This window comes from Podarcis bocagei (assembly GCF_964188305.1).
Source record: "Podarcis bocagei genome assembly, chromosome: 6".
In the NCBI taxonomy this organism is placed as follows: Eukaryota; Metazoa; Chordata; class Lepidosauria; order Squamata; family Lacertidae; genus Podarcis; species Podarcis bocagei.
In genome coordinates this window covers 57,257,482-57,329,570 of record NC_138130.1, presented here as the reverse complement: position 1 = coordinate 57,329,570, position 72,089 = coordinate 57,257,482, and the positions used below count along the sequence as shown (strand labels likewise).

The 72,089-nt window shown below is 41.6% G+C and overlaps 2 protein-coding genes across 5 annotated transcripts; one reads left to right on the top strand and one right to left on the bottom strand.

Moving 5' to 3' along the window:
- Positions 1-23,318: 23,318 nt before the first annotated feature.
- On the bottom strand, positions 23,319-40,427 carry MRPL39 (mitochondrial ribosomal protein L39). Of its 2 annotated transcripts, none has more exons than XM_081199682.1 (10): positions 40,295-40,427; positions 35,696-35,902; positions 34,656-34,795; positions 33,653-33,752; positions 32,705-32,772; positions 28,041-28,153; positions 26,711-26,776; positions 25,580-25,733; positions 24,037-24,084; positions 23,319-23,444 (listed from the first exon to the last, which is right to left on the bottom strand). In XM_081199682.1, exons 1-10 carry the CDS (start codon positions 40,329-40,331, stop codon positions 23,379-23,381), a joined length of 999 nt encoding a protein of 332 aa, XP_081055808.1. In that variant the 5' UTR covers positions 40,332-40,427; the 3' UTR covers positions 23,319-23,378. The 2 variants fall into 2 exon arrangements, with proteins under 2 accessions (XP_081055808.1, XP_081055807.1); XM_081199681.1 differs by lacking the exon at positions 40,295-40,427 and adding an exon at positions 37,352-37,510.
- Positions 40,428-45,263: 4,836 nt separating this feature from the next.
- Positions 45,264-71,393, top strand: JAM2 (junctional adhesion molecule 2). 3 transcript variants are annotated; one of them, XM_081199698.1, is made up of 10 exons: positions 45,264-45,412; positions 54,762-54,827; positions 60,468-60,578; positions 62,106-62,258; positions 63,003-63,208; positions 64,350-64,452; positions 65,139-65,246; positions 68,337-68,352; positions 69,859-69,886; positions 71,202-71,393. In XM_081199698.1, exons 1-10 carry the CDS (start codon positions 45,358-45,360, stop codon positions 71,232-71,234), a joined length of 879 nt encoding a protein of 292 aa, XP_081055824.1. In that variant the 5' UTR covers positions 45,264-45,357; the 3' UTR covers positions 71,235-71,393. The 3 variants fall into 3 exon arrangements, with proteins under 3 accessions (XP_081055824.1, XP_081055823.1, XP_081055822.1); XM_081199697.1 differs by having other exon boundaries at positions 69,856-69,886; XM_081199696.1 differs by lacking the exon at positions 71,202-71,393 and having other exon boundaries at positions 69,859-71,195.
- The last annotated feature ends 696 nt before the right edge of the window (positions 71,394-72,089 follow it).

Sequence of the window (72,089 nt, the reverse complement as noted above, 5' to 3'; positions counted from 1 at the left end):
CTGTTGTCCCACTCCCATCCCCTTTTCCATTACAAAAACCTGCAATTGCTAACTCGGGGGAAAAGAAAGTGAGACAGAAAAAAATGAGTGTGCACACCGTGAGCAATGGTGACTCTACCATGTCCCTTTCGATTCACTGAGAAAATAATAGTCTGTCTACAGCTTTTTCTCCCACGTGCAGTTTAGGAAAATTACATGCTATACTTGGGAACTTCCAGACATCTCTTTCTCTCAGAAGGCTGTAGCAGCCAAAAGAAAGTGGGAGGGAAAGTATTTTGAAGACAATATGTAATATAGCATGAGGACTTAGTGATACTTGTTTTAAACTGATTTGAATACTGTATTTTTTAATTTCTGTGACCCGCCTTGGACTTTACAGTGAAGGCCTGTTATTATCGTTATTATTATTATATGAAGATGACATTGCCATGCATTTTGCCCCATCTGCTATTGTCAGAGACCACCAGTTGGCCTCCTTGGGGGTCCTCACACTATCATTAAAAACTCCAATATTTCTGAAAAAGTTACATAGCTAAGGTCTAAGAAGCTATACTTAGGGGTTAGCTACCTCTCCTACAGATTATAAGACGGGGGGAGGAACCTGTAGCCTACCACATTTATTTCATATCCCACCTTTTTCTCTAAGGAGCTCAAGGTGACATACATTGTTCTCCCCCTTTTCATTTCATCCCGTCAGCCTTTTCAGCTGAGATACTATGACAGGCCCAGGGTCACCCAGTGAGCTTCCTAGCTAAGTGGCTGATTTGAACCTTGGTCTCTCACATTCTAGTTTGACATTCTAACCACTATATCATACTGGCTCTCTGTTGCTGGATTGCAACTCCTGTCAGTCCTAGTCAACATGGTCAATGGTCAGAGATGGGGGGAGTTGTAGTCCAGCAAAGTCTGGAAGTCTGGAGGACCACAGGTTCCTCACGCCTGCTCCAATGCCTAATCTTCCTCTTCTTTCTAATTCAGTCTCTTCAACACTGTACCACTTGTCAGTTGTCCGCTGAGAGCCCTGAGTATGCAAAAATGAAACATAGCCATCTTTCAAAATTCACATTTCTCTGAATTTTGCAATACAGTGGTACCTCGGGTTAAGAACTTAATTCGTTCTGGAGGTCCGTTCTTAACCTGAAACTGTTCTTAACCTGAGGTACCACTTTAGCTAATGGGGCCTCCCGCTGCCACCACACCGCCACCGCGTGATTTCTGTTCTCATCCTGAAGCAAAGTTTTTAACCCGAGGTACTATTTCTGGGTTAGTGGAATCTAACCTGAAGCGTCTGTAACCTGAAGCATCTGTAACCCGAGATATCACTGTACATACATACATACACACATACTAAATCTGGTTCCATAATCATGAAACATTTATTGTTGCAATAAGAAGTCTGTAGCCTGAAGCATCTGCAACCTGAAGCATCTGTAACCCGAGGTACCACTGTACAGTTTTCTGGCTAAGTAAAGTGTACGAAATTGCATATTCTGGATAAAGTTTGCATTAAAATGTAAATATTAGTGAAAGTAACACAGAGAAATGCATATATTAGTGAAGATAACATGCAAGAAGACATTATATCAAGGGGAAATTGCTATGCTAAAAATTGTATATTAGGCAAACTTGCACACAAAAATGTGTATATTCACACGGAAATGCTGATGAATTTTCATGAGGATTTCTATTTTTAAAAAATTCACAAAATCCCATTTGGTAACAGGACTGAACACACTGATCTTACAATTCTTTTGGACCATCATCAGAAGGACTGGCTGAACCCTTTGCAGGTATCATTCAGCACATATGCAAAGCTGGAGCCAACAGTGCCGGATTATCAAATAAACCTCGGCCTGAAGCAAGATGAGCACTGCAACCCCATAGTCACTTTTGACTGGACTTAACCATCCAGGGGTCCTTTACCAAACAGGCAGACTAGGCACCAGCTATGGGCCCCACACTTTTTAGAAGTCCAGCGACAACAGATCAAAATAATATTCATTTGATCTTGAAATAAAATTACCATCAAGCTTTCTTAGTTCAGTGTTATCCCACTAGAGTACACAAATGAGGGGGGCCCTGAAATTTTGACAGCCCAGGGGCCTCCACAGGCTTTAATCAGGACTGGGAGCCAGGCTGGAGTTAGTGAAAGCAATATTTCACTGGGTGCATGTGTTTACTGTAACATTCCCCCCCAAAAAAAAACACCTATTTAATTTGCGATATCTTCGAGTTGCATTCAAAGACTGGGAGCTCGCTTGCAGAACAGCAACATTTCTGGTTTTAGGGGTGGCCCATGCCTCCTAAACACAATATAAGAAGCAAATGCTCATTTCATGAAGTCCGAAGGTTCTCTAGGAGCCTTTTCAGAGTCACCAGTTGCTCACTGACTTTTCCAACTGCATTTCCCTGTAAGCCACTTTTAACCTTCTTTAGGCATCCTGCCAAACTCGCAGAGTGGCTAAAAGGTTGGGGGAGGGGTGTTTCAAGCTCACATGAAAGTGACAGTAATCACTAATAATGATTTAATGCTATTAACATTCATAAGAATGAAGGGACAAAAATATATGCCAGTCGTTTACTTCACGGTGTTTGCAATGAATTTCCCATTGCACTAGATTTTTATGTAGCCAGTATAAAACTGATCTGTAAATCTAGCCTTCTTGCACAAAGTGTTTGTTCATTCAATGAAGGTATCTCATTAGAAGTAAAAAATCTTCTGAACTTACAGAAAACTTTTGTTCTCATTCAGTTACATTTTTGATATTCACTGTGAATGAAGGATCTCAGCCATCGTACCAGATGACAGCTGCCTTACACACAAAATCCACCTGAGCCTCAGGTCTCCAAGCAAGATATCACAGGAAGTCAGATTGCCTGTGAGATCTCATGAAAGCATCACTAGCAATCCCAGAGCCATTGCCCTTGCTTCTGGGCAAGGTCTGCTCAGCACACCAGCTCTGGGAATGGGAGTGATGCTTTCTTTCTCTTCCTCACTGGCAACCTCATTAGAAGGCAGGCTAGCTAGCCATGTGGCAGCTCCAAGGGTAATGTGATTTTAGCTATACATGTTACCCTTGGAACTGAACCCCCATGTAAGATGCAGGCCAACTGTACTTCATTATTATTAATTGCATTTATTTGTCACTTTACAAACTTTCTCTCTCACGTGCACCCCAAAATAGTATTGCTTTATCATTATTAAATTTATTCAACACTTACCACTTACAATTGGAAAAAGAAATACAAACTTATTTTTTTAAAAATACATTGTAACCTGAAATGACCACACTCAATCACATAGAAATTTTTAAAAATACTGCAAAGCTTTTAGAATACTGTAAACTTTGAGTGCTTCTCTATTTTTTTGCATTTTCTTCTGTGTAGATACTGCAGAGGAAACATTAGCTAGAGAGAAAAAGGTTATCCCAACTGTTATCTTCTTGAAAACAGACTATTTGCTACCATTTTTTATTTTTTATGTATTAGCTTATAAGTCAACATTTGATCTTTCTTTTTTTAATGTAAAGAACCCCTTGAAGTGGACTTGTGAGGATGAGACTCTGATACTTTACATGTTACATTCTGGAAGTCCGTCTGCCAGGTTTCGTGAAACAACCACATTTGGTATCATTTGGTATCATGCGGAGTTTTCCGTTCACTCCAGAGACTCAGATGTGCAAATGTATGCAAGCACATACATTTCTCACTAGTGCCGTAACTGTTTCAATGATCGGCATGCCAAACCAAGAAGTTTCGCTTTCATTTTGCCTGTGCTGCTGTGGCTCTGCTTAAAGTTCAACAGAAGTGAAAAATGTGATTCATGGTAGAAACAACTGCTAGTATTACTTATCTCTCCAGAAAAACTACAGGGGCTTTCCCAGATACACTCATAGGAAATTCAGATTTTACGTTGCAATCCTAGGGCAGATCCTAGTCATAATTAACCAGGGTTAAAGCCCATTGGTGCTGGGGGGTTTTTTCCCCAATTTGGGGAGTGGGTGAGAATCTAAGCAGGTGTTCTAACGTGATCCAACTATGCTAGGAAGTCACAGTGCTAGGGCCAATAGCTTTATATCAGAAGGCAAGGATGGAGAACCCTCCAGCTTCAGATATTATTGGACTACAACTCCCATCAACCCCAATCAATATGGTCAGGGGTGACAGGAATTGTAGTGCAGGGTTCCTTGTCATAAGGGATGCTCCCTTTATCCCTTCCACACCACACATTCACTGAGGGAGGTGCTAGGGATCATCTGGAAATGAACTGAAAATTAGTACTCCCCCTATCATAATGCCATTATACAAATCTGTGCTGTGACCACATTTGGAATATTTTCAGAAAAGGTTCAGAAAAGGGCAGCCGAAATTATCAAGGGGTTGGAGTGGCTCCCCAAGAGGGAAGGCTGAAGCATTTGGGACTTCTTCTGTTAAAAAAAGGATGACTAAGAGGATATGTGATAGGAGTTTATAAAATTATGCATGGCATGGAGAAAGATAGAGAAGTTCTCTCTCTCTCTCTCTCTCTCTCTCTCTCTCTCTCTCTCTCTCATAGCACTAGAACTTTTGGACTTCTGATGAAGAGGCATCTTGGAAAATTCAGGACTGATCAAAGAAAGTACTTCCTCATGCAGCACATAGGTGGATTTTGGAACTTGCTCCCACAGGAGACAGTGATGGCCACCACCACCTTGGATGGCTTTAGATGAGGATTGGCAAAGGCATGATTATCAATGGCTACAGAGATACAACATTGTTAATGGCATGATGGCTAACACCAGAAAGGAGCCAGACTTAAGGAGCTTCAGATCTCACTGTGTAACTAAAAGGTCACACCTAAAAATGTATCTCTTAGATCCCATATACCGCACCTGTCAGACTGTATCTGCACTATTCATTTAAAGTAGTGTTATACCACTTTAAACAGTCATGACATCTCCTAAATAATTCTGGGAACGGTAGTTTGTTAAAGCTGCTGAGGGTTGTTCCCCTCACAGAGCTACACTTTCCAGAGTAGTTTAGCAATCAATCCCTCTTCCCAGGGAATTCTGAGGGGAATATGGATCTCCAAACCACTCTTAATGCCCTTAACAAACTACATTTCCCAGAATTCTTTGGGGGAAGACATGACAGTCTGAAGTGACATGATATTGTTTTCAATGTATAGTACAGATGGGGCCACTGTTTCAGTGAAACTGATGTTGAATCTAATTCCTGACCACTCTGTTATAAGACTATTTGGTTTATAGAGGATATGGGAAAGCTTTTATGTGAATAGGTACTCGTTCTTCTTTTACAAGAGTCAGTATTAATACCTGATGACAAAGAACTCTGAACCCTAGAAGGGAGCTTTAAACAAAGCAATGTATGAACACATCAGAAATGTAGATGCGTATATTACATGGGTACACTCAGCTAAGATTGTACATAATACTCTGGCAACTGCATCCTTGGAGGAGAATGTTGGCTTGTTACCCTAAAATGTGTGAAGCTCTCAGGGAATCTAAAATCAGATGTTATTTCTTTAAATAAAATAGAAGACTTAGATATTATACACCCAAATGGAAGGTGGGTGTGATACTTTCAGAACCTTGTGAATGTGCCAATATACCCAGCACCAAGAAAACAAAGGATGCATCAAGAATAAATCATGTAAGTTCAGGACCAACTGAATATTTATATGCTTAACCTGCATTATATTAATCATAGCTGACATATGATTTTAACGGCAGCTTCCAGGAAAAAGAGGAAGAATCAAGAATTCTAAGAATTGGTGAGCAATGCTTTCAAAAGTTCCGTGGCCTAACGTTCTTTGCTAAGGAAATGAAGGGAGAAAACATCATCTGCTATGGAGAGAAAAAGTGGCATCAGGCAACATTATTATTAGTGTTTTGCAATGTTGGGGAGAGGAACGCAAAATATAAGTGAGAGTGGAGAGAAGAGAAGAGGACTGCCAATATTGTTCCTGGGGACCAGCACATCCAAGAGTCTCCATCCCCAGGAGAAAATAGTAATTTTGGAGGGAGGGGAGTAAATAACACTTTGTGCAGTATTATATGGCTAGTAGTTACCACTTTAGATGACATTATTACATGAAGCAAGCATGTACACACTTGCAAACCACTATGTACAAAAGCTGAGTGTGAAAAAAGAACCCCATGTGTTTTAGATGCTATATGTGTACACAGCCTATTTCTTATCATCTGCCCTGCTTACTTCTACTAAGAGGCTGCTTGGAATGGAAGGGTCTTCCATTGAAACTTGTATCCAAATCCAGGACTTCTGAGTCCCAAATCAGAGTAAATCCCCTTTATCAACTTATTTGGATTCGGTTTAAACATTTGAGAAATATCTCTTGGAATCAAAATACCTAAGTATGTCAAGACCTCTGGATACCAACACAATCACCTATTAGTATACAAAATAGATAATCTGCAATTGCCCACTGGCATTAATTTAGATTTTGACCAATTAATTGTATACCCTAAAACTCTAACAAAACTTTTTTTTTTAATTCTTGTATAGAATCCATCTGTTTACAATCATGAAACATGAAACGGAAGAGGAAGGGATTAGGAGCACAGGTTGAACTGGGAGGTGTGGCAATTTCTGTGGTTGGATTGGATTTGGAGACTAAGTGGCGCTATTTCCATTTTTAAAGAAGTAACTTATTTTCCAAACCAATCCATCGTGAGCCAGGGAAAAAGTCTAATGTGGACAAATTCCTCACACCTTTACACCAGTGCATACAATCACTGTACATATGTACACACCCTGTTGATCTGGAATTTAACCACAACCTGTCAGCATGATTTCATTCATTCTTTTAAATATGCCCCATACTGTTGTTGTTTTTTAGGAGTTAGTCCTTTAACTATTCAGGTGGCTAATTCTTTGCTTGCTTACACTTAAAACAGACCTTTTAAACAGTCAGTAACAACACAGATCATGAACGAGTGCTTAACATTTATTTCTTATCTTTTTGCTAACATAAAAAAGAAAGAGGGGATTTCTGTAGACCAAAAGCCACTTGCACAATGCTATCAAGATGCCAGCTGATGAGGGGCCCACTCCTTTTCCAAAAGAAAAAAATTCCACAGCTTGAACTGTTAGCAAACTATGCCATCATACAGAGATTTCTGGCAAGAAAAATCCCCTGTACTTTACAAATCCAGCTATCAGCAACTAGAGATGGGGCCCTTCATGTTGTGAGTAGCATCTAAAATCCCCCCACCTACATGGGTACACAGAACCAAGTGTCTCTGTCTCCTTCTTGCCTGATACCTGCTTTGTGTGGTGCCAAATATAGTTGAGCTAAACTTTTTTATTGTTTCAGGAAATTTGAGCTCAGCTTCCTTCCCGTAGAAAGATATATGTATGTCAGATAAAACACACAGAGAATTAACCCTTTCCCTAAACCAATATATGCACAGCACTACTGTACAGGGTGAGGGGGGGATGAAATCATTCATGTTTATGTAACTTTGCAATTATAAGTGACCCACAGTGCAATTCATAACATATACTTTGTGTTGTAGATGAGAGCAATCCCTCTCATGGGGATGCGGGTGGCACTGTGATCTAAACCACAGAGCCTAGGGCTTGCCAGTCAGAAGATCGGTGGTTCGAATCCCCATGACGGGGTAAGCTCCCGTTGTTCAGTCCCAGCTGCTGCCCACCTAGCAGTTCAAAAGCACGTCAAAGTGCAAGTAGATAAATAGGTACCACTCTGGTGGGAAGGTAAACGGCATTTCTGTGTGCGGCTCTGGTTTGCCAGAAGCGGCTTAGTCATGCTGGACACATGACCCGGAAGCTGTCTGTGGACAAACGCAGGCTTCCTCGGCCTATAGAGTGAAATGAGTGCGCAACCCCAGAGTCGTCCGCGACTCAACCTAATGGTCAGGGGTACCTTTACCTTTAATCCTACATTACACACAGGAGCATTAGATAGAATCGAAATAACTATACAACTAGGGCCAAATCAGCCATTAATTGTGAAAATTTCAATTAGCCTGTGCATTAAAAAAAAAAAAGTAAATAGCAGCTGGACAGTATCAGAACTACAGGGAGAGAGGGAGCTGAAACATTTCCTCTGCTGCTGCGGTCTTGATGAAAGTCCTCACCACCTGCTATTGAATTGGGAAAGAAGCCTCTATAGGTGCCAGTGGTGGATTCCCTTCTGATTCAGATAACTGCCCCTCTGAAGTTGCTTTCATCAGGACAACAATGGGGTGGAGAGCTAAACTCTTCCTCCCCAACCCCTGCATTCTTAATCTACTCTGGCTGCTGTTTGTATTTTTAAAAATATAGAGTTGTTTTCTTCAATCAGCACATTGCAAAGTAGTGACAGTAGCAAGTTGTGGGGGCATGTGTAGGGAAAGGGCTTCCCCCAGAGACATCTTTCCCAGGAGAATCCTAATGTGAATTTGCAGTGAATGCATGCTATTTGAGCTCCCCGCCCCCCGTGTTTGTTCAGAGAATAGCCAGTATCCATGTATGTTGAAGACTTCATTACTGCTGGTGTCTTGACCCTCACTGCTGGATGAAGAACAGGGACTATGGGCTTGGTTTCTACCAAAGGCTTTAATGCATGGATCGGAATGGTGCATGGATAAGGCTTGGTTCGGCAAGAGCAACAGGTGCAAAAGAGATACAGACACATGGCTAAGCACAAGCTCAGGTGCTGATCCAACATGCAGCCTACACCTTCCTTTTGAAGGATGAGGTGGGCACAGCATCAGTGCAGCAAGTGACTCGTATCCCAGGAATGGGCAAGCAAATGGGCATTCCTTCAATGGGTTGGGCTCGCCAGGTTTGTTGGTGCCACTGCTGACATCTCCATGCCCTTGGAGTCAGAGGCAGGGTTGGCGCCGCCTCAGCACCTGACTTACTCTCAGTCACCTCCAAAGACAGAGGATCCTTGCTGGCAGGAGGGGGGTGGGGGCTGCTCCACAGTAGGAGGTGCTTGACTAGGAGTGTCTGAGGTCTTAGGCTCTCCCACCCCATGGGCTGCCAATAGAGGGTCAGATCACTCTTCCAAGAAGTCTAAGCTGAGCACTTGCATAAGGCTTTTCCCATCCCCTTCTCCTTCCATTACTTTCCCCCCCTTCGTCCCCCTTCCCGCCTTTCATTCTCCACCCACCTGCACAAAATTAGGCCATAATCACACCTGACATAAATCAACAGAAAGCTGGAAATGAAAAAAGAGTTTAAAGAAAATATCATTATACCCTACAGGAAGAGGAAAATATACAAGTGCACTGTATTTTAGCATTAAACAATGGATAGTAAAGTTCCTGTGGTTTTCCCAGCTTTAAGATGACAGTGCAGGAGGCGAAGACAATGTTAGTCATTTAGCGTTAATTGGTGTGGTCAAACTCCGTTAAATAAAGGTTTCTACAGCAGCACATACAAGCGACTGCTATGGCAACAAACACAACCCCAAATTAAAAACATATGTTCTACTTTACTCACACCTGCCTGTTGCAGAAGGAACCATTAGATAGATCACAAACAGGAACAATGGTGTTGTCCCTTTTCTCCCTATGAAGACAGAAAATGCTATAACAACAACAACAACAACAACAACAACAACAACAACAACAACAACAACCACAACAATTTTATTATTCATCTGTCGCCCATCTGACTGGGTTGCTACAGCCCACTCTGGACATCTCCCAACAAAATATTAAAAACACAGTAAAACATCAACCATTAAAAGCTTCCCTGAAAATGAACTTTTTTCATGTATGCAACAACAGCAGCAAGAATACTTATCGCAAAGCACTGGAAGACACAGGATTTGCCCACTCTGGAAGAATGGCAGATGCAACTGATAGACTATATGGAACTGGCTGAAATGACTGGCAGAATTCAAGACCTGGGAGAAGAGACGGTGGAAGAGGACTGGAAGAAATTTAAAGACTATCTACAAAAACATCATAAGTTGTATGAATGTTAAGAGAATGCATGATAGGAAACAACATGGCATCAGTAACTTAGTTGTAAGATGTATGATTAAGTAATGTTTAAGAAAATGGTGGAATATGAGGCAATATTATGCTTAAGTTAACCAGTTTAGTATATGATAAAAATATTGAAAATTGGGGATATAATATTCGAGACTACAAAATAAGATTTGAAACAAGGTAATAATTTGCTGCTCGCAACTATAAAACTGAGAACGCAGAAAAGGGTGATGTGAGGAAGTCCAAAGGTTATGAGAATTTGATTAACGGACAAATTGATTTTATGTACTTTATTTTTTATTCATTCTTTGCCTACTTTTTAAATCTTCTCTGTTTCTTTTGTTTTGTCTTATGGTGATGGTATTGTGTATGTTTGTTGGTTTGTTTTATGTTTAAAAAATGCAATAATTTTATTTTTTTTTTAAAAAAAAAGCTTTCCTGAAAAGGGCTGTCTTCAGATGTCTTTTGAAAGTCAAAGAGTATATCACCTTGAGATGTACACAATCATCTCAAGGTAGGAAAGTCCTGCCCTTTTGCTCAAGGTCTCCCTCCCATTACGTGTATGACATCAGGTGCAAGGTGGGCAGCCGTGCCTTGCCCAAAATGATCTCCTGGATCAAATGGGGCAACCTGGCAGGCCAAGTTTGCCCCATGGGGTGGGGGTTCCGCAGCCCCAGTCTAGAGATACAAAAATTCACCTCAGGAGCTGAATGTATTCAAGGAACAATACAATGAATTCTTCAAAAGGCTGAAGGCAATAATGAACACAAAATGTAAATGAATTTTTAACATACGCAGTTCAAAATAAACTCCACAAATACATTGGAAATGTAATTATCCTGAAAGAAGGTCCACAAGCAGGAACAACCAGTGAAGTACTGGCCTCATTTGGCAACTTTGTTACTGTTGAGTATGTGAGTGGGAAACTGAAAATAATAATAAAAAATTGACCAAGTGATACTATTCATTAGTAAAAAATTCTCTTCTAAAAAAAAGTGGGGTTTCTGTGGCATTTGTCTTCCCTGGAAATGATACTAAATGTTAGGTTGAAAAGAAACAAGTCATTAAGGTTTTGCCACAGCTAAGTGTAAATTCCCATGGGCATTCGAACTTCCCACAGACCTGCAACATAGTGAAGTGTCATAAGCACAGGGAGTCTGTCAATGAATTGTCTCATGTTACATCTGCCATGTTATATTGGTCAGAGACCATTTGCCAGGAAACCTTTTCCCAATAATCACCACCATCAGTTTGATGCTTGCCCGTGTGACATTAGCTCTGGTGCATGGTGGATGGGTGGGGGTCCATACTTATAGAGAAAACAATCATCCAAGTTGCAAATGAATTTTGCAGTTGCAAAACTGTTACACTGGTCACATCTCTTTAAAACACAATAAAAAGAAAGTATTTAAATTACCTCTTGATAGTTTTGAGAATGAAAATCAAACCAGTTAACACAGAAATAGTTTCATGTTAATTGGAGTTCAAATAATATTAGATAAAACATAAAATATTATGGAAACTTTACATTGGTCACTATGGAATTATCCTACTGTGATCTCAATATCCGCTTAAAAGACAGAAGTTCAGAAGGTGAAGCTTTCCTCATCACTCTCTTCTTTCCATTTCGCTGTGATCCCTGCATTGCTGGGGATTGGACTAAATGATTCTTGGGGTACCTTCCAAACCTAGAATTGTGTGATTACCTTTAAGAAGGGAATTGCTGTCCTGTAATGCAATTGTTCCAGAACCTTTCACCACGTCCACCCTCAAACAGGCTGATAATCCCAAGAGCAGCATGGTTCAATAAAGTGCTGGTTCAATTTCTTTAAATACTCTTGGGATTTAGGTGGTCTTCATCTGGTGCCTACTTTCAAATGCACATGGGGAAGTTGCAGCTGTCACACTGTCCACCTGTCCCATCACCTAACCTCTTCTTCTCCTCCCTTACAGAGGATACGCTTTAAGGATAGGGAAGCACCATAGCTCAGTCTGCTTGGTATGCAGATGGCAGAGGTGGACTTAGGGCAGCACAACCGGTCCCACTGCACTGGGCGTCAAAGGGCATCACAACTATGATGTAGTTAATTAAGCAGAAGGTGAGAGGCAGGAGGTGCACTGGATTTGGGCCTTGTACAGAGTATCGCTGAAATCTGAAAGACCAACGTCCATTCCTGCAGAAGATCCCAGGTTCAATGATCCAGAAGATCATTGCAGCATCAATCAAAATCAGACTACTTTCTACACATGTTCTTCATTATCTTAGAAAGTTTGGGATTCCCAAACAAGACAGAAACTACATCTCCCATAAAATGTACATGATTCAAATTAATAGTCTCATCATAAAGTGGTTAGAGTGGCAGGTGGATTGCCATGGGATGGTTACAGAGATCAGAGAGCTCATGGCATTCTAAGCTGAACCAGAACCATGATGATGATGGTGGTGGTGTTGATGATGTCAAATTCATGCTAGATCAACTAGAAAAACATGCCTCCTTAATCCCCATTTTAACAACTTATAGGAACAAGATTCTTGCACAGGTTAACAAGCATTGTAAGAAAGGAAATAAAAAAAAATCACTGAGTAGTTTATCAGTTGGGTATCAAGAATGGAAATTTGACTGGAAATTAAGATGGAAATTGAAGCCTTAACATCCAATAAAATGGTGAATGTGGAGTAAGTGCATTACCAAGTATCAATTTGATTCCAAATTCTGCTTGTCACACCAAAACTACAATCCTATGCATGATGACTTGGACGCAATCCCAATGGGACTTACTCCCAGGCAAAGTGAGCCTTGAATTGTAGCTTCAGTTTGCAATTGCTGAATTGAGGAGCAAAGAGCGCTACAAAAACTCAAGCTTTAACTGATTTTGGGGGGAACCCATCCATGCTAAAGTGACAGATAGTATCACAAGTGGCGGTAGATATTTGGTGCTGTATCTGTGTCCAAGTAAATTGAAGTGTCAAACCAATTAGCATTCTAGCATAATTGGGAAAAGCAGGAAAGAGCCTGCTAGATATATTGGCATTTTAGTATTACCTCCAACAGCCTTGCCAAATTAAACATCACGTCATTCTTATGTGTGACTCAACGTCCTTCTTATTGCAACAATAAATGTTTCATGATTATGGAACCAGATTTAGTATGTGTGTATGTATGTATGTACAGTGATATCTCGGGTTACAGATGCTTCAGGTTACAGACACTTCAGGTTAGATTCTGCTAACCCAGAAATAGTACCTCGGGTTAAGAACTTTGCTTCTGGATAAGAACAGAAATCGCAGGGCGGTGGCGTGGTGGCGGTGGTAGGCCCCGTTAGCTAAAGTGGTGCTTCAGGTTAAGAACAGTTTCAGGTTAAGAATGGACCTTCGGAACAATTTAAGTTCTTAACCTGAGGTACCACTATAAAGGTAAAGGTAAAGGTACCCCTGCCCGTACGGGCCAGTCGTGTCCGACTATGGGGTTGTGTGCTCATCTCGCTCTAGAGGCCATGAGCCTGCGCCGTCCGAAGACACTTCCAGGTCACGTGGCCAGCGTGACGAAGCTGCAGCTGGCGAGCCAGCACCAACGCAGCACACAGAAACGCCGTTTACCTTCCCGCTATAAAGCGGTCCCTATTTATCTACTTGCACTTAGGGGTGCTTTCGAACTGCTAGGTGGGCAGGAGCTGGGACCGAACGACGGGAGCTCACCCCGCCACGGGAATTCGAACCGCCGACCATACGATCGGCAAGTCCTAGGCACTGAGGTTTTACCCACAGCGCATACATTATATGCCACTATATGTATGTATTATATATGTATTATATATATATGTATTATATACCACTATATGTATGTATAATTTCTTTCTCTTACATCCCCCACCTTTTCCATCTTGGAGCCCAAGGTGGCATATTTTCTTTCTGTGTTTTTCTCATTTCTTACCTGGCCTTCACCATAAGGTCCCAGGGTAGGTTACAAAATAATTTTAAAAATGCAGTATTAAAATCCCTTAAACTGTTTTATAATCTTAAGGTAGCACTCTCTTCGTTTCAATGGAAGTTCTGATCTAGGGTAGCCAGTTATACATTGCAAAAAAAATGAAAGGATTTTCGTCACCATGTGTTAATTTGTAAGTATAGACACACATTTAGAAATAATCACTATAAATAGAAATACAATGCACCTCACCATAACAGGGAAGGGTAACCAGGTGACCTGTCTGCTGACCAGGTGCTACTAACTGTTGATGAGCAACTTCAAGGCTCCTGTTGTCCTTTTTTTGTTTCCTCCTCTTTAACCGTACTTGGACGGGATAGTCCTCAAATAGAGGACACCTTCCAATAGAGAGCTATCCTCTGACAAACCATCCAATGAGAGGATTATCCTCTGTAAGGTAGGACACATGACCACCTTAGTCATGCCTTCGTCCCATTGAAATCAACCCATGATCCCTGAAGATGGCTTTCCAACCTTCCTCTGTATATTTGCAAGGAAGGCAGCTAATGGGTCAGATCATCTCTTTCAGAGAACCATTAACTATTTAGCTGCTTAGTTTAAGAGGTCAGCGTAAGGCATATTTTATTGACCCAAACTACCCTTGACATGTGACTAAGTATTATGTTCTTCTGATCTTTGCCCATTTATATTCTTACCTTTGGTTTTATGTACATTGCTTTGAGAATATTTTTTCTTTTTCTTGATTTAGTGCTTTAGAAATTCATGTATAAAGTAAATAATAAATAGAAGCAACCCATTTGCATTCATTACTCTTTTTAAAAATAGCCTACAGAAATTACATAGTCTATAGAAAGTACACAGTGCATTTTCTAACATTGCATGGGATTTTTGTCACACGCACGCACACACACACATTCTGAGAAGAGTGAAAAAAGAGGTCAGGGGATTTACTGAAAGCAAGGGGATGAGTCACCTTCATGACTTATAAAATGTCCCAAGGTTGTTAGGGGCTGGCTTTCTTTGCTTAACTTGCTCTACAAGGATGCACAGCACAGGGTCAATGCCAGCCACTTCCAGGGCACTGTTAACATGTGCTTTCTTTGTGTAGCTGGGCTTTTATTCTTTTTCCTCTCCCTTCAAGAGAGGGAGAAAGAGAAAAGGACATGCACATTGTGTGATTTTCGGTGCTCACGAAGTGGATCGAAAGGAAGTCTGTGGCCTCTTTGCTGAACTGCTTGCATCTATGAGGAAACAGCCTGCAACAAACAGGTAGGAGTATTTATGGTTTTTTAAAAGAGAGATTTTTAAAAAATTACAACACACAAGGAAATATAGAGTGGGCCAAGGAACTAGGGCATGGGGAAAGAGTCAAGGTGGTTAAAAATCAACCCCAGACATATGTAGAACTTCACCCAGACTGACAGGCTTAAGACAACGTGAAAACATAAATATAAATAAGCTCTTGAAAATAAGAGACTGTTATACAAACCAACAGTGTCTATCATTTGGGGTGCCCTTTAAATTATATTATGCCAAAAAGCCAAGAAATAGGGGCAATGGTTTAAAGAATTGTGTTAAAGTAACAAGCAACTGACAGCCTTGGGGGTCTTGCAGGTGATTTAACATTTGACTGTATCTACAGAAGTGACTGTGCAGATTTTATTCGTTTTATAAGGTGGTTTTACAAGTTTGCTTTAGCTTGCTACATATTAGGGCCACAAATCAGTACACCATGATCCAATTACAAAGGTTATAATTAAGACCTATGGAAATTATTGTTGATTTTAACAAGACTCATGCATGGTCCTCTCAAGATACAACTCCTGTTTGCAACATTCCTTTATCAAAAACGTCCTTTAAAAACTCATTTAGAACATGTATCCATACTCGCATCTTGAGGGTGATCTTTACAAAAACATGATTTATAATATTAAAATAACCAAATGCCTATAGAGGTATATTATAGTGATTTAAAATGCAAGTTTGGAGTCTTTTCGTATGCAGGTTTAGTTTTATTATATCAAAATGCAAGTAACTTGACAGATATTTCTATAATGAAGTAAATCTTTAGATGAGCAAAAGTAATATAGATTGTAAAGAGGATTTTATCTCTCATACACCCATCACGCATGCAGTGAGAAAGACAGTGAACTCAGTCAAATAAGTGTCTAGATTTATTGGGGAAAGTACCGGTTGAGCATTTACTATGATAAAGAAGGTTGTAAGTTTGCTGGTTACTCCTGAGTAAGCATGGCTAAACCCATATTTTGTGCTCAAAATATTAATGAAAGTAACTTCAAAAGGTAAGGAAATGCAGTTTTAAGTACATTGATGTCATGTAATGTTTAAATGTATTCAGAGACATATATCACAGAAATATCTTCAGCAAATAACTAATGACCAGTTTATACCTGCAGCAGAATCAAGTAGTAAAACTTTTCCTGGATAATACCAGTTCATGCTTGAATTGGAACTGAGAGGAGCATGGCTGTATTGCACATTTAAATGGGTGGAAATTGACTCCATATAAATAGAAAAATAGCACGGCAGGGTGAAAACTAGGATGAATCCATCTCCCAGACATGCTGAGAATCTATAGGTGAAAAGAGTCGTTCCTCTTTGAAGCAGCATAGACAAATGCAGTCTTTCCATGTTGCAACCTGAAATGATATATCCTAGACACAGCTTTACTACTTGATTCTACAGAATGCTTTCAGCCAGCCCTTAAGCTATGGTTAGCGAGGAAAGAACATCAGAAACCATGGTTTCCTATTTAAAAAATGCACTTTGGACTGTTTTTCATGGTGGATTTGCATTAGCACTGCAGCCTTTATCAACTTGGCGAACTCCAAAGGTTTTCTGACTACAATTCCCATCAGCTTCAGAAAGCACACCCTATGCTGGCTGAGGCTGATAGGAGTTGTGGTCCAAAACATCTGGAGACCACCAGGTTGGTAAAGGCTACACTTCCGTTCCAAGTACAGCACATGGTTTTCAGTGGCGCCTCCTACCCATTGCAGCTCTTTCTACCTCCAACTGTAAGAGTCAGAGGAGCCTCCAGAAGAGTATGGGACATTGTGCAGAGAACTGTGGTATGGAACAAGAAATCAGTGAAATTTGTGGCACAATGTGCTTTGCACACGTGCTTTTCGCTAGCACAAAAACATTGCTGGATAGAACCCTTTGGGTGCATCCAGCCCAATTATAATCCAGCACCCCAGTCAAGCCCAGCCCCACAGCCAAGGCCCCTGGAAGGTGAACTACACCATTTAAACAACAGTCCCAGAGTCCATCTTTTATGAAATGAAAATAAGGTGTTGACCTGTTTGGATGAATTCCTATGCATCTGAACTGCAGATCTGGTGGTGGTGGCAATTGTGGAAGAAGAGCTTCATCTTCACATTTTCTTCACTAGGACTAAACAATCCACTGTTTCCATCTCCCCCACACTGTAGTTGGCCGGTTTTGTTTTAATGGAACCATGCAAGCCTCGCCTCTTTTGTGGGAATTTGTGTTTGAAAGCTCTGAAAGGTAGCATGAGACCAGCTCTTTTCCTCCCATCTGCCTGAGTGAGGCAGTAGATCACCACATACTTTGGGATAGGTGTGATGATCATCTTAGCTATACCCAAGGAAGCCCAGTGACTTTTGTTCTTCACTTAGAGAAGCCTGATGACTTTGAGGGCCAAGTGATTAATGAATTTGAGTGGAAGGTAAGGGGAAATTTGGTGATTCTGCTCATCAGAATAATTAATTTCTCAGGTTTCTCAAAGGAAAAACAATACAATATAAAACAGAGAAAGGGGAGGGAAAGTACCTGCTTGATCTCCTTGTCAGTGAAGGGGTGACTCTGAGTCCTAGCATTGACTTAGTAACTTTATTCGACACTCCCTTCAGATGCTGTGTCACCTGCAGTGCATTTTTGTTTACATGAGTTCCTCATGCTTGGCAACAGCCTCTTCCGGGCCTTTGAATGTGTTGAGTCTTGTAACTGCATTTAGCTGGCTTAATTTAGACTGAAAAGAAGAGGCAATTTCCATTTATCACTTAACTCACCGCATCTTAACATGACATCCACTTCCTCATTGCTCTTCAGTTGCGATTTAAGGGCTGCTATGAAAATTATATGCAGCCTCATTCACTTCCTTTAGAAAAGAAAAACTTCTGAAGACAAGCATTATTTCACAACTTTGTGAAAGCTCCGAACAGCAGTTTAGGTGCAGGCCACTCACCAAAGAGGCAGGTGGCAAGAAACCCACATCAAGCAAACTCTCAAGTCAGCCCAGCTCCACACAAGCTGCCTTTGAAACCTGGGTCAAGATTGCAAATGGGTTCCCACATACAAGACCGAAGCTGGGAAGAGAGGGGGAAATTTTAGCCCTCTATAGACTATGGCTAGCTACAAGCTATTATAGGTTGTGGCCAACTAAATTCTATTCAGCATATACCCACTGAAATTAATGGCCCTAAGTTATTAATTGGTGGCCCCTAAGTTATTATTTTCAGGATCTACTCTGAGTAGGGAGGTGGGACCCAGTCCTGAGTAATTGCAACAGAAGGAATTAATTGCCCATAAAGTCTGTTCCCTGTACCAAAATTCTTTTCCTGCTAGAATACATTTCCTCCTTAAGTTCACAGCTTTTTTTATGTTACAGGTAAATCAAAGAGAAGACTGCAGCAGCTTCATCCACTCAGGACTTCATCTTTCAGGCCACATGCTGTTAATGCTAATCGTGATAGGGGTTTATTTTATTTCTAACTGACTCCTACGTGTTAGCATTAGTGGTGTGCGGTGCTTATTTCCAGAACTGAAATGGAAAAACATCTGCCACTGGTGGAAGGAAAGCAAGAAGCAGCCACTGTGGGCCACCTTGATGCTGAGAAGACAGAAAATAACTACGGTACTTCACATACAGGTTTGCTAAAATGTTTGTGTTTTCCCACAACAGAATCAAACCACTTTCTCAATAAATCTTTTATTATGACCACGGACACGCACAAGTGACTATGACTTTTTCTATTCATTTGATAAAGTGTGGGTTTTATTTTCAAGTCATGTGACTGGGCATCTTTCATTTTGCCTGATGCTTGGAAGTGGATTCCAAGCACTAGTGTAACCACAGAGATATTCCCCGTTGCATTTCCACAGCACTTAAGACACACACACTCCAATAATCTTGCAATCATGCAACTGGCTTCTCTTGACCAAGGTCTATCCTGGCTGGTGAAAAGTAGTTCAGGTTGGGAGATGGCATTGACCAGGTGGATCCATGATGTGGTGAATGTGTCTTTGTGCAATGGAGTGGCACCTGCTGTACTTGAACAGGCAGTAGTATATCGACTCTTGAAGAAACTCACACTGTACCATATGGTTTTTAACAAGCTGCAATTACCCCCTCCTTTGGTAAGTTGGTGGAGAGAACGGTGGCTGGGCAGCTGCAGAAGTTCCTGAAGGACATAGATTATCGAGATATGCTTCAATCCAGGCTCAGACATGACTTTGAGGCTTGAATCGAAAGTGGGACAGGGGGAATACATCTCAGCTTCTCAGCCTCTCAGTGGCTTTTGATACTACTGACCATTGTATGCTCATGGACCGGCTCTGTATTGGAGTCACTGTTCTACAGTGGTTTTGTTCCTACCCACATGGTCATGCCCAGACAACAGCAATGGGAGATGGTTTCAACCCCTTGGTCCTTGTGCTAGAGAGCATCTGGCCACGATCTGGTCTCCAGTGCTGTTCAGTATCTACATGAAGCCACGAGGTGCAGTCATTAGGAGTGTAGAAGTGAAGTGTCATCAGTATGCTCACAGCTCTAACTGACCATAACATCTCAGTCAGGAGAAGCTGTGCATGATCTGGACTGTTGTCTGGGTGCAGCGGTGGATTGGATGAGGGTCAATAAACTGAGCTTAACCCCTGGGAAGATGGAGGCACTGTGAGTGGGTGGTTCCAGTGGGTGGAAGGTTGATCAATTGTCTGTTCTGGATGAATTTGCATGCCCTCTGAAAGAACAGGTTTGGTGTTTGGAGGTGATCCTGGTTCCACCTTTTGTTACTGGGGTCTCAGTTAGCCTCAGTGGTTAGGAGTACCTTTTACCAGCTACAGCCATTCTTGAACTAGGCTATTCTGGCCACTGTGATTAATACATGGGTAACCTCAAGACTTCATTATTGCAATACAGTCTAGGTGGGGTTACTCTCTTGGGCCTGCTGCGGACACTCCAACTGGATCAAACTATCAAAGGCTACTAGCCATGATAGCTATGCTCCACCTTCAGTGCCAGAGGCTATATGCTTCTTAATACCAGTTGCTGGAAATTGTAAGGGGGGGGGGGAATGTTGCACACAGGTCTTGGTTTCAGGATTCCCATAGGAATCTGGTTGGTCACTGGTATATAGAGCTACTGAATATGAACATGGGAACATTGCAGCTGCCATACTCCTCTACAATAGCACAGTATGCATAAGCACTGTTAACAGTATCAATGTCCTAAGATGATTGGACATCACCCCAAGGCAGAAGTGGATACCCACAACAGGGCACAATACCAGCTACCTGTGGCCCATGTGTTTACAAAGTAGATATCACGTCTGTGGGGCAAGGAGAGAGAAACAGCATTGCTACCAAGTTTGTCTGGATTAGTAAACAAGTATCTCAGGATTTGATGCTGGGGAAGTTCTTCCAAATACTGCAAAATATGTAACTTTAAAAGGTATATGGTGCAGGAGAGTAATCTCGGGAGCTTGCCAAATATATTGTTCCTGCAACATGATAGTCAAATACAGCCTCTGCATCTCATTCACTCATATTTTTCCATCTTCTCCATGAGATAAATGAATGTATACTTCCATACAACTGTGGAAAAAATTAAAGAGACAATCCAAGTGGCTGGTCTTAATGGAGCAGCATAGTGACCACTGCATTCACAGCCCCTGTTCAAATCAGCCTGGGCGGGAGTGGAGGAAAAATGCCTTTTTGCTACACCAGCTCCCAGGCTGACATAGTGAAAAGCCTCAAAACACATTTCTTGCCATCATGCGATAGCTGCAGAGCTGGCTCGGGGGGGGGGGGAGTATTGCATATTGCAAGATTTCCATTTCTGTCATCCACCCCCTAAATAAACCCAGTTTTTCCCCTTCAACTGTTTCAAAGTTTCCAGAAACTTTACATCCTACACCCAGCAGCAAGAAAGGCCCACCACTATGGAAATGAAGGTGGGCTTTGGGTACTGAAATTAGTGCAGCAGATTTCAGAGTAAGCCAAGGCTTGCTGCAGATGTGTGCATCTACAGTACATGTGCAACTACAACAAGTTGTCACATACACACCCATGAATGGAAAACCGCTCTGGTATGTTCAAAACGGGACAGTCTGAGCAGCAGGAGATGTGATGAGCTGTCTACCTCAATGATCCCCTAAAATTTTAATTCAACCTCACAACCAGTCACCTTCCTCAGGAAGGAGGGCTAAGGGGCTAGGTGGTTAGTCCTCCCCATCAACAAATGATGCCAGCCATGCATCTGATATATAGATGCTGCCACGAAATAGGAGGCAGACAAGAGGGATCACCTACTGCTGATTAGTCAAGAATATGCAGGGAAAGCAACTGTGTGTGGTACAAGTGAAAGTTGGTCTGCATATATAAAGAGAGGTGATTTTTACCATGTGAGTCAATGGCCAGCATCAGCTCTTCAAAACCTCAGGCAGACATCTCCCTCTGTCCCGCTAGCATGGATTCTATTTCCAGGGATATCAAGGGCTAAAGGTGATAACTCAGCTTGCCAATTCTGTGCACAAGAATGAAGAACCTGTGCTCTTCTGGACATTGCTAAATTAAAGCTCCTCATAATCCTTGACCATCGGCCATGATGGCTGGGGCTGGTGAGTGATGGAGTCAGTCATCATCTGCCATTACATGGAAATGGAGGTAAAGGTCAGTCTTACTGAAGACTGGGGGCAAGGGCTGCTCAAAATGCACTCTATTGCTGCGACAGGTTACATCATTGCCCTTTGCACTTTTGAAAGACTGATCTGTGTTCCAGTCTTATCATTTCTTTGACTAATTTTCTCCGGCTGGATCTGAATGTGTCCTTCAGGTTTATTTAAAACACTGTAACATGCGTATGTTTAATTGACTTGTAGAGAACACATCCACCGTGACAGCACTGTAACAGCAACATCTACCATGAACTGAATTTGAACTCATGCAACACAATTCCTGATGCAAAATTTTAAGTCACCAGGTTACCACACCAGAGAATGTATGGTTTAATGTCACTCTTGTAGCCCTCATTTGGTGGTGATGATTCAGGGCTTCATATCCCATGGTAACCAACTGCACTGGCTCCCGGTGGAGTACAGGGTCAGGTTTAAGGTGCTGGTTTTGACCTTTAAAGCCCTATGCAGCCTAGGACCCATGTACCTACGGGACCGCCTCTCCTGGTATGCCCCACAGACCTTAAGGTCCACAAATGACAACATTTTGGAGGTCCCAGGTCGCAAAGTGGTTAGATTGGTCTCAATTAGGGCCAGGGCCTTTTCAGTACTGGCCCCGACTTGGTGGAACGCTCTGTCACAAGAGACTAGGGCCCTGCGGGAGTTGACATCTTTCTGCAGGGCCTGCAAGACAGAGCTGTTCCGCCTGGCCTTTGGACCCTTATGTTTCCCTCCCCTTATGGTCTTGATTTATCGGCTACTTTTAAATTGAGGCTGCATTTTAAATTACATTTTAACCTGTATTTTAAATTATTTTGTTTTTGTTTTGTTTTCCCCTATTATGTTTTTACTGTGATTTTATTGGTGTTAGCCGCCCTGAGCCCAGCTCTGGCCGGGGAGGGCGGAGTATAAATTTCAAAAAAATTATTATTATTATTATTATTATTATTATTATTATTATTATTAAAAATAAAATACATACATAACCCAGTACATATCAACTGTAAAATGTGCTAAGACTACAGGCTATGGACAGACATTATAGATGAGAGGCAACATCATTATCTAACTGGATTTGAAACCAACTTTCCCAATTCCTATTGCAGCAATCCTGTTGGCATAATTTAGTGGAAGCTTGCAGGTGTGCCAGCACATAGACCTATAAAACTGTAGAGTTGGAAGGGACTCTGAGGATCATCAAGTCCAACCTCCTACCATGCAGAAATATGCAGCTATCCTATATGGAGATTGAACTTGCAACCATGGCATTACCAGCACCGTGCTCTAACCAACTCAGCTATCCAGTGAACTTTCCCATCCGTAAAACTTTCATTTATGTTTACACCTTACTTCTGATTTGATGAAGTAGGAGCAAGGGCCAACAAATGCTTTTTTGTCCAAGTCCATGAAAACCTACGGTCAGAAGTCCTCTTTGGGGGATTGATTGAATAATGAAATGGTACTTTACAAAGAAAACACAATTTAATGTTGACAAGTTTTACCCATGTGCAAATTAGAAAGACTTAGGCCGATTCAATATTTGAGATTTCATTTTCATCTTTTGCTTCTTTCATTTTGTCTTCACTGATCTGCAAAACACAGTAAATAATTTACTGGAAGCATATATTCTCATATGCTACTTGCACCAGTTCCGAGTCATTCTTGCTCCTTCATTTAGAGCAAGTGAAGAAACACTGCGCTCATATTAAACAACCTGTCTATTAGCAGCCACTCTTTTCTCAACATGGATATTTCTCAACAAAACTGCTGTATCTGATGTATGAATGGCAAAGACACAGCATAGCTTTTACCTCCCCTGGGAAATGCTAATTTCCTCCGTCTTAAGGCATTAACACTTTCTCACTGAAAACTGTTCTATTAATACATACCATATTGGAGGAAATTACAGTTCTGTTTTAGTTACATATGCAAATTGGGATTGCAAAGCAAAGTTCCCATACTTTTTGAAGTTGTACAAATAAGCAGCAAAACTTTCAACAGATGGGCTAATATGGATCATGTAAAACTGATAATTTAAAATTTGCATTTTTGTATACATTTGATCCATAGCCCTATAAGAAATAAAACATTAAATACCCAAAGACAGCATGTCAACAATTCAAATAATAATAATAATAATAATAATAATAATAATAATAATAATAATGCAACTAGACTTACTAAGTTTCGAGACCTTTCCCGCAATCTGTGCCATATTGTGTGATGAAGCTGGAATGTGAAAGGGTGCAGTCAAGTATATAGCCAGACAGATGTCTTACCATGTCTACTTTAATGGCCTATGACAACTACTACTCTGACAAGAACTTCCGTCACTACAGTTTCACAATAACTACTCAAGAGGGTTTTATCCAACTTAGTCATACTCTTAGCTGGCTCACTATAATCAGTGGACTAGTTAGCCATGACTAAATTAAGCCCACTGATTTCAATGGCTCTCGCCAGTATGATTTAGCAAGATAAAACTTAAAATGTAACAGTATTTCTTTATACCGTACGTGTTTGGTTTATTTCGTTTATTAGTAAAATATAATGTAAAAAAGGAAAGTAAGCAACACTTTGGTAAGTTAACTTTAAGTGCCAGAAGTAGAGTATCAATTTTTTTCAAATATCTGTATCAACTGTATCATGCTGCCTTTTATTGTAAGCAACTTCGTAAACTGAGTATTTTAAACCCCCAAATATATCAAAACAACTTGTGGTGTGTGTGTGTACATAAAAAGATTCCTAAATGCAAGCACATGCTTGTAACAAATTTATTTAAGTATGTAGAGAGAGATTTCTTTCAGCTCTTGACAAAAACTGCCAAGGGAGCACTGATCCAACACACACAAGCTGTTTAACATCTTTAACAAGCTTGTTCTCTACGATATACAAGAAAGATCTAACTACTGTTGCAAATGGACAACCAACAAATAGTATTAAATGGTCTGGTTGGGGGAAGTGGGGAACAGACCCCTTTAGGGAAGCATCCAACATCACATAAACGGAATTTCAATTGTGTGACAGGACTTCCCCTTCTTCTCTGCTCATACTCTCCCTGCCCGCCCCCCACCCAAAATCTGCTACAGAGGGCATCTAGGTTAGGAACCTTAAAGAGGCTGTGCTGCTTTTTATTCTTCATTAAAAGGAACAGATGGTCTTCTACGTCAAATTTATATTTATATATTGAAAGTGATTCAAGCTGTTCTTTAATTAATTAAATAACATTTGCACCCAGCCTTTCCCTTAAAAAAAAGAACAAAAACCCAACAATTAAATTAAAAAGAAATGTAATTAACATAAGAAGGCTCCCTATGACAAAACTCAAAAAATCAAGCCATTTGATGGGGGCGGGATGCTCCAATGTTGTTGGACTTCCATCAGCACAGCCAAAAATCAGGGATGGTGAGATTTGTATTTCCACCACAGTGGGAGGGAAACAGCACTTCTATGACTGCTGTATAACAATTTTTGGTTTCCTCCTCTTTGTGCCATTTATAATTTACAGGTTTCTAATGAATGAGTTTCTACTTATTCTACGAAAAAGAGTAGTGGAACTACACATTGGAACTAAAAGTGCTATATCTCATGTCTAACGGGATAACTGAAGCTACTAACGCACCTTATACTGAAGCCCTGAAAAAAGGAAGACAAACACATCCACAAGCATCTTTTATGTTCCTTACTTCAATCACAAATATCTACAAGCAAATTGATGACTTACCTTTAAGTAAATTGGAACAGAGAGACCCTGGAATCTCCGCATAAGCTCAGACTCAGCACTTGGAACATTATGAGCAGCTGTCACCTCATACTGGTGACATAGGCTGGTTCTGGGAATCTGTGGGCCTTCACTAATGTCTACAAAGTCGCCTAACCTGATTGAAAGCAAAAACAAAGAAAGATTAATAACTTTTTTTTAAGTGTATTTCCCCCCCAAAAAAACATTTGTCTCATTAACTGCAAAACAAAAGCCCTGCCAATGCGATGCACCAATAGTCAGTAGATTTCAGAACTGTTCTTTTAGAAAACCTGATGTTGTTTATAGGTGAAGCTGTTTATGGGAGGAACTAAGAAGTATATGTGCTATTATCTGTGTCACCTGCATTGACAGAGGAGATGCATCGTTTGGGACCCCAAAAGGGAAGGTACCAGATTATTGTGGTAACACCATAATAAACCTAGCCTATGGAATCTAGTAAAAATAGGACAACTGACATGTAGCAGTTTGATTTTTAAAAGTCAGTTTAAGGCATTTTGAACATTCTAGGCAGAAGAAGTCAAAGCCCGAGAGCTCCCTATCCTGTAAGCAGAACTTTGCTCTTGGAACTCTAGATCCAACTCACAAGTACGGAATACAGTGGTACCTTGGGTTACAGATGCTTCAGGTTACAGACTCCGCTAACCCAGAAATAGTACCTCGGGTTAAGAACTTTGCCTCAGGATGAGAACGGAAATCGCGCGGCGGCAGCGGGAGGCCCCATTAGCTAAAGTGGTACCTCAGGTTAAGAACAGTTTCAGATTAAGAACGGGCCTCCAGAACAAATTAAGTTCTTAACCCGAGGTACCACTGTATTACATACAAACACATTTAAAATGTGATTCATTTCTATGCTGCTCTTCAATGTAAAATATCCCCACAGAGTCTCACCCCATGACTAGAATACGACTGAAAGCTGTTAAACAAGTTGCCTATTTGTATCTTCATTGTATCTGGGGAAGTTCAAATCATTTTTGTGACTTGATGACAGGTAGGTCACGGTTACAAGGAATCCTAGCGTGCAAGCGCGCGCGCGCGCTCTCTCTCTATATATAATCCTAGTTATGAAACAAAAACAAACAGGATTTTGCTCACCTGTGCAATTTTACTATTCTTTCAGAGTTCTGTGAAGCTTGCTGTTCAATTAACTCCCTTTTGTACCTACAGAACCAGAAAAGAGGCTCATAACTCAACATCACAAGGTATAAAGTGGAAGATCATAACCGAATTGGAAGAATACACATTATGCCACACTTCTTTGCATATTCATAACCTTATATTTTCCTTTCTAACTACTAGGTTCAACCGCCCTCTTTCCGAGGAGTTCTTCTCAAGGAATTGCCAAAAGAGCATCTTTCTTACAGTCCGCCAGTCCTAGGTAAGCAGTAGGAGACAGCTTCCTTCTGTTAACTACTCAAATCCACAACAAACAGTGACAGTGGAGTTAACTCAGATACATTACAAGCTCCACAATATATATTATATATAATATAATATATATATAGGCATTATAGATACCTATACGTTCAGGCTTAAGCACATTGTTTCTCTTAGACAACACATCTCCCTTTACTTATATTCATTAACACTCTTTGTAGTAGATTAATTTAGGCTATCTACTACACAGCAAAAAAATAAGTTACATATGTAAGCTCTCTCACAGGTATACATGGCATATATGGCTGCTTGGTTGACCTGAGTTGTTCCACATTCCTTTAATTGCCAGCAACAGACTGTAGTGCCATCTACTGGCAAAAATGATGAAAAACTTCAGGTCAGTACCTTAGTAAGGGAAAATTAGCATTACAGTGGTACCTTGGGTTACATACACTTCAGGTTACATACGCTTCAGGTTACAGACTCTGCCAACCCAGAAATATTACCTCGGGTAAAGAACTTTGCTTCAGGATGAGAACAGAAATCGTGCTCCGCTGGTGCGGCGGCAGCGGAAGGCCCCATTAGCTAAAGTGGTGCTTCAGGTTAAGAACAGTTTCAGGTTAAGAACGGACCTCCGGAACGAATTAAGTACTTAACCCGAGGTACCACTGTACACTCCTGTTTACGAACAATTCAATTTACGAACTCCACAAAACCAGAAGTAGTGTCCCGGTTTGAGAACTTTACCTCGGTCAAAGAACAGAATCCAAACGGTGGAAGGGGACTGGCGGTGGAAGGCCTCATTAGGGAAAGCATGCCTCGGTTTAAGAACGGTTTCGGTTTAAGAACGTACTTCCGGAACGGATTAAGTTCGTAAACCGAGGTACCACTGCAATTGTTTAATGTAACCAATTGGACCAGCTTTAAAACTCACTTAAATTACATATATAACTTATCTTGTGAAATACAATACACAATTTCAGCAGAAGATACGGGTGGCCTGCTTTTAAAAAACATGTGCTATTAAACATAATATGGTAATACTGACTTGTTATGCTGAAAAATTTCAAGCGCCACTTTTGCATCAACATCCAGCATTTCAAACGGAAGGTCTTTATGAATTAGCTTGTTAACGTCTTTTGTAAGAGAATGGAGACTTTCCTTGGAAAAGAAGAAAAAAATGTATGTATACACAGATCAACAAGACAAGCAAGGAATACAGAATGAAAATTAGCTCAGATGACTGAAATCCATGCCATGTAAGGGTTAGCCCTCACCCTCCAGTGGATTTTCCAAGGCCAAACCAATTGGGATAAGTCTTGCCTATGCTCAGCCTTGGAGTAAGGCAAGACGGTGCAATATATAGACAACAAATAGTAAATATTAACTGTTCCCGGTGATTTTTCCTTGTTGTAATGTTTCATTCCCCCACCCCACCCCACAGACTGTAAAATTATTTAGCTTCTTTGGTTTTACAGCCACCCATGAAAAGTGCTCTCACTACTTTACTTCCACATAAGGCAAATAGTAGTTACTCTGGAACCAGCCTGAAACTGCATTTACGGATTAAATAATAGACCAGAGCTTTCCAAACTCTTCATGTTGGTGACATGCTTTTTAGATATGCATCATTTCGCGACATGGTAATTCAGTTTTACTAGCAAACCGGAGGTTAAACTAACCCCTTTTGAGCCCCGGGAGGAGCGTGGGGAGCGTTCGCACGACACACCTACACACTGCAGCCGACACAAACATGTTGTGACATGACAGTTCAGTAAGCTCTGTAATAGACCTTCTCTATTATAGAAGCTCTTGCATGGGAAGGTCAATCTCAGTTTATAAAGACTAATTTGTAGTTAATTGATTCTCATTTTCACTGTTGAAACTAATACAAATAAAAGGGGAGGAATCCTTTCTTGAGAATCATTTTTACTGTGCACACTACAAAATGAGGCATAGCTATTTTGATCTTTATCTGGAGGCCTTTTCGTTTCCGCATTTATTTAGCTGTGTACAAAAATGGTCTAAAAATCGATTTATTTTAATGCTTAGAAGCATAGAATTGGAGGGGACCACAAGGGTTATCCTTGGGTCCAACCCCATGCAATGCAGGAATCTTCTTTCCAACATGGGGCTTGAACCCACGACCCTGAGATTTTAAATTTCATGCTCTACTGACTGAGCTATCCACAGGGTTATCACTAATTAGAGAAAATACCACAGCAGTAACAGGAATAGGTGAGCCTCCCTATTCATCACAAGGTAACAGCCTTTCTCAGCTTACTCCAACTGCCCTCAGTCCCAGCCTCTATGCTGAATGGCCAGAGATGATGAGACTTCTGGTCTAAACTGCCTGGAGGTTGGGGAAAGATTGCATTTTAGAGGGACTTCCGGGTTAGCGCCTCCGGTAATGGCTGAATTCCTCTGACCGGGAGGAATTCGCTTCGTGGAAATTAAGGTCTGACCGCTACGGCGAAGGCGGGGACCCACAAAAAATCACAGGCGGGAGAAGCCTGTGAACGTGGGATTCGGCTGGCACCTTTTGCGCCTCCCCTACTCGCGGGGAAACCCGTTTTCGGGGATCCGGAGCAACGTGGGGTGAGTGCGCGGTGCTTCAAATTGACTGCTTCTTTCACGGAGTGAAGCCGCATTGCTGTTGCCGGAGAGCGCTGACTTTTTCCTGTGGACAATTCGATCTTAAAACAACTACCCGTGAGTAGAACGGAAAATTGGATTTTTAAACATTTTAATTTGGTGCCGAAACAGGGAGGTTTCAAACAGGAAGTCCGCCTTCCCCTTTTGTAAATAGACTGGAGCAAAAAGGCTGCAAGCTAAAGTCTTGGAAAGCTTTTCATAAAGGATTAAACTTCCATCGGCTAAAATCATCAAACCCCCCCCCCCCTGGAAGCAGGAGGAGAGGGGGGAATTTTTAGACCGCGTAAGCCTGCAGGAGAGAGTGAAGAAAGTCAAATTACCACCACTCTGAACCTGGAAACGGGCTGCTAGTAGGACTGAAGTTTTGGATATGTTCATTGACTCTGAATAGATCGTTTGTTGACAGTAAGTTAAAGAAGAGAAATACATTGTTTCCATTGTCTCCTTCTGCGTTTAAAAAGGAGTAAATGTAATTGAAAATTGAAACTAACTTTATTGTTTGAATTGTGCTTAAAAGGATTGATACAAATAGAAATTGTTTCCCCCTAGAGGAAGCCTTTGAAATTGTTACATGAGCTGAGCAGGGAATTTCCAGCTGTAAGACAAGACCGTGAGAATCTGGGATTGACCTTGGACTGTTAAGAATGTTGACAGAAGAAGCCTTAGTGGTTGCATTATGTAAGATTAATGACTCACTGGAACAGCTCCATAGGAAGACGGATGTGATGATTATAAAAATTGATAACTTGGAACAAAAAGTGACTAACTTGGGACAGAAAGTGAATATTAATACAGAAACTATTCAGGAATCGATACAGGGATCTACCTTGACATGGCAAATTGAGGAGAAGGCGGGGGAGAAAGTTGTTAGAGCCCCAGCCTTACAGATGCAATTTGATGACTATAAGTGGATGCCTTTTATGACTGAATCTATAGAAAGCCAGACTTTGAGGATTGGAGCCCCGCTTGGACTGGAGAAGGAAAGTTGGATAGATCCCTTCATGCAGGGATTTATTGACTTTTGGGACTTGGACTTGGGTCAGGACGAGACTGGAGTTGTGGGGACTGCCAGACTTGGAGGAACTTTGAAATACGACTGGAAATATCTCGTGAATTTCAGTTTTAACTATGGAGATTTGGCTGATTTGTCGAGAAGGAATAAAAACATTGCTAGGTGGGAATTTCCTCGAGATTTACTTTTCAGCATCAAAGGAAGGAAAATAAGAACAAGATCAGGAGAAGACAAAGTAAAGTGCATGTATAAACATGAAGAAGACTCGCAGAAGGGACTTGGAAAAGAGTTAAGAGCCTCGGACAGAAGATCACCAGGTTGATGGACTATATGGAATTGACGGAAATGACTGGCAGAATCCGAGACCAGGGAGAAGAGACGGTGGAAGAATATTGGAAAAAGTTTAAAATCTATATATGGAAATAATGTAAAATTAATGAATGTTAGAAAAATGTTGGAAGGAAATTATATGACTTTAGTAGAAATGTTTTAAGGAATTAAGCATAAATAAGTATTATAGTTTTAATGGAAAATAAGGTTAAAATATGTTAAGATAATCATATGACAGAAAATAGAGAAAGATGGAAAGGATTTGCTGAAACAGTTAATAGAAATGGAATACAAAAAGGGAGGTGAGAGGAGGTCGATGAAACAAGGGAATGAAAGAGAGGGTATTGAGATGGTATGATGTGTGTTTTTTGAACTGTTTTTGCTTTTGTTTTGTTTAATGTGTTAATGTTATGTTGTGTATTGTTTATATACTGTACTGTATGTCTTTTCTTCTTTTTTTCTTCTTTTTCTTTCTTTTTTCTTCTTTCCTTTTTGTAAGGTTTAAAAGTAATAAATATTATTTTAAAAAAAGAAAAGAAAAAAAGATTGCATTTTAGCATCTGACCAGTACATTTGTGTTTCCTTACATATACATACACACACTTCCTGTACGTGCACATACACAATACCCTGTACACAATCTACTGCTACCCTTGTATACAGGAATATACCCTATATATTCCTGTACACAATATACTGTTTTCCTTACACCAGGGGTCAGCAACCTTTTTCAGCCGTGGGCCGGTCCACCGTCCCTCAGACCATGTGGTGGGCCGGACTATATTTTGAAGAAGAAGAAAAAATGAACGAATTCCTATGCCCCACAAATAACCCAGAGATGCATTTTAAATAAAAGGACACATTCTACTCATGTAAAAACACGCTGATTCCCGGACCGTCTGCAGACTGGATTTAGAAGGCGATTGAGCCGCATCTGGCCCACGGGCCTTAGGTTGCCTACCCCTGCCTTACACAATATAGTACAAATGCTTGAGTAATTCCAGATGCCTGGTTTTGCTCAGTCAATTACAAGTATGCTGGAAAAGGACTAGCCTAAATAAAGTTTTGCCAATGCCAACGTAAATATCCCCAAGATGTGACTCCAAGCCTGAATGGATCTTAAGGAGACTTCTGTGAACAGAAGAGCTTCTGGAATTCATGGATGGCACTGAGATCCAATAAAAGATCCCATGCGCTGAAGAGAAATAAGCATTTTTCACCTATTTCTTCTTCCGCCCTGCAACCTTCTGCGGGAGGTTTGGAATAGATTTTCAGGGGATGAGAGACAAGAGATGGAAGATGGAAATAGGCAAAAGTCATCTTTTCTGGTGGGAGCAAACTCAGGGTGGACTCCAACAATGCATAAGCAGCTTTCCTCTCACCTCTTCCTCTCCTCCGTCTTGAAGAATCCTATGTGTCCCCAAGATTTGTTTCAGAGGGTCCCACAATCCTCCAGAGCAGATTTTAAGGACATGAAGAAGAGGGAAGGAGAGGAAGGGGAAATCCCAATGCACAAACAGAACTCTCTTCTGCTTAGGAACAGGCAATGTTGGATACAAGCTTTAGGATCCTAGCCAATGTCTATTGGACAGTATTTGCTGGCAAGTAGATCTGTGTTTGGTGAAAATTTCCCCTGTATTTTGTAACACTGAATAACCAAATATCCCCCAAATAAAGAGTACACTGGAACATGTCTAGGGAATCATCATACTTACAGAAGTTGGTTTCCAGTCGTCCAGCCTGCTGTCCAAGATTACATCGTAGCAAAAAGCTCCCGATATCACTGCATGGCAAGTCAAGATCCAAAAGAAAATGAGTAATTTAGAAGTCTGAACTAAACCTATTTTGCAATCCTAATGGTAGCCAACATATGGGGCTTCCTACAGTATCGGAATGCTCTTATACATGTTTATGGTGCAGCCAATGTGGAATATTGGGTATGATTATGGTTGCACCATCTAAAATGGGTAGTGATAGACTAGAGTAGGAAAAGAGGAGAGCAACCACAATGATCTATAGGGGTTGGGGCATTTTCTTTACAGGAAAGATAAATAAAACCTGGGTGGCTATTAAGGTCAACCTCTGACACCCTGCTCTGAGTTTCACCACCTTCTGGTGACTGGAGAAAAGGGTTTACAGTTGCACTTCATCTTTGGAAGTCCTTTTTCAGAGAGGTTCTCCCAGTGTCAATGTTGTTCTCTTTTCCGCAAAGGTGAAAGCATTTTTATCTGCTCAGACCTTTTAGATTTTCTACAATTTTTATCAGAGGTAAGTTACACTGAGAATCCATGAAGTTGACTAACAGTAGATTCCAAACAGCTAAGTAGTATTTCGCCATTCAACTTTTAACTAACTTATAGAATTGTCTGCTACAAGATATGGCAATGGCCATTAATGATGCAAACAGATAAAAATTATTTGATCCATTTGTGAAACAGGTTTTCTCTTTCCCCAAATCTCCTCACACAGGGCAAGGGGCCTCTACAGGGCTGAGGAGAGGATGGGGAAGTCCACTCATACGAGATTAGAATTACTCTAAATTACCAAAGCTTTTGAAATGCATAAATTAAGCAGACCTTTAATCAAAGAACCTTCTACATGTGTTCCAATATACAATTGATCAACTTTCAAGAACAGTAAGTTTGCAACAGCAAAACATGTACCTGGCACTTCCGGAGCTCTAACAAGAGTGACTGGGTATTCATCTTTAAAGGCCTGTTCTAATACACAGCCCAGCATCATAGCACAAGAGCGCCAATAGGCCTGCAACAAAGGATTTCAAACAAACTTTATTTATTCTAACATCATGCCATGCCAGTTCAGTTCAAGTGAAAACAAAGTGTAAAAGTCTCAAAATATGCAAGAAGACAGCTGCTAATATTAATGGATATCTCTCCACCTCACTTCTGACATAAAGTTTGCTTGTGGTAGAGAAGTGGAAATGTGAGGAGTGGAGCTGTCCTCCATTTTCATGTACTGTGTAGGACTAGTAATCGTTGAAAGATATGAAGCCCTCTAGAGCAGAGCCACACGTACAAGATCTTTCTAGAAATTGTTTGCTATATGGTAGGATCCAGATTTCCCATTAGAGGAATGGCCAGATTCTTTCCATTATTGGAAGGCACCAAGATCCAACAGAGACTCTCTGATAGAGGAAAAGGAGAAAGCGATCTTCAATGGTTCCTCCTTTTTCCTGTCTCCTCATGCTGCTTCCCACACTATTATAGATGGTCTCACAATTTTCTGGAGAGCTTTCCAGGACACACAGGGTAAAGGAGAAATTGGGGGAGTTTCCTTCCCTGCCTTCCTCTTTCAGAGTAAAATAGAATTTCACAGAGCTGTTCTGATTCAACCGTTATTGGCCTGCATTTCTTACTGTTCTACTATAAACAAGAAGAGCATTGCTTATGCAGTTATGTGGAAAGAGATATAAATGTACTACAGAAGTGTGTGATTTAAAAATAGAAGAAAACCAGGAAGCCAAATATTTTGAATAATACCTAAAGAGTAACCATGTATGACTATGTAGCAATTATTTTCTGCCCTCATCTTTGTGCTTGTATTCAACAAACAAGATTCAAATCCTTCTCTTACTTAGGTTTTATTCGAAAAAAGCTTCAACTCAAAGGGAAGAAAACACTGTGAAGAAAAATGGTACAAACATACTTTGTTCACCTCCTCCGGATCCTCACTTTTGAAAGTAAGAAACTGAATTTCACAGGAGTGAGTCAAAGGCCTGTACATATCCCAGATCTGTCCATCTACAAGGGCAAGTACTGATCTCTTACTGTGCCATTCACTTAAATCTAGGAAAGGAGAAAAAGTACAAAAAGTACAGCAAAATAATAGTGATAGTATAGTTGTACTTTGTTTACAATAATCAGCCAGACAATAAACCATCAATTAAAAAAGAGTGAGCAGCAGCGGCATTCTCCATGGACCAGCTGTTGCTCAGCCTTTACTGTCAGACACTATCAGAGCTCAAAAACATTTGGGATAACAGAAAAGAGAGGACCTAGTCAGCCTATTTTTTTTTTTAGATCATCTTGTAGAATGTTGTAAAGAAATTGGATGGATGGAGCATACTTCTCCTTCTTAGCTTGTTAGGAATTCCTGATAGATGTGAAATTAAAAATCAGGCAGGAATCCTTTTGATGGCCAGGGAAAGGTGGAACTAACAATGTTGGAGATTAACAAGGGGTGGGAAACCACTGGACCTCAGCCTAATTTTGAAAACCACCTGGAAGGGATCATTCAAGTCCTTGGAAGAGCAACCTGTTGGGCAGGGAAGAATAGGATTCAGGAGAGAAAGACTGAACACCTGAAAGTGAGAGACAGAAAGAGTGGCTCTGTCTTCCATTGGCAAGTTACTCCTAAAGGAATGGGGGCCCATGAAGGGGGGGGCCTCTACTCTCAACATACTAGATTGCTAGGCCCCATTAATAGATGATAAAATATAAAGGGATGGGAGTAACCTATGGAGGGAGAGATTTCTGAATGGGATACAGGAGCAACTGTGTAATGGATCTGATTGTACTACCTTTGGAACAGTGAACTAGATTTACTTTAAAAAGGAACATTTATCACAAGGACCTTCTTCATATAAAATTAGCTGATGCACTGTCCGTCTTTTAAAAAGTGTGGTTTTGATTTGCCATTTAGCTTAAGGGTGACATAACTACAGCCCTCCATTTGCAAGTACTTACGCATAGCACAAGTGTAAGGAGTGGAAAGCCCTTTGTTCATTATTAAAAAAGTGCCTGGATTAGGTTTGCCAACATATTTAACTTCAATCTTCTCAATTCGTGGATAAAGTGACAATTGTCTCTCTTTCTCTTTTGTGAAGAGCTCACTGCGCATCTGAGCAATCTCAGCTACTGAGAGTTGAGGAGCGGGAGCTGTTGAAACAAGCCCTGGAAATAAAAGAAGTCTCATAAACAGCATATTGCTTCATTTTAGTAAACAAAACAATCCCATGCCAGAACAGTTCCTTGGAAGCAAGCGCTAAGGATCTAAGTGGAATAGTAGATAATTTATATATTATCAAAAAATGTTGCAGTAAACAAGACTTTGACAAGTTTTGAAACTATTAGGTAAGTTCATTACTCACCATCAATATCTATAATGAATAATCAGCATAAGAAAAAAGTACTTCATATATTCAGAAGTTCAAACATGTTCTTTAAATATACAATTCTATTAGACCTTACCAACAAGTCGGATCTAAAAGCAATACTGCTGTGCCAGTATTCAGGGGCCTTTCCACACATCCATATTTTCATAGCTAGAAGTAACTTGATCCAGCTTAATAGCCTTATCACCACATGCTACATTAGGGAGAGGGCTATCAGTGTTGTACAGGAAATTACTATTAATATGTTCACTGCTGTAACTAAAGGAAGAGAGGAAATTTTCATCATGGTGTAGTGGTCATAGTATTGAACTAGTACTGGGGAGAACTAGTTTTGAATCCTCACTCACGTCATGAAGCTCACTTGGTGACCATGGGCAAGACACACTGCCCAACCTAACCTACCATACAGGGCTGTTGTGAGCATAATTGGGAAGGGAGAAGTATGTACCGGCTTGAGCTCTTTCGAAGAAATACATAAAATACATTTCAAAGTCCAAAAAATGGTGCAGGAGTTATGGCAAACCCTTTAAAAGTTGTGGGATGGAATAATCACAGTGTTTTTCCTCCTCCCACTTTAACACAAAACAAAAGGCATTTTTTAAAAAGGCAGGCGTGTCCCTGTAAATGTTTAGGCTGCCGCTATTATCTGTCCACTAATCTATATGCCAGTCAAATTATTTTGTATTACCATACAAAAAGGATGGGCCCTGCTCACAGCACAAAGATTCTGCATACTGCACAAGAGCACGCCACAAAAGTGCCCTACCCCAGCAGCACACACTGCCCTAACCACAAATCAGACTGCCTTTTCGTCCTATTGAAACTTAGCAAAACATAAGGTTTACCAAGCTGCAATATCTCTGGAGAGAGAGAGGAAGAGGAAGGACCACGGCGCTACCCACAAAGAGCAAAACTGGATCCAAAGCTCACAGCCTCTGAACTCGTTACGAACCTTCAGGGTTCAGCTTGGAATATATGAGGCGCCTACCTCATTTGGCTTAAAAATTAAAGATACAACTAGGCCCCAGCGTGCAGCAAAAAAAAAAAATCATGCTTCCGAAGGTCAAAGGGGTGGGTGGGAAACCAGCATTTCTTCACTTGGGAAAGCAAAGCACTGCAGTTCCCCACGTGCTGAAATGGGGCGTGCAAATCACTTGGGAATGGAAAGGGGCAACGTTTCTCTCCCCACACCCGCCAGCCTGACCCAGCCTGACCCTGGCGCACTCACTCCGGCTGCAGCCTCGCCACACTCCGCGGCTCCTCCAAAGAGAAGCCATCGCCAGGCGGATCCTTCGCCCCTCGAAGCCCGGCGCAAGCGGAGCACCAACAGTCGTCGCCTTCCGGAAAACAGCGGCTGCGAAACAAAGGTTCCGCCCCTCTTTCCCAGCGCGGCTCGTGACGGCTCCCCCCCCCCCCCCCGCGCGCAGCTTCTGGAAACGGCCGCTCATGGGCTATGCGTTTGGCAGGAGCGGGCTGAGGCGCCTGCTCCTCTCTCGCCTGCTCGAGCGATTCTTTCGGCCCGTTTTGTCAGCTGCAGGTGGACAGGCAGAAATGCAAGAGGTGTAGCAATGGGCAGAGCTACTATGCCTATTTGATTTCTGTCCGCTGTGCAGCTGCTGCAAGGAAACTGGCCAGGAGACGGAGGGGTTGCAGACGGACCCTTTCTCTGTTCATACAGTGATCACCACCAACCAGGCGTCTTGGCACCCGCAAAGGCTTTCGCGGATGCCTCAGGTGCCCTAAACTGACGCTGAGCTTTCTTTAAAAAGAAAAAGTATGTCTCTAACCCTAGAAAGTTATAGGGCAAAATGGGCAGGTACCATCTAAGTCGGGCATCCCCAACCTGTGGCCCTCCAGATGTTTTAGCCTACAACTCCCATGATCCCTAGCTAACAGGACCAGTGGTCAGTGGTGATGGGAACTGTAGTCCAAAACATCTGGAGGGCCAAAGGTTGGGGGTGCCTGATCTAAGTCATTTCTGTGAAATATGAGTGTGTGTGTGTGTGTGTGTGGCATGGCCACTTTGTGTATTTTTCCAGGTACTGGGGGATGCTGCCTATTGCTATTTAACAGCGACAGTGTTTGTGGAGATCGCCACAATATTGATTTTACATGCACAACCAGGACTAGCAGAACATAGCTGACATCCCATGGTAAGCACAAGGAGCATCAAGAGCAGCTGTCTCTAGTTTTGTGTTGTGCCAAGCTCCCCATGGCAGCCATTTCGTGTAATGCCATTTTCCCCAACAGCTATTTTGCGACTGGCGCCCCCAGCATTCAGTCAACCCCTGGCATATATTATATCAGCACTGACTGGTTTGTAGAGCTGCCCACCAAAAAAACACAGCACTGGTGGGGGGGGCCACCAAATTTTGGCATCACACAGGGCGCTGCTGGAATTTGAGATCCCAAGGTCTGCCACTGTACATAGTGTGAATGTCTGCAAGGACAAAACCTTTATACGTAGAGCTGTACATATGAAAACTTCCATGTTATCCAGAGCATGAAGCAACTAGAAAGGGTAAAAATAAATATTCAGATCAGAATGTAAATTCAAGCAGTTACATCTGACTTCTGCATTGTCACACGCAGCAAGTGAGATGACACCGTTAATTGGATCAACTGTGCTGGACAGTTTTCGATACTGGAAGCAGGTTTTCAGATTGCACACGACTCTTGTCAGACAAAGGCATGTACCCATTAGCAGTTTAAAAGATAATGAGGTCATCCCCTCCCCACCCACACAACATTTAAATTTGCTTTTTAACATTGCTGTACATACCAGATAGGGGGTGAGGATTTCTTCACCCGATGTGCATTACCTGATTGGTTGCCCTGCACCAAATTCCAATGGAGCTGTCATCTCATGCATAATGACTGTCTCAAATGTACACACTTCAGCTTAACAGTGACTTAAGTTTTCAGATCAGATGAAAGCTAATTTGAGGGGAAACACATCTAAACACAGTAAACTACAGGATACATATGGATTGTGGCTAATATCATGTGTACTGTACTTGGCTTCAAACCCCAGTGGTGGGAGTGCATTGTAGCTGGAATAAATGTGCAGAGCCTTAGTTTAGGAGACCAAAATAAACATTGAAGATGCTAGATAATTGGCCTGATTATTATCCAGTTACAAAGGTTTCCTGCTCAGTGCTGTTGGCATGGAGATATCCTAGACTAAATCAAAGATTGCATTCTAATGTCTTGTATGGTGTCACAAATGGGATATACTCAAAGTCATCATCATCATCATTTATACCCCGCCCATCTGGTTGGGTTTCCCCAACCACTCTGGGCAGCTCCCAACAAAATATTAAAAACACAATAAAACATCACACAGTAAGAAACAACTGCTAAAGGAATCTGAACACTGGGAAGTTGGGTAATCTTTGTGACAAGTGATATTGGATATATATATATATTTTCCATAGAGGAAGAGGTTTAGAATGATTTGCAGGCTGAGTAGTCAACTCATAACTCATCAAATTCAGATGATCAATAGAAACTCTGGCTATCTTGCCAAGAAAAGAGTTAATCTTATTTGGGACTTTGGTACTATCTTGGAGATGTTAACCCACCATATTGTGACTCTTCCATCTAATGCTTTGAAGGGAAATTCATATCATAACATTAATTTTTTACTATTTTGCAGGACCTGGTAACTGTAAGTGTTATCATATGGAGACTTTTTCACAGGATCCTTTTTTACCATTTTATATATTGAGGTGCAGATCATTTGAAAATGCTTGTAAGAACCATCTTGGCTAACCTCCTTCAAATAAATGAAAGTTACTTGTGGTTATGACAATAATTAGGGATTCTCAAAAGTGTATCCGCATACCATGAGGCTAATTCCTGTCACCCTCATTCCTCAACTTAACTTTTGACAACTCTAGTATGCTGGTTCAGTGTTTCAAGATTTGAGTTTGAGAAGGGAGGGATTCCTGTTCTGTCTATAGATGGGGCACATCCTCAACAGGAGTCCACAAACAGCTGTCCAGAAGGTTTAGGTAACATTGCTAAGGAAGTTCTGCCCAAATGGTGCTCACATATGGACCTCACCCTGGATGAGAGGAGAAATGCTGAAGTATGGTATAGTAAATCGATGACAGCCTATATATACAAAGCTTGCAATCTTAACAAATAAAATGCATTCGGTTCTTACAATTGTTTGGGAGGAGCAGGCTCCATTTGGGTAACATCTAATTTTGTCCTTGCGCTAAAGTAGCAGCTTTCTTTTTTCTTTTGCTGCTAGAGGGCTCCATTTTAGAAGTTGTTGCTGGTCTTAATTTCATTTCAGAAAAACACCTTAGAACACTTCAATGCTTTCATCAAGTTCCATTGAGCTTATCCTGCTTGTGACATCATACACGGCCTCAGAATTCCATGTTTGCTTTTAACCCAAGTTATCTCCATGCCAACAGCAGTGACCAGTAAACTTGTGAAACATAACCATCAACCTGCCTTTCCAGCAACTGGGACATTTCCTTTTGCTTTTTTATATTAAAGCATGATGGAAGAGTTGTGTGTTGGCTGGAAGCATTTTATGGACATTTCATTTCTCAGCCCAACTCCAGCTGTTGCTACTGCTGCTGCTTCCTGTTTGGTATAAATAACAATCTCTAAGAGGAAGATTATGAGAATCTATGAAATTGGTCAGAGAGGGTGTCTGGATCAGCTATGGTGAGGATATGTGTTTTATAAGTGAGGTAGTTCTGCACTAGCCAAGGAACAATGGATGCTTCCTAAAGGACTGAATTCCTGCTCCTTAAGGATGGAGGCCATTTGTTTGTATTTTGTTTCTTTCTGATAATGAGGATACAGCAAGCATGTGTGTGTGTGTGTGTGTGTGTGTGTGTGTGTGTGTGTGTGTGTGTGTGTCTCCCCACCCTTTGCATTCTACTTTCCCTCTCCATTTCCCTCTCTCCTTTATCCTCCTTCTCCAATCTTCTTTCTGTCAGAGTCATCTAGGGACAAATGTCTATTAAGACCAGGCTGGGAAGAGACTATACCTAGAAAGATGTGACATTCATTCTTTTGAATAAAAATTGGTGGATCCACTGCTGGATCAAACTCCCTTCCTATTAATCATGGATAATGAGACCTTTCAAGTAGAGCTATATTTTTCTTCATCTCTTACAAAATTCCAGCCCCAATACTGGAAGCTGTTTTGGATTCCAGAGCATTTTCTTTTTATGGAAATTACCCTTTCAGTCATTATCTTTTATTTCACCTTTTGATTTGACTGCATGCCATGAGCCAAAGGAAGCCAATGCTTGCCCTAAAGACCACTTCTTCACAACTTCCATGAGATAGAACTGTTTTTGTAATTTTGACTGCATGTCAACATTTATTTTATGTCCTGGACAACACTGAGGGTTTTTTTTGGGGGGGGGTTATGAAGGACAAAGCTGCAATCATCTGTGGAGCAATTACAAATTGACCTTTTTGTAGATGATGGAGAGATGTAACGTCTTGGATGGCAAAAGACAAACAGCCACACCAGCAGAAAAATTGATATAGTTGTTAGAGACATTGTTTCATTTTTCCCCCCAGCACACTTTCATTTAGGCATGCACCTCTTAATTCCATGGTACAAATTATCCTGGTTTCACTTCCTTTTTCATGGTTAAGAGTTTGTTTTGAATAGTTTGTTTTCATTATATATTTGGATTATATGATAACAATTGTAATGTTTGGAGATTTTGAATTTCTTTAATTAAAAAATAAAACTTTTTTTCCTTTTCATAGACTTTTATTTTTGCGGGGGGGGGGGGATTAATTTGACATTCCCTCTCATGCGCATACACAAACAGTTGTTCATTATATTTGCTTTTTACCTTAGATTCGTATGCAGAAATTCTCCAAACACAATAATCTGTAAAATGACCAAGTTCCAACAGCCTTTGATCAGTTTGGCTGGTACCACAGTTGGCATATTTGACTAACCTCATAACAAAAGTCAGCCACTGATGACATGATGGAGACCACAATAGGAACCAAAATGGCATGGTTTGATATTTTAATGTGTAGCTAGGGAAGGAATGGCTTGCTAGTCTATGGTCTCAGGAACAAGAGTAGATAGCTCAACATTTCAAGTATCCATTGGATCCATTCTGGGTAAAGAAGATGGCACTTCAGGTGCTTGCAAGTGGCAAGTAAAAATCTTTATGGGGACAAATTCAGACAGTGGCATGTATACAGTTTCATGCACACTTTACCCTACCACATGCATTTTTGTAGAGAACTGCATTGCCAAATTTGGAGACGTGTGAATTTCAAAGAATGGTTGGTCGTCTTTTCGCTGATGTATTGTTTTGGAATGTGTGAAATAGGCAGGTTGACCTTTAAATATGAACTGAATCAAATTTCTCCCTCAAGGTTCATCTACTCCATAGAAGGCAGATGGGTAGCCTGTGGCCCCTGGCTCAATTTCATGCGGCCCTTGGCCTGATTTCATGTATATGGAAAAGAGGGAAAAACAAGGGGAGAAGAGATAACACAAAGGGAGAGAATAGCGGGTGGCAGAAAGTTGGAGAGGAAGGAGTGACAAAAAGAGAGAAAGCAAAGAGGTTGGGCGGGGAGAGAAAAGGGGGTGCCTAACCCAGTTTTGGCTCTGAGAAGTTAACCCCAGGGGAACGGTGCCCTCCCTCAACAGAGAAGAGATTGCCCCCAATGAGAAGAACAAACATTGTTCTTTTGTTATCATTTAGTGCAGGAACACCCAATAGCAGTGAATTTCCTTTATTTCTCATCCAGGCCAAATCTTTTTCAAGTGGCAGACAATTGATGGCTTTAGGCATTTTGCCAAAACCTGATTCTTTAGCAAGGCCTTGAGCTGAAAAACTTTTCTTTCCTCACTATGAATAGGTTAAGGCTGTTTTCCTTTCTCTCTTAAGTTCTGGGGTTTTATTAGTTGCTTTCAGCAGAGAGGGATAATTATTGTTTGGGGATTTTGTGCATGTGTTTCAATGGCCCTCCGGAGCAGGCTTTGAGGGTGTGCAGAAGCACATAGGCTGGAGGAGAGGCAGATGAATTCCCATTGCACAGGAAAAACCCTGTTTGTGCAGTGTTGGATTCCACCCTGTTTATATCTTATGTTGTTAAAATATTAACATAGAAACTTATTCATAATTAAATTATTGATTAAAATGGATTAAAGCACTTTGTTGCTCTAGTACAGGGGTGACCAATGTGGTGCCATCAAGATGCTGATGGACTACAACTCCCATCATCCCTGACTACTGGCTGGGGCTGATGAGAGTTGCAGTCTGTCAACATCTGGAGGATGCCACGGTGGCTATCCATGCTCTCTAGCACAACATACTTTAGAGAAGAAACTTAGAGAAGTATTGAGGAAATGAATGAAAATGTGGGGAATGAGCAAATCAAACACTCTGCAAGCACTCAGGATGAATGCTCAATAAAGACCAGATATAGTCTAACTTCAGGCTTTGTGCAAGCAAACTGGGATGAACACTCCATGAACAAGTCATTGGGAGGAGCCTTGTAAGACAACTGTACTGTTACAGTATGTGATGGCCACTAATTTGGATGGCTTTAAAAAAGGATCAGACAAATTCATTGAGAAAGCTGTTGATGGTTACTAGCCAGAATGGCTCTGCTCTACTACCACAGCTGGAGGCAGCAATGCTTCTGAATACCAGTTGCTGCATACTACTGGAGGAGGGAATGCTCTTGTGTTCAGACCCTTATTGCAGGTTTCAAACAGGCATCTTGAGTGGCCACTATGGAAATAGGATGCTCAACTAGATGGGCCATTGGCCCGATGATGCAGCAGGCTCTTCTTATGCTCCTAAAATGAGAAATGTTCTCATGTTGCATTAATATAGCACGGGACTGAATCCAGCACCATCAGTCAATGCAGCACAGCGCACTTCAACTAGTGCCAGCACATGGCAAAGTTGGACAGCTGCCTCCCAAGAGCTGATGTCTGGAGAGTTAACTGAAGTGTGTTTCTGACATGTTAAAATCCCTAGCCCGTTTCTGATGCAATCCTGACCATGTCTACTCAGATATTGATGTCAGTGGAGCTTACTGCTAGGTGACGGAGGTTAGGATTGCAGCCGCAGTCTTCCAGGACCAGGGAATCCACTCTTGCTTTCTTTATTGAAGGACCATACACACACACACACACATGAAAGGAAACTGGTGGTGTTCTAGGCAATAGGTATGAGATCATTTTGATGCAAGATGGGCCATCAAAGGGTTGCCTGGCTGATGTACTAAGAGGAACAGCAAGAATGCTCACTGGAAACAATGGGATACAACTGAAGGTGCACAGGAGATAATTGGAGCTCCTGATCGTTTGTTTCAATAGACACCTGTTGCTTTTTTATGGGCCTTAGAAAAGGGGGGCTGACCTTTGGCCAGAAACCATCTTTCAGCCTACCTCACAGGGTTTTGAGGCAAAAATGTAAAGGGAGAAAGCATGTACACCACCTTGGGGAAAAGCTGGGCTATAACTACATAAATGAAGATGTGCTAGATAAAAATTAAGCCCCAACAGAACTGTAATACCCGATGGAATGGGAGGCTAGACGCCGCATGGTGCAGCGGTGAAGAGTGTCGGGCTAAGAGCTGGGCGGCGACCAGGGTTCAAATCCCCACTCGGCCATGAAGCTCCCTGGGCCAGTTACTGCCTCTCAGCCAGCCTCCCTCGCAGGGTTGTTGGGGAGATTTAATGAGGAGCAGGAGAACCACGTGCGCCACCTCGAGCTCCTTCGAGAAAAGGGGGGCATGTCGATGCAATAAGGAAACCTGGTACGGGCTTGTTGTCCGGCAAAGAGGCAAAAAGCTCTCTCTCTCCAGCGCCTTCAAAAAGCAGCGCGATCCCTTCCTTCTCCTCGGCTGCTTCTGGCCGCCCCTTCTGCTGAGAAGTTGCTGAGAAGAGTTAAAGGAAACGTCCGTCGATGTGCAAAGGGGAGGGGGGCAGAGGGGCGAGGCAGGGGAGGCTGAGCAGCTCGGACCCGTCCCTCTCCGACTAGGACCCAGCGGAAACCCCTGCCCATCTCCCCGGCTCGACGGGAGAGGCGCCGTCCCCCTCCCCTGCTCGAGGTGCCCGGGCGAAGGAAGGGAGGGAGGGCTGGAGGGAGGGTGGAGCCGGAGAACGCAACCCCCCCAGCTGCGTCGCTCTCTTTCCCCGCCCCCGGCCCCTTCCCTCGTGGGGGCGAAAGGAAAAGCGGCGAGCCAGCTGTTGCTGCGAAGATGGCGAGCCGCCGCGTCTTCTGGCTGCTCTTCTGGCACTTGGGCTTCCTGGGCTGTAAGTCGCTTCTCTGTCTTCGCCTCTCCTTCCCCGTAGGGCAGCGGCTCTTTCTCTCCTGGGTGGAGAGGGTGCTCAGCTCGCCTGAAAAAACCCAAGTCCTTCCTCGCCGCCAAGTTCGCCACCGCTGCCGCCTCCTCGCGAGGAGCATCTGGTTGTTTTTTCCAGGGAGCGACGCCAGCAAGTGGCTCGCTCTCTTTTCGCTTACAAAAGGTCCACCTCCTCCTGGTAGGGAAGAGCAACCTCGCCTCTCCCGGCTTCTCTGGTCTGTCTCCTCTTTCTTCTCGCTGACTCTTCCTACTAGGCGGTACTGCCGCGAAGCAGAGGACGGGACTCACCCTCCCCCGCCCCAGCCGCCGCTCGATTTGATTTGATTAGCGAGGCCGGCTGGAAACGCGCTGGCCGCCCCAGGAGGCAGGCGCACGCGGCGGGGAAGCCGAGGCTTAAAGCGGAGCGGCGCCTGCTGGGGGTCTGTTAACCGGGCAGGGCCGCAGGAGGGCACCGGGGTCAACTGGTGTCAATTCCCGACGCGCGCTTTGATTGAGAACGCTGCGATCTTAGGATGCTCATTTACCCAAAGCGTTTAAGGTGCATGGGCGTGTCCCTTCACACTTGCCTTGCTTCTAAGCCTGTATGATAATTGGTTGGAAGGAGACTGCTGTGCACACCGACTGTGGAGTGAGACCCGTGGAATCTGGGGAAAGATAGCTATTATGAAGAAGGAGTTTGGGGTATTTGGGAGATGGGGACCAGGGACTCTCCACGTGCTTTTGTCCTCCCGCTCCTATGAGCCATAGCCAACTTCACCAATGGTCAGGACTGTTGGGAGTTGTGGAATTGCGAGGGCCTCAGTTTCCCCAGCCCTATTCTAAAGTGTGTTTTGAAAGTAGTTGAAAGCCTTGTTTTGCAGTTTTGAGACTAGAAATCTGGCTTTATTTTAAAGTGGGATTTCTACTTTGTTTAGGAGAGGGGAAATCCTGTACATTTTTACTTGCGAGTTGGCTCACCTGAGCTCAGTGGGACTAAGTTCTGAGGCAACATGCCTAGGATCTGGCTATATATAAGACTTACTCCAGGCTTCCTCAGCCTCAGCCCTCCAGCTAGCAGTGGTCAGGGATGATGGGAATTGTAGTCTCGAAACATCTGGAGGGCCGAGGCTGAGGAAGCCTGACTTATTCCCATGGAAGATTGCAGCTGTGACACACAATCCTTAAGACTGGATTCACTCCACTGATTACTGTGGACTCACAGTGTTTTCAGTGCTGGGTTGTAAATCCATATTCACACAAATTGAAGCCCAGATGTGAACAACTGGAGCGGGGGGGGGGAAGCTGTGAAAAGCATGGTCGGGGGGAACTAACTTCACTGTACTCTAGGACTATAAAGTAAGCACACCTGAAGTTCCACTGAGTTCAGTGGTGCTTTCTCCCAAGTACGAATAGGATTCTGCAGCCATGCACCATGAACCTAAACATCTCACTTGGGACTAAACCTAGAGTTTAATGGAACCTGCTCTCTGATAAATGTGCCTTAGGCAGTTGACTTGGAAGTAAAATACATTGAACAAGTGGGCTGTACATTGGTTGTATGTTGTGTGAAGAAATACAAAAGAGACTTGTGGGCTTGGCAACTATATTATTTATTTCTTGACCTAAACCACTGAGCCTTAGGCTTACCGATCAGAAGGTCGGTGGTTTGAATCCCCGCGATGGGGTGAGCTCCAGTTGCTTGGTCCTAGCTCCTGCCAACCTAGCAGTTCGAAAGCACATCAAAGTGCAAGTACAGTGGTACCCCGGGTTAAGTACTTAATTCGTTCCGGAGGTCCGTTCTTAACCTGAAACTGTTCTTAACCTGGAGCACCACTTTAGCTAATGGGGCCTCCTGCTGCTGCCGTGCTGCCAGAGCACAATTTCTGTTCTCGTCCTGAAGCAAAGTTCTTCACCTGAAGCACTATTTCTGGGTTAGCGGAGTCTGTAACCTGAAGTGCATGTAACCTGAGGTACCACTGTAGATAAATAGGTACTGCTCCAGTGGGAAGGTAAATGGCATTTCCGTGCGCTGCGCTGGTTTGCCAGAAGTGGCTTGGTCATGCTGGCCACATGAGCCGGAAGCTGTCTGTGGACAAACGCTGGCTCCCTTGGCCAGTAAAGCGAGATGAGCGCCGCAACCCCAGAGTCGTCCACGACTGGACTTAATGGTCAGGGGTCCCTTTATCTTTACTAAAGGAATTGTTGAAAAAAACTGCAAAGGGAAAGGTGCACAAAGTGAGATTTTGATGTGCCTGAAACGGAAACTTTTAAGAGACTTAAAATTTTATATTGCAATTCACAAGATTATTCAAAATGATTTGTGTGCTAGAGCATTTTCTTTTGTATTTCAGAAAGATAATCAAGCATTGTTGTGATACTTAATCTTGCAATTTAAAATAAATTCAGCAGTTTCAGATTCTGTGCTTTTCATCTTTTCTAGAAGAAACCTGTTTTTGAAAATTGAAGTTAGCCGTTTGGGGGAGAGTTGCATGTAGTTAGTCTTGCCTAGGGTTCAAAATAACCTGGCACCAGCACATTAAAGCACATTCAAAGCACATTATTTCCCTCACAGAATTATGGACACTGTAATTTACTCCTCACAGAGCAATTCCCAGCAACCATTAACAAACAACAGTGCCCCAAAGGACTGGTCTTCAACTCGTGGGTCACAGCCTGATCCAAGGTGGGTTGCAACAGGAGCACTGCCACCCTGAAAATGTATGGTAAAAGATTAAGAAATGGGTCCCCAAATGCATGTTTGGGTTAAAAGTCGGTTCTAGGTCTGAAAATATTGAATATATGCTTTAAAGGTATAACAACATCTTCAAACTGGTTAAGGAATGAAAACATTCATTCCTTTTTAGGAGGGTTATGAAACATATGGGGGGGTTGTTTTTATTTTTCTTTAAAAAAGATTGTCAGAGCCCCTGAAAGCAAAAGTAACATGCATGAAAACAATCAAAAGCATGCCCTCAAAGATTATGTTTTCTCTTGATAAATATAACTTCAATGAAGAGGGGGGAAGTGGAGAAAAACACCCCACCCAAGAACTGTGTTGAACGCAGATAGGTGAAGCCAAACCACACAGCTGTGAAAACAATGTGTATTGAAATATGTCGGATATCTGACTAGTATGCTTGTTAAGCTTTAATTCCCGGCAGATTTGGTACTTTGTACTTGTACACTGTAGTGATTTCAAATTGATGTGATTATTGGAAGATTTGATATGTTTCTGTTTTGATGGCTTAATATAATTTTAGAAATTGTTCCCCGTCTGCATTTCCCCTGTCCCAAGATCCTTCCATAAATCAGGATTACAACTATCAATGAAAGATATCCTCCTCAAAGCATTTTTAACACAAGATGCAAATTACTTTGATATTGTGTTGGGAACTGATTTTAATCTCAATTAAGCTTTGTATAGTAAAGAATTGTTCCAGAGCTATCCAAAGTTTATAAGCTCAAATTGTACTGTTATGAATCTATGGGTGCAAGACACCCTGAATTCTGGATTAAGTTGGTGTTAGAATTTAATTAAGGTTGGGCTGTTGGAACAGGGAAGTAGCAAGACCTGTGTGTGTGTTTTAAGATGTGTGTTAGCTGCTATTAATCCTCTGGAATTAGCGTATGCGGAGAGACAATTAACCTAGGCAAAGTACAGAAGTTGTGTATCAGCCACCTTCTTTAATCCAAGGCAATCAAAACAAAGTTAGTTTTGTTTGAGGCAATAACCTGGGGGGTAATGATCCATTAGGACAACAAAGCATCAAAGAACTAGGCGTAAGAATGCAAAGACCAGGGTTTAGGTTAGCAAGCGCATAACAGGTGGGATGTGGCAGGGCAGGGATGATGCTGCTGCCTTTGGAAGAAGCTGGCGTCCACTTGGGATGTGATGTTTGAAACCTCCACAGTAGGCACTGGTTTTATATGTGCGTAAATAAACCATCTATCATTAAGACACCACACTGGAATGCATCCACTGTGAAACCTGAAACTCCTAGAGCTGTATCCGGCTAAGTTCTACTCAGAGCTGTTGTTGGCATCTGTCTGTCTCGGGAGACAATGGAGTGTGCCTCCGAAGGTGAAGTCAAACCACTGGAGAATCACAGAAATTAATGGACTTGCTTCTACTATTTTTAAGAATGCTACCAACTTGATGGACACTTTCAAATCCTGCCAGGCTGGTAGTTGCCAGGGACGTGGATGCATCGCATTGACAAGCCGTTAACTCTCAACCTCCAGTTTTTCAACTGTAAGAAAGGCTATGATGATGGTAATGATAATAATGGTTGTCAAATACTGCACACTTAAAAGTGCTACATAAATGGTAAGCCAGGATAAGTCTTGCTACATTTGACAGCACTGTAAAGTGCAATTCTCTTCTGCTTTGTTGAGAAGCTTCATGGGCTGTCTTAAATACTAATCCTGAATCTGAACAAAGAAAAGTTCTCAGCATTTTTTCTATTGCCCAGTTTTGTTGCAAAGCTGAGGTAATGCAATCTGCGGCAGTTTCCCGAGTCTAAAGCCCTGCAGAAAAAAAGCCATGAAGGTTGGGGTTCTTCTTCTTTGTAAGTTCCTGGGTCAGCGTGCTAATATTCATGAATGGTTTTTCTACTTTACTGCCTTTGTAAGAGCTTGGAGCAGAGAGCTGCATAGCAACGGAGGCTTCCTTAGAGATTCACCTTCAGCGGCAGGCTCTTCCTTTTGTATAAAAGAAGGGAAGTGAAAAATGCAACAGTTGAGGCCACTTAAAAGTAGCACCGTTAACCCAACAAATGAGGTACAGAGCAAAATGCCGTGTTGCTGTGTGTTTTCCTGTTTGCCTTGCCATTGTTCTGTGTCATCTGTATCCTATCTGCCCTGTGTGTGTTTGCTTTTTGTATAAACAGTTGTTTTTAAAAAGACCTAAATAAGGGCTTGAGTTGAAAGTTTGCAATTGTTAGCTTACTACAAAAGGTGCCAGTTGATCTTTATCAAACAAACATTGCTTTCTGTTTTTAAATTATTATTTATTTATTTTTTTAAAAGGAAGATTACATGACATTGTTTTTGCATTATTATGTAAAACTTTAAGGGTTTAATTCGAGATTCTAACAGTAGTTCAGAGCACTGCAATGCCTGCGGAAGGCAAGCTGTAGCTCCACACTGGATCACATGCTTTGTAAGCACGTAGTCCAATGCTCAGTCCCCCCATAGGTCTCATTCATTGATAGCTAATGTGGCTTCCTCAGAAGTTGGCAGCAGGGCCCAATGGTCAGGGTTGATGGGAGTTGTGCTCCAACAATGCTTGGCAGGCCACATGTTCCCAATCCCTGATGTAGTGGGTGACATATTGGTTGCTTAGTTATTTTATTATTAATTGCATTTCTATACTGCCCTTCATCCAAAGATCACAGGATGGTTTACAATATAAAAATGCAAAAAGCACATAAAATAAAGAAACAAACAAACAAATACACAACAATACCCACGATGTAAAAGGCCCTAGATTGTTTAATTAGCCAAAGGCCTGGAAAAAGAGGAATGTTTTTGCCTGGCACCTAAAGATATGTAGCGAGGCTTTGAGAGTCAGCTTGGCTGCAGTCTGTTTTGGAATCGATAAATTACTGGCTACCAGTGCACCAACAATATCTGAAGGGCCCCGTGTTGGCTAGCTTTGCTCTAGTTCATGGGTAGGCAAACTAAGGCCCGGGGGCCGGATCCAGCCCAATCACCTTCTAAATCCAGCCTGCAGATGGTCCAGGAATCAGTGTGTTTTTACATGGGTAGAATGTGTGCTTTTATTCAAAATGCATCTCAGGGTTATTTGTGGGGCATAGGAATTTGCTCATTCTCCCCCCCCAAAAAAAAATAGTCTGGCCCCCCACCAGGTCCGAGGGACAGTGCACCAGCCCCCTGCTGAAAAGGTTTGCTGACCCCTCCTCTAGTTAAAGCATCTTCCATGGTGTAGCTGTAGAAGAGATGTCTGGTGGGTTGCTGCCTCTGAAGAAGCTGTTCTGGGTTTGATGTTTCCAATGGTCTGAGCAGTATAACGTGTACTGAGTCCAGTGTACTGTGTATTGAAGCCAGGGAGCCTGTGTGCCGAGGCCCAGGTGGCTTCCATAATCTAGCCAAAGGGTTTCATCAAATACAGTGGTACCTCGGATTAAGTACTTAATATGTTCCGGAGGTCCGTTCTTAACCTGAAACTGTTCTTAACCTGAAGCACCACTTTAGCTAATGGGGCCTCCTGCTGCTGCCACGCCGCTGGAGCACGATTTCGGTTCTCATCCTGAATCAAAGTTCTTAACCCAAGGTACTATTTCTGGGTTAGCGGAGTCTGTAACCTGAAGCGTATGTAACCTGAGGTTCCACTGTACTGCTGTTTCACTTAGCACAGCAGACTACCCTAATAGGACGTTTCTCTCCTTTTCTTCAGTTTCCCATGCACCGTCAAAATCTGCTCCAAGGAATTGGAGAACTCCCTGCCCCAGAGCAGATTATGAGGTTGTGCAGAGAAGGGAAAGGGAAACCCGATTGTACAAGTAGCATTCTGCATGTGTGCATACAAACCCAAAGTTACCTGGGAGGTGTAGCGACCTTGGCAGTGTGTAGGATGGCTGTAGTCAAATGAGGAAGTAGTTCTTCTATCCGTAGCAGGTGTACAGGTGACGAAATTTTGGCTACTGTATCTTTCCCCAGCACATCATGCACCAACACAAAATTATTTCCTCTACAGAATTATCATACACATGATACATGTGTTGTACAAAGGTGCAACAGGGTTTGCAATCTTAGTGGATCTTGCATTCCTGTTAAAAAAAAAAAAAGACATGAAGCATTTTAGTTTTGCAGCCATTTGGACAACATTTGCATTTTTTAGGCTTCATAAATTGGCAGCGTTTCCAACAACTTTGTTGCTATGGAAATAAACTCTGTGCAGCTCTTACAATAGCAGTGTAAGTCGATTATTTGTAAGACACTAAGCTTTTTTAAAGACGCCTGACCCCCATTTTCCTATTCATTGCCAAGAAACAGAAGAGGCAGCAAAATTCTCAAGCCTGGTTCAAAGTTAAGTTTGGGCATTTTTATCCTGTTGATGCTTACCAAAAGAAACTGAAAAATATTTATTCAATTTATAAATCAAAAGCATTATGGGAAGAAAAAGGATCTTTCTGCAGAATCTTCAAAGTTTTCTGTTACTGAATTGTGTCCTTAATTCATAGATGTATGTAGTAATATTGTGCTCAAGGAACTCAGTGCAACTCCCACTGAAAGCAAGCGGTTAATGAGGTTGGATGGGTCTTGAAATCTCAGTTTCTCATTTCACCTCCCCACCCCCACCCCCACCCTGGTTCCGTCTTAAATTCAGTTCACCACATGCCTACATCAGTTGTTGTTGGTGGTGGTTGTTTTTTAATTCTCTTGAAAATATGTCTTTATTTTAGTGCATATTTCTCTTAATATACACTTTGCATGCAATTTTGCCTAATAGGGTGTCTTTTTCTTTGACAGTTTCACTAATGTAATGCATTTTATATACGCTTTCCCCTGATATGCATATTTTTAATACACTTTTTGGGGGTTGATGAACTGCATTGCAAAATTTGCAGGACTGTGAATTACAAAGGATAGCTGTGCTTCAGTTTACTTGCTCTTTTGGGAAGTGAGAATTGGCTGGATCCAGATTAAAATCCAAACCAAACTGAATTTCTTCCCCATCCTAGTGGTTGATAATGTGTGCTGGTAAAGGTCCAGGCCTGCAAGAATAGTGCACATACATCTCAGGTCCAGGATGCTTTTTAAAACATATACAGTATTAAAAAATGTGTTACCTTACATGTGATTTTGTATGTGCATGTATTGCATTCAGAAAGGTGGTTCATGTGAGGTCTGCCCTACTGGATTCACACACAAAAAACATTTGTCTTAGCTTTGAAAAGTTCTAGTCAAAATTTCCCCACCTCATCTTTTGTCTGAGCTTTCTTGTTATTTAATTCTCAGTGATGTGTATAAGGAGTCTTTCAGTTAACATTTTTATAAATGTCTCTGTTCAGAATTCTGGAACACATTCACAGTTCCTAAAAATGTTTCCAAAGTAACTGAAGACAAGGGTGAAAGTTTGCATGCATCTGTTTTTTCTCCTGAAAATGGCAAACAGTAAACTATTTCAGTGGGGGGGGGGGCAGTACTTACTAGCAACCAGCAAAAACAGTAGTAGAAAAAATGCTGACTTTTGAAATATATGTATATTTATTTCCCTCTAATTATACTGCCTATATTATTTAATAGCAGCGGTGGTAAGACTAACTATAAATTGCATAGTGGAAACACACGTTTTATTTAATGCACAAACACATGCATACATTTCCTAGATTATTTATTAGTTTAAATCAAAGTAGAAAAATGGTGGGGAAGGGGTAGCCAGAAAAGGCTTCATAACTTTAGATGAAAACGTGTAGTCATCTTTAGAAGCAGTAAGCTTTAGATGAATTGTGGGTATTCAAAAAGCCTTATGCATGCAGCCCAGATTGGTTTCAGTGGGACTGAAGTGAAACAAACTTGGCCTGGCTCCAACAGAGCTGTTAGCACACTCAGATGCAGAGTTTCATTAGAGGGAGTGCTTATATTAATATTCCATGTGGAATCACCACACTTGGTATGGTCTGACCTGTAAATGGGAGCGAATCGTAATATTTATGGAAGGGATCTGAAATGCAGCCCCCTAAATTGAAAGGTTCTCAAGACTTTCACCATCCCTATTGGATAATCCTCAGTCTTCCCTGAAAAGACCAGAGAATATCATTTCCAGTTGCACAACTTGGCTGCGCAACTTAGAATCATTGTTGAGCTGTAGCCATAACATGAAAATTATAACCCCCCCTCCCTCTGCCTTCTTTGGCTGGTTGAAGTACAGTACTGATGCTGAGAAATGTGCGAAAGGATGTTGTAGTGCAACAGTAAAAAAACTGCTTATCTCTGGTGTTGCTCAGCTGAAACCTGAGTGATTCTTTTAAGGGCAGTTTACATTTCATCTGATGGTTAGATACTATAATCCAGAACTGCACCTAGAGTTAAAATACAGTGTACATTTGGCACTGATGCAGGTGTATGGAAATAAGAGTTGCACTTGTAGATTAAAAGAAGAAAAGGACTCTGAAATACATTTGCACATGCATGGTTGAAAAAACTTAACTAGTTAGTTTGATCTCCTTTGCAGGCAACACGATTTAAGCAAACAGCCCAACTACATGACTGCAGAGGACATTTATTTGATTTTTTTTTTTAAAGAAAAACAGTGAATGGACACTGCAATGTAAAGGATTTCTTTTTCCTTTCAGATTATAAAGCATATGGAATCGTCGTAGAGACAGACACGAAAGATGTTACAGCAAACGAATTTGAGGGTACAGTATGTGTATGACTGTGTACGTCTTATATCAGTGGATAAGTGAAAGCCCTGAGATGAATTTTAAAAGGCTGTTTGATAAAAGTGCAGTGGAGTGATACAATGGATACAGCAGCAACAAAATGAAGTTGGATTGTATATATAAAAAAAGTAATCCCATTTGTCCCCCTCAACTGATTGTCCCCAAATCTATTCTATTCCCAAGCCTCCAGAGCAGATTTTGTGTGCATGTGCGGTGGGGGGGGGGGGCGGGTTCAGAGAGAAAAGAGCAGGAAGAACTTTGGTTGCATAAGCAGAAGTCCTTGCATAAACAGGGTGACTTTGTTACATACAAACCTGTGGGTGCTTCCAGACAGGTGTTTGGTGTGAAATTGCTGTTTCAAGTTTTTTGCAATGTCTATACAATATCATTGGAGTTGAAATGCCAGCCTGTACTTCTCCCTATTTAATAGAGTTGCTTTTCCTGGGGCAAATCCAAATTATTATTATTTTTTTAAAAACCAACAACATAAGGTTGAGATTTCAGAACAACCCTTTTTCGCAGCCCATCTGATCCAGCAGAACTTAACAGTTTTTAAAGTTCCATTGATTTTAATGGGTGAAATTGCAATACAGTGGTACCTCGCAAGACGAATGCCTCGCAAGACAAAAAACTCGCTAGACGAAAGGTTTTTCCGTTTTCGATTTGCCTCGCAAGACGAAATTTCCCTATGGGCTTGCTTCGCAAGACGAAAACGTCTCGCGGCTTTGTTTCCTTTGTCTAAAAACAAAGACATGTTTTGTTTATAAAATTAATTTATTTTCCCTTCAATTTTTGAACTGCTCTTTACAGTATGTGTGACTTTAAAGAGCAGTTAATAAACTGTTGTTGTACCAAATTTGGCTTTGTTTGGACTTTTTTTGACCATAGGAACGCATTAATTGATTTTCAATGCATTCCTATGGGATTTCGTGATTCGCAAGACGAAAAATTCGTTAGACGACAAAACTTGCGGAACGAATTAATTTCGTCTTGTGGGGCACCACTGTATATGCTTAGCCCCTTCAGTTGAAACCATTGGGATTTGATAGTGCTTGACATGGACCATATTGTAACCACTTTGGGTAAGTGTCAACAGACAAGTCCATACCATTGTTCTTTGGGAGCATCCCACAAATTACAGAAAAGATTTCTAAGATTAGAATATTAAGAATCCAACCAATTTCTGGGGAGGGGGGCAGCCATTGGGAAGGCTCAAGATTTTTCTATGTACCACCAAACTGTCCGCTGGAATATTCAGATTCAGTTTGGCTTTTCTTTTTTGGAGTGTGTTGCTTTTTGTCCTTCTAGGCAACATGCACTGTGGACTCATGGTGACTGCTTGCTTCCAATGCTCTGGAGCCCAGGGGAAAGGGACTCTCAGAACTCTGTAATGGAGGCATGTTACTCCTCCCGCCTTAGGGGAGAAACCATTTAGAAACACCCTCTTTTATGTTCTGAATTTCAAGTAATCTAATTTTCTAATCATATAACTTTTTTTAAAAAATATATCACTATACACCTCTTCTTGATTTTAACCCACTCTGCCTAATGTCACTTAAAATTGTTATACAATACTGGTAAATGGATTATTTGCGTTTGTGTGAGAGAAAGTGAGGCACGAATGCATTTTACAGGGCAAATTGGGGGGGGGATTCATTAATTATTGGACATTAATTATAAGGACCTATGCTTAGGACCTATGGTTTCTGAAACTTTTGAAATACAAACAAAAGAACTGGTTCAAGCTGTGAACCTAGGGGGTAGGAAATACGAAGGCTTGGCTCCAGGCCTTCTGTACACATACTATTAATATTCTCTACCAGTGCCCAGCCACAGTCAGTGTTCTTTAGGGTCACAATTCATGCAGCGTAAAGGTAAAACCGTACAGACTTGGCTGTTGCCCTTCGTGAATGGAATGTGCCCCTGGGAACGCTTCCAGAATCGTCTGCAACATGCACAGCAGGGATGGGGAAACTTTTTCAAATTGGGGGCCACATTTCCTGCTGGGCAGCCTTCCTGGGGCCAGATGCCAGTGATGGGCAGGGCCAGAGGCAAAAGTGAACAGAGTGACAAATGTGAATTCTGTACTTGTACAGTAGGCTAGCTTCTTCACACACTCACATCCCCCCCCCCGGTCCTCTATTTGTACAAGCAAGAGGCATAACCAGAATTAAAGAACTTACTCTAGCCCAGCAAAAACAGTGAAGGAAGGTGTGAAGCAGGGCTGACAACGGGTGTGGCCTGGGGTGTGAGGGTGTGGCTAGGGAGGGTGTGTGAGTTGAGAATCCCATGGGTGTGGGTCATATTTGGCTGCAGGTCTGAGGTTCCCCACCTATCATAGACAGACTCCATTGCAGATGTGCATGGATTCATTGACAGAGAAGTCAATATGAAAAGCTAGGCGATGACTCTAAAATCACAAGATGCCTTTAATATAATGAGAAGAAGCCATAAAGGGAATGTGTACTCGCAATGCATGGAACTCTGTACACAACCCTGTAGAGCTTTGGGTTATTGTCAGAATCATGTGCTTTGAGTCTGTTTTAACAATTAATCTCTGAACAAATGTTTTCTCGCTCTCTCTTTCTGTATTTTTCTTTTCATTTCCCACCCATGTGTGTATATCTCTCTGCATGTTTTGTTTTGTTTGAGTATCTTTATTGGCTGTTCTGCTGTGGACTGCCAGGAAAGGTCACTTGGCATCGTTTAGGCTGTTATCCCCTTCCACAGCATTTCCCCTTGCCAGAACAAAATGGGAACTAGTACGGTGTGCCAACTGTAACAAATATAGACGACCTGATGTGAAATAAAGAACATGGGTCCTCTGTGGAAGAGTCAGTAATTGTGTTAGTCCAATCGTTTTCTGAGTTAGTGGCTTTGCATTTGCTGTGATTGATTTGAAAGATACTACCGTAAAGCCACACTTAACGTTTGTCCCATGTTTTCTTCTATTTGTCCCATGATTTCTAGACACAGGTCTAATGAGTTTTTCTTTCATTCTGCTGCTTTCCCTGGGAAAACCCACTGTTTACTGCTGAATCAGAACAAACATCAATCCACAGAAAACCTTATTGATGTTTGTTCTGATTCAGCAGTAAACTGCAGGTTTTCATGGGGAAAGTGGTGGAGCAAAAGAAAAACCTCCCAGACTTATTCCTAGAAATCATATTACAAACAGAAGTGAAGATGAATCATTAGACATTGTACTTCCTCTTGACAGTTTCTTTCTTTGTCTTTTCTGGATCTATTTGTTATTGTTTTTTCAGAAATATTTCCATCTGTCCTTATCCACATTCCATTTTATCTTTATTGCCAATTCTCTCATCCACACCCTTCTCAGATTTGCATTTTTGTTTTTCTTCTTGAGTGACCACCCATGTCAGCTATTCATTCGTGTGTGTGTGTGTGCGCGCGTATCCCCCTGTCATCTACAGTTTTGTGCTTTTATCTTTCTTCCCTTACAAATATAAAAGTTTAGGAACCTTCCCCCCCCTGGAGAAATGCCAGGGAGAAACCATCTTTGAAAAGGTTTGTCTTTAAAATTAGGCTGCATGAACAAGAGCAAAATAGCTTCCCCACTGTGCAGATTTGAAATTCTGAAATCCCATATCCCTTCTCTCATTTTTAATTCTATAATATTAGCAATATGAGAACCAGCCAAATAAAATACTTGTAAGAATAGAACACAGTGGTCTCGTAACTTACCTTTCTTAAAAGCATAAGAAAACATTAAGAAAAGACTACTTGATGCAGGCATTTCAGGAAAGACACCACCTATTCCGCTCAATCAGAACTTCGGAAACAAAAGCATTTCCACTGCTTTGCTGTGGAAGTCTGTCATATGAATGTTGTTTATGATTTCCTGGAGCAGGATAAGATCCCATCATTAGAACTTATTTTAACATGCTTTTGAAATGCAACAAATGTTCTTTTGGGTGGAGTAATATGGGGCTTACATGCACATTGCATGAGCAATATGGGGTTATATCTAATTGATTGAGAAAGTTTTCAAAATGGCCACAACGGTGTGTGTGTGTGTGTGTGTGTGTGTGTGTGTGTGTGAAAATAAAGTGTCCTGCTACAATTTGCAGGCATCAATAATATAACACAATAGCTGGCCAATTTCACCACCTAACCTTGTAGCTGCTTTTATGCTCAGAATATGTAATTGCAAAGTCTGTAAGTATGTCTGTCATTCTTATTCTTTGAACATTTGCAACATGGAAAGTTGTAGGTGTGAATGAAGAAATGAGACTGTACATGGAGTTAGACTTTAATTATAGGGAGTCAGGCCGGGCCACTGCTGGTACCTGCCACTGTACATGCACATCATGTGTGCATAAACAGGAAGGAAAAACTATTGGGTACAAGATCATCTCCCACAATTACCTTTGCAGGTTGAGACATTGTGGGTTTTTTCCACACTAGTAAACCACAGCCAGGAAGCCAAGAAACTTGGCTTCACATCATAGTTTGTTTGGAGTCAAGCAAACTAAAATTCTTGGTTCTGACATAATCCTAAACCAGGGATTGTGGTTTGTTGCTCCTGCTTGTGCTAGGAGAGGGAGCAAAGTGGGAGCTGTCTGCATGTTCACATTACACATTTACCATGGTTTACCTTCATGTGTGAACACAGCTAATCAGGGCTGACCCAAGACATTTTGGTTCCTGAGGTGAAGCACAAAATAGCGCCCCTTTCCTGCCTGGGAAGAAGTGGGGAGTGAAGCTGTATATTAGGAACAAGGGGTGAATAAAGATCTACATGTGATCCTTTTCTTGAAGGTCAGATCTGCTGCTGTCGATTCTGCTACCTGAGGTGATTGCCTCACCTTGTCTCATGGATGGGCCAGTCCTGCTGCCAATGAATTCCTTCAAATTCCTTGCTTCTTAAGTATCAATCAGCCTTTAGAGATGAATAATCATTATGGTTTTAGTGAGAAAGATGAAGACTGTAAAATGCTTGATGATTCACAACTTGTTTAGTGCTCTTGATGTTTAGCTTTTCTGATGTTTAGCAATTGCTTGGCTTCTTTGGATTTATTTTTGTACTACTGTAAACTTAGGGGCGCCTCTCATCCCACATGTTGTGTTTATACAGTGGTATCTCAGGTTAAGTACTTAATTCATTCCGGAGGTCCGTTCTTAACCTGAAACTGTTCTTAACCTGAAGCACCACTTTAGCTAATGAGGCCTCCTGTTGCTGCTGCACCGCTGGAGCACAATTTCTGTTCTCATCCTGAAGCAAAGTTCTTAACCCGAGGTACTATTTCTGGGTTAGCGGAGTCTGTAACCTGAAGTGTATGTAACCTGAAGCGTATGTAACCTGAGGTACCACTGTATATGGATTTCTTTCTGTAAAATTCCCATGCCACCTGCAGAATCTGAAAGGCTTGGGTCCAGATATCTTAAGAGTTATGCACCAAAATCCCGAATAGGTGCACACTTTGGGCATGATGAGAAGTTTGTGCATTCTGTACTCCAGTGTATACACACAAAATGTATATGGACTGTTAATCTGTAGAGTCATTCTACAAAAGTTAGTTCTGAAAGTGTGCCAGTTGTTTGTAGTGTATTCCAACTCAGAGCAGAAACAATGACGTATTTTCCCCTCTGCAGAGGCATTTCTAAGCTGTAAACACAATGAAGGGAAGGAAACTACAAGAGTAGAATGGAAAAAAATTACCAAAACTGGAGTTACATTTGTCTACTTTGAAGGTTCCTTTGTTGGTAAGAAAATGCTTACATTTATGTTTGTATGTGTGTTTACTGTGCTGCTGAGGGCTTGTGTCCTTCATGTGAAATGTTCCCATGTTCAGGATTGCATGGAGAAATCACAGGATGTACATGGATTTATTTTTTACTGTTCTAACCAATTCTCCTCCCAAGAAGGTCAAGATGACGTACATTGTTCTTTCCTTCCATTTTATCTTTGCTCAATCCTGTGAGTTAAGTTAAGCTAGGAGTTACCAGCTGGCCCAAGGTCACCAGCAAGCTTCAAAGCTGAATGGGCATTTGAACCCGAGTCTCATGGATTGAGTTTGTAGCTCTAGCAGCCATTTCCATGACTGTGAATCAACTGTAGAAATAGCTGCTGCCTACTTTGCTGAACAAGAGGATAGCCTGTTTGGCTCACATGTTCCTTTTAGTCATAGGCACATTTCTTAATAGATAAATCAAATAAAATTGATTTGACTGCCTGACGTAAGATTTATTTAATTAAGTGACATTTCCTATATGTGTGTGTGTTTGTGTGTGGAGTAACTAGTTAACAGAACATACATATTGCATTCTGCTGTTGTAGAGTTCTTGTGTGTCACTGAAAATCTCCTATCCTTTGTTTCAAGGGTTGCTCAAACACTTGAAAGGCAAAGTTGCACATATGTGGCTTTCCTCCATTTTCCATTCATGTTCCTGACTGTCCTGACTAACCCTTCTTCAAACAGCTAACATCCACACTCAAGCATCCCCTTCCATCTGTAGCTTGGCTTACTCTGTCTTGTAGTGCTGTCTGCTGTTGTAACAGTTTTGAGGGAGAAATGAGAAAAAGCATGCATCTCATGTGTGAACCTGCCTTTAAGTCACAAATTAGGTCTTGCACAAAATGGCTCCTCTGCTTTCAGTGGTGTCATTTCGAGTACGCTCTGAGCATCTGTATGGGGGAGAGAATGGGGTGGGAAATCGGGGGATGAGGAATTAAAGGGGGACACTGCCAGCAGTCACAGCCCTGTAGCAGCAACCACAAAACATGTCCTGATAGCCACTAGCTGCTATTTCTCCCCAGAAAAGGAGTTATATGATTAGGATATATAGCAGGAGTTGCCAACTCAGTGCCTGGGAGCCATGGCATCCACAAAGGCCTTCATTTGGATTAACAATGGCATTGATAATAAACAGGGAACTTGTGTCTTTAACAGCTGTATGACTGATAGTGGCTGATAGTTCTCATTTGAAAACATTCTGCTGCAACATATGAAAGCTTGCAATGTATCGAAATTGCATGCGAAAAATGTGTTTGAGACACCAAATCCCTTAATAAACTAGCTCATATGAATGGAGTGTTGGAAGGTCTTAGGGAGAAAATAAATATCGTGGGGAATGGCAGGTAGAGAGCCAGGTAGAGAATGGCAGGTAGAGAGCCACTGGCATTGTATTCTGGAAAACCAGTCTTTTTTCCCTAATTGTTTTATACATTTATAAAGCAAACTTGAGGAAGTTCCTTTCTAGCCATTGCTCTCTGTCTTGATTGTTTTGCAGGTGATTTTAAAAAGCGAGGAGAAAGAGTGCAATCAAGCATCCGCATTAAAAATGTGACTAGAAAGGATTCTGGGAAATACCGTTGTGAAATTAGTGCATCCACGGAACATGGACAACAAATAGGGGAAGTTATAGTCTCTCTCTTAGTGTTGGGTAAGAATCTAAACAAAGCTATTTTGAGGTAACACTATTCAGTAGTACATTTCTTCTTACATTTTGTTTGCCACCCGATTACAAAAGGGGTACAATAAAATATCCAGGTGTTGTTGTTGTTTTTGTGTGTGTGTGTGTTGTCTTTAAAAGAAACCCCCTGTAAAAATAATGTTTCATTTTATATCATCTTACTGTTATCTGAAATGTACACATCCATTGGGCCTGGGATAATTTTTGTTAAATTAATGGTATGAACCAGACTTTAAAGCCAACCATTTTGTAAAGAGATAAGTAGCTGGGAACTAATTTTAGACATTCTGAAATAGATTTTTAAAATGTTTGAATGGGGTTGTATCCAGAGTGGACTCACTGAAAATACATGATTAAGTTCATTGATTTCAGTGGGTCTACTCTGAGGAGTAGTATTTAGATGTTAGTTTGATACAACTGATTATTTTTTATCTCTAGTTGTGGAAGAGAAAGTCTGGACATAATGCACCTCAGATCAGTATTTTGTTTACAACTAAAGATTATATTACATTTGCTGATTCATTGTTAAAAAATCTTAAGCACTGGCTTACATCAAACTTCTGTCGGACAATGCCAGAGGCGAGGAACAGTATGCATACAATGTGATGCATAAACCACTCAGTCCAGCTGCCTTTATTAGAGCAACTTGTGAGCAAATAGGCAGGTTTAGCCATTCAGATATTTTACTTTGAAACAGAGCATGTCATTTCCTAGTCCCACCAGCTCCTCCTGCTTGTGAAGTGCCCAGCTCAGCTATGACGGGGACAGTAGTGGAGCTACGCTGTAAAGAAAACAATGGTGTTCCTGCGTCAAAGTACAGATGGTATAAGAATGGCGTTCTTCTGCCGGAAAGCCCAGCATTGCGGAGCATTAAAAAAGAGAGACTTCCTTATATCATGAATGCTACAACTGGAACTCTGGTTAGTGAACCTCTGCTCAATACCACTTATCATTGGACTTTACTTAGCCCAAGAAAAGGCTTAACATTCTACTGAGGAAATTCAACATAGTATCAGGACCCTGCTGTGTGGTTTTGAGGTTTTTTGCCTCACAGTTGCATAGAGATATAGTAAATAGGACCTCTTTCAGTCACCTTGCATCCTACACGTTGTATATCTTTTGATATATAGCTCAGAACCAGTATGATGTGTTGCTGATTCACCCATAGGATGATAAAATAGATTGACGAGTATGAGAAAATGTTAGGAAAATGGGATATATTTTACAAAGCTGAGGTTTGTACTTATCTCACCAAATGTCTGCTGCAGTAACTGAATTGGCTCATCCACGCTTCTGTTTGTCTGGTGATTTCTAAGCATGGGTCCAAGAGGTTTTTCTTTTGTACCGCTGCTTTCCTCAGGAAAGCCCGCTGTTTACTGCTGAATTGGAACAAATGTCAATCTGCAGAAAACCCAGCTGATGTTTGATTCATGAGCACTTCTTATTTCTGCTACACCCCAATTTTCAGAACTGTTTCATTTCTCTCTCCTCCCCCTAAAAAGGTTGAAAGCAGTTTGGCCAAAAATATTGGTGTGCTGGCACTGCTTTGGCCACCCTCTCCCATCCCTTAGATCAGTTGTCACTGTCAGACTGGACAGTCATTTTGCATTCTGGAAAACTGTGACATACACTCATTGGTTTTCAAACAGCTTAGTTCTTGAACATTTTGGCTCCTGAACATCACAAACCTGGAAGTGACTGTTCCAGTCTGCAAACTATTTTTGGAAGCCAAATGTCTGACGGGGCTTCTGCAGCTTCCGATTGGCTGCAGGAGCTTCCTGCAGCCAATCAGATGCCACATTTGGGTTTTCAAACGTTTTGGAAGTCGAACGGACTTCTGGAACGGATTCTGTTCGACTTCCAAGGTACGACTGTATTCTAAATCCACTTCATTGATGGTGGTGGTAATCATCATCATCATCATCATCATCATCATCATCATCATCATAATGCAATGGCATAATGTACTAGAAATGTTGTCTCAGTTTTGACTGCTCATTCCCATATTTTTTTTTTAAAAGTTGGAATATTCTACTTCTTTCTCTCTCTTTTTTTTACCAGCAATTCAATTCTGTTTCAAAGAATGACACTGGAGAGTACTACTGTGAAGCTGACAATAAAGTTGGACAGCCTCAGAAATGTTCTGTAAAGCGAATGCAAGTTGGTAAATGTCATATTCCAGTGTGACCAACCAACCTTGAGATGAGAATGTCTTAATTACAAGACAGAGTTAGAAAACTAAAAAGTGTTAGTTCACCTTCCAGCTTCAAACTTGGTTATGTGGCACATCTTTAAAGGCCCAGTTTGGATGATTAATAAAAAGAAAATATTTTAAGCAAAAAAATACATTTTACAGGACACTGCCACAAGTTTTCTTGAAAAAATATACTGGGGGGGGGGGACCCAAGAGGGTGGCCTGCACCTAAACCGTTCCCTTAAATAGGCTAGGAGTGGGCTGGTCACAGCCCCTAAACCCCTGCCTCTGATTGGCTTAGCTGGCACTGTCTCCCCCAGCTGCGCCACAAGATGGCGGCCTCCACGGATCCAAGTGGTCAGTGTAGCACCATTTTTAGAAAGAAGGATCCAGGGTAGTGAGGATTGCAACTTGAAATGCCTTTAGATGCACCTTTGCAGATGGAAACACAGGGAGCATATAATATTTTCACTAACTTCAGTTCCTAGACCAGCTGTGTAGAGTGATTATCTGGCCATAGTTATTGTAGTTTAACAAACAGTCGCTCTTCCCAGGGCTCTACCATGCCCTATTTGAGAGTGTATATATATCATGAATATTGCCTTCTATACTCAACCTCCAATTTGAAATTATATTTGTTTTGCTTTCCATGCTAGATGACCTTAATGTAGGTGGCATCATAGCTGCGGTGGTCATTGTGGCTTTGATAATAGCTTCCTGTGGTCTCGGGGTATATTATGCACAAAAGAAGGGCTACTTTTCAAGTAAGTGAAACTTCTTCCTTCCCGGATTGATCAGTAAGTTCCCGTGCTTAAATATTTGTGAACTGTGTGTGGTTGTGGGCCGGCAGAAGCCAAGGTGGTTTCGGAGCACAGCTAGCACACATGGAAGGGGGTGATAGGAAGGAGGGTGGTGGAAGGGGGTGATAGGAAAAGGGGGTGATAGGAAAATAAAAGGAAAAACAACCTTAGCCTTGGAAATAACAGCAGAACCAGCTGCCAGAAAGCAGTACTTCTGGTCTGCGTTGAAAGCTAATGTTTTTTCCATGTGGATGGATAATGAACAGTTCCTGTAAATAAAAGATGCTGCCCTTGTAATAACAGAGAGTTGGAGTCAGTGTTGCATGTTCTGTTTTCAACCCAGTTTTTATTAGAGGGTGGGTAGAGAACTTATGATATGCAATCTTCTGAGTCTTTATTGGAAGGCTGTAGTTTTAAGCTGGTGGCAAAATGTCTAAATATTGCAATTTCCCTCAGAAAATCTAGAATTGCTTTCTGACCCCCCCCCCCCCCGCTTTTAACAACCTTGGGTATTTTACATCCGTAACTGTTCAATTTGTGGTGAGATTCAGCTAAGTTTGATCCAGGGTAGGCCTATTGAAATTAATGCTCCTAACTTAGTCATGTTGATTAATTTCAGTGACTGTACTCTGAGTAAAACTTAGCTGACTCCCTAGAGCCAGTCCACCCATGAGGCAGGGTGAAGCAGCTGCCTCAGGTGGCAGAAGCACAAACGGCAGTGTCCCACCTGCCCCACCACTTCTGGTACTTGCTGTTGCCGCTTGTCTACCCTGCCCCTGGGTGGAGAAGATGAGTGTCAAGGCATTGTGGAATGCTTTTCCTTTTGCTAAGTGTTGGCCAGGATGGTGTTCCACCACCGATGGAAATTGGACGGGGGGCACAGCGGCAGGGGGACAAGAGGGGCACATTCCCATTTTGCCTCAGGTGGCAAAATGGGACAGGCTGCCCCTGTGACTACCATTCAATAACAAACAGTCATGGATTGGAGTACACTAAATCTTAATCTACACTAGACTGCAGAATTTTACCTTGATGGATTTTTCACATGGTGTTGAATTTAGGTACCATTTAAAGCCAATATACCTGCAGCCAGTTGAGGCATCACTGCAACAGGCTGGGACACCTTTGTTGGCAAATGCTCCGGGGGGGGGGGGATGGCAGACCCCCTGTGCCTCCAAGCATCTCCCAGTAGGCACGTCTCTGGAATGGCATGTCCCTTCACTCCAGATTGCCCCTCTGTGACACTTCTCATATGAAAAGTGCACACAAGTCTTCTGGCATCACACAGCAAGAAGATAGAAACATCTGTAGATCTAAACTACGCTTTATTCACAATATATACAGAGAATCCATAATCACGTCTGTGCCCTCCAAACTCTGGCAGAAACAGAAAGCATACAGCAAAAGCGAAAGTACAGTCCAATAACACTCTCAGACGGAAGAGATAAGACAGTCTTCCGTTCCCACACTCTTCTTAGAAATCTCATGTGATTTATACTAATCACACTAGTAAAATCCTAACAACCTATTCCCATGGTCTTCCTTCATGCCAGTTGGCCTATAACCGTATGGAAGATCCACATGGGAAATTAGATCAATGCAGCTCCCCAGCAAAGAGATTTCTACCTGGCAATATTAACATGGAAAGGAAATTGTTGTTTTCACAATGGTTGCTGTTCTCTGTATCTGATGTTATTGGCGCAGTGTGGGACTGAAGCCTGGGACTCCCAGCTGCTGCTGAAGGTGGGCTTAATGCAACCGAGTCAGGTTTAGTACGTTTCCACAGCCATTGTAAAAAGCCATCAGCCATCAGAAAAGACAGCACAGTTTCTCGTGGGTTCATTTGCGATATGCAACGAAATATATTTCAGTTGTCTAAAAGCCAGTCAGTACATGTAGACAGTATTTCAGTAAAAGCTCAAACACCATGGTTTCTGCCCTGTTATATCACATTGCTGATTTTTGGATGCAAGTTTTGATATGAAATTTCTGCAGAATTTGATTAGCCAGCTCCCTCTGCTGGGTAACAATGAGAGTGCATCTCCCTGTCCCCAAAATATTTTTTTCTTTCTTTAAAATAAAAGTTTTATTTCCCCAGAATCAGGGTTCATCCACATTCCTCTTTGCCCCGTGATTTCTAGGCATGGGTCTGAGAGGTTTTTCTTTTACTAGGAAAACCCGCTGTTTACAGCTGAATCGGAACAAACATCAATCCACAGAAAAACCAATTGACGCTTGTTCCTATTCTGCAGTAAACCACGAGGGACAAAATAACCATCTAACTGAACAGTGAGCTGTAAGATAGGACCATTTTTGTCCTAGGAGCAATTAGGAAGAAGTCAGGCATCTTCAGATCCCACTTAGACCAAATAATTAAGTAGTAATTTATTGACTATATGTTACTTTGTAATTTAGCAATAAATTATTACTTAGGAATTACTTGGCAACTTATTTTGTAAGTTGTTTTGACAAATTATTTTGTATTCCCCTACGTACTGTGGAATTCTTTTTTAAATATAATGAACTGACATGGCTTCCTTTCTATCATTTATAGAGTGCAAGCATGGTCTACAAAGAATTGTTTTAGAATCTTTATTTTGTTCACACATGCAGCAATCTAGTGAGGCACTTTGTGGGGCACAGGAGGGACTGACTGAACATCTGGTCACAAGGCCACATCAGATCAGACAGTGAAGTAAACTACAGATCACATAATATAATTAGCTTCAAATTATTTAACCACATCTTTCTCACAGAGAAAGGAGGAAAAACATAACCAAACTACAGAAAAGGTGGGTGAATGTATGGAAAACCCCTGCTTTAAATGGTCTTAAATATAACTTTTATTAACACTTAGCTGGGTGATCTGATTGGGAATATGTGGAAAACCTGGTGTTTGTCTGAAAGTAAATCTTTGCAAGATCAGAAGGAAATATGTGAACATATATTTATGGCAGCTGTTCCACAGACTGGTGTAAAGTGCGCAGTTAGGCAGTGTGAAGTATGGAGAATGACACTTGCTTATCCTTCTTTTCCTGTTTTTTTATCTCCCAGAAGCACATTCTTCAGCGTAAGTATATTTATTTACCTTTCTGTTTGCCACTTTTGAACAGCTGAAACATTGACTGTAGTTGCAAATATTGATCCAAGGATCAATAGTTCTGCACTATTGTGCAGAATCCCTTGCCTTAGTCATATCGGGTCGGATCCAAACTTCTCCTTCCATCCACAGGTGATTTTTGATCCTGGATGAAAGGATCTAGCTGACAGTAGAGGGTGAGGAGGCAACTTTTTCCAATCCCCCTCCAGCGCCATCTCCCACACTGTTTGGCTTGTATGTCTGCCTGTTACAACTCCCTGAAGCATTTCCTCAGAAAGCACAAGGGGCTGTAGGGGGTATGGGGGGGAAAACTCCCTTTCCCCCTTTTGCTAGCTGGAGCAAAATCTGGATCCAAGCCATTTCATTTCCTAGCCTATAATACCTAAAGCTGGGCTCAGTTGGCTAATATTTTAAGAGGATTCCGGTCGCCCATTGGCTACTAATTTTAAGAAGCAATAAGGAGGCCTTGAACAGTCTTCCCTATAAAGGATTGCACCATAGAACCATAGAGTTGAAAAGAACCCCGAGGGTCATCTAGTCCAACCCCCTTCTCTGAGCAGACTCACTGAAACCAGTGGATCAGATTTAAATGAGTGCATTCTCAGTAGAACTACCATATTTTTCGCTCTATAAGATTCACCAGACCACAAGACGCACCTAGTTTTTGGAGGAGAAAAACAAGGAAAAAAATATTCTGAATCTCAGAAGCCAGAACAGCAAGAGCGATTGCTGCGCAGTGAAAGCAGCAATCCCTCTTGCTGTTCTGGCTTCTGTGATAGCTGCGCAGCCTGCGTTCGCTCCATAAGACGCACACACATTTCCCCTTACTTTTTAGGAGGGAAAAAGTGAGTCTTATAGGGCAAAAAAACCGGTAAATACTGTATACATTCAGTACTTCCATCACTGAAAATGTACAAGGCAATTTCTTTCAAAGTTCATATGCCGATGTTTTCTTTGTTAATAAGTACACAGTGCAACAGCTGCTTTACAAGGTTGGTAAAGCAATATTGTCTATATTTTGAAACCCATGTAACAGACCTATCTGGATAAAATTACTTATGTTTAAATAAAAAATAGTATAGGGTTTAACTCAATTATATGATTTATAATGTGATCTTGTGGGTATTGCTTCTGTAACAGTTAGACAAAAATTAATTGAACGTTAAGCAATTTAGAAATAATACTATTAATTGACTTCTTATATGCAGGCAAATTCCCAGTAATGGGGAGCCTGTGGCCCTCCAGTTCTTGTTGGGATTCTATACTCTCACCGTCCCTGAACCATTTGCCATGCAGGCTGGGGATACTGGGAGTTGGAATCTAATAGCATCTGCAGAGCCATAGGTTCCCTTATCCTTGCTCCAAGAAAATTCAGTAGAAACATGAATGTATGGAAAACAAAACTCTATATAAGTAATGTACATGAGATGCCCAGATAAAACAGTATACTTTCTCCCACTTTTGTTTTGCTAGCAGGAAGAACAAAGCTGCAAACAGTGAAAAGGTGAGCATTCTGTATCCATGCGGTAGTGGCACTGGCATGATTAATTCACCCATTATGTCTGCTTCAGGAAGGGTGGAGATAATGTACTTTCTCATGCCACAACTCTAAAGTACAGAACGGCTAAGAGCACAGCTATTCACCCAGACAACATGGTAAACTGGACTGCACCAATTCAGATGCAGGGAGCAAGGAGGGAATTATCTCTGAACGTTCTTCCATATAAAAGTGTCCCATAAAAAGGTGGCTAGCATATTAGGGAAGAAAACTATGCTTGGCTACTATTTACAGAAAGTTGTTTTGAATTATGTCCCGCATAATGTCCCATCTGACCTGGTAGAGAATAGCAAGAGATGCATCAGGTTTTTTCTGTTGGCATCTTACTCAGCTGTACGCTCCTCTATACATTATACTGGTGGTTATGGAAAGGAGCATTTGCCAGAAAGAGGCTATTTCCAGCAGTCTTGTTACATACTGAATACATACCAGCTCTCAGGAAGGTGTATCTCCATCTAGTGGCAAGATCATGAATTTCTATAGCCTTACCCAGATTACATATTAAATATTGTTGTTTTCCCCCACTCCCGACAACTTGTAGGATCAGTGTTAACACACAAAGCAGTGGTAGATGGCAGCCATACTAAACTTTTTCACACTGCATGACACCGTGAGAGCTGGCTAGACAGGATGGTTTTCACCAAACTCCCTTCTACATATAAGATCAAGGGGAGGGAGGGACTTCAGTGGGAATCAGTCTGTATACATGGAGGAAGCTTTGTTGTTATTTTTTACCATCATAATGACAGCACAGAACCACTGAAATGGCAACAAGCTTAGGATACAGTCCACATTGAGGTTTATTCAGCTGATCTTATGCTCAGGTGGGGATGCATGGATTAAAGAGTGTTTGCTTCACATATGTGAGTCAGCTTGTAGAGTTCTTTTCACAACGATATGGATGACACAGAAAACTGCTAAACTGGGGGTGGATAACTTGTGGTCCTGCAGATGTTGCTGGACTTCAGCTCCCATCAGCCATGCGGATGGAAGTTGTAGTCCAACATTTGGAGGGCTGCAGGCTTAGCTACCCCTTATGTAATGCATAGGACCTTCCAGATGTCTTGGACTCAAATTCCCATCAGCATCAGCCAACATTGCCCAAAGTTAGGGATAGCTGGAGTCTGCACCATGTTTGCCACTCCTGCTGTAATGCTATGTGGTGTGCTTTCATAATTATTGCTGGTGAATGGATATTAGTACAAAAGCTTCTACTGCAACTATCTGAATTATCTCAACAGTTCTTCTTTCTGTTCCTTAGGATTTCAAGCACACCAAGTCCTTTGTTATTTAAAAGAAACCCACCCTCTGAGGAACACCAAATGAGCATTTGCTGGAGCAGAATATCAAAGGGATGCTTGGACTCTATTATATAAATATCAAGAGTGGTACATGCAAAAAATAAACCAATGGCAAAGCCAAGGCACTATTGCTAAAAGCTGAAGAAACACAATTGTCAAAAGTTGTTTTAACGTAGTTTGATAGTGCTTTTCTAACCTGGTGGTTGTAGATTATGCAATTGTAAGGGGTTTCTTACTGTGTAATGTCCCCAAAAGGATAGGAGAGGAGGTGATGAAGTGCACAATTCTAGTCGCCACATCTCAAAAAGGATACCATGCAACTAGAAAAGGTGCAACCAAAAGATCAAAGGACTGGAACAACTCCTCTATGAGGAAAGGTGACAGATTTATAAAATTGTTGAGGAAGTGGCTGAAGTATGCCCCCCCATAACTCCAGAACTTCTGTGCCATCCAGTGAAGGTAATCGGAGTCTGAACAGAGAAAAGGAAATAGTTCTTTACACCATACATAGCTAACTTGGGTTTTTGCTGTCTTTAAAAGGGAGCTATACAAACTCATGGATGATAAGAGTTATAATTGGCTATATACTCTTTTATGATGCCAGTTGCCTGGGAGTAAGTGGAGAGGACAATTGCCTTCATGTCTTCCTTGTGGGCTACCTAGAGGTCTCTGGCTGGTGACTTTGGGAAACAAGATACTGGATTATATGAAGCCAACCCTCTAGGAAGAACTTTGGGAAGGGCAGGATATAAATTTAGTAACTTCAATAATTTAACTATTCAGGGCCAATATTTTGGGCTGGGACATAGATGCCTCTAAGGAGGCTTTGTCCTTTTCTCCATTGTGCA

Coding starts and splice junctions, on each gene's coding strand:
- MRPL39 (XM_081199681.1), bottom strand. CDS start 37,400: ATGGCTTCTCTTTGGAGGAGCCGCGGAGTGTGGCGAGGCTGCAGCCGG. Junction 35,903..37,351: donor GTGGCGAGGCTGCAGCCGGA/GTGAGTGCGCCA, acceptor TTTTATTTCCAG/GGCTTGTTTCAACAGCTCCC. Junction 25,734..26,710: donor AGAATAGTAAAATTGCACAG/GTGAGCAAAATC, acceptor GCTTTCAATCAG/GTTAGGCGACTTTGTAGACA.
- JAM2 (XM_081199696.1), top strand. CDS start 45,358: ATGGCGAGCCGCCGCGTCTTCTGGCTGCTCTTCTGGCACTTGGGCTTC. Junction 45,413..54,761: donor GCACTTGGGCTTCCTGGGCT/GTAAGTCGCTTC, acceptor TTTTCCTTTCAG/ATTATAAAGCATATGGAATC. Junction 60,579..62,105: donor CTTTGAAGGTTCCTTTGTTG/GTAAGAAAATGC, acceptor ATTGTTTTGCAG/GTGATTTTAAAAAGCGAGGA.